This window comes from Elaeis guineensis, chromosome 10 (genome assembly GCF_000442705.2).
Source record: "Elaeis guineensis isolate ETL-2024a chromosome 10, EG11, whole genome shotgun sequence".
Classification (NCBI taxonomy): Eukaryota; Viridiplantae; Streptophyta; class Magnoliopsida; order Arecales; family Arecaceae; genus Elaeis; species Elaeis guineensis.
The window spans coordinates 20,597,569-20,652,568 of record NC_026002.2 but is presented as its reverse complement, the minus strand read 5'-3'; the positions used below and the strand labels follow the sequence as shown (position 1 = coordinate 20,652,568).

Sequence of the window (55,000 nt, the reverse complement as noted above, 5' to 3'; positions counted from 1 at the left end):
TCACCTGATCAATTTGAATTGTACCTCATGAATTCTCTCTCCTTTGATTTTCTCTCTCCACTTGATGTTATGAAATCGATGAAGAAACCTCGGTCCTATCACTTCGAATCCGATTTGATCTGACAGTCAAACTTTGGATCATTTAGGTCCTAATTAGATTTTGATTAGATGAAATTAGATGATCGGACCCAATCTAAACTGTTGAAATATGGTGTTCGTATTCTTTCTAATTATTGAAATTGATTCTGTATAGGATTGTGGATGTTTGATCATGGGATATCGCGATATGATCTACGAACAGAATTTTTGGAAGAAAATTTATAGAATTTTATGGATTTATTGGAATGCGTTCGAGGTAAGTAATGTTTCACTTTTTCTAGATTTATCGGCAAATTATAATGTATTCTTCTGACATGATTTGTGAAACGATGCATGAATTGGATGAATGATATTTTGTTATGAAAATATCTTATTTGAAATGTTATGATGTAGCATGATTGAACATATTGATTTCATGATGCATTATATTAATTGATTTCGATACTACATGATTATATGTTTTATTATCGAAATTATAATATGAAACATGATTTATGAAGAATTATGATATAAGAAACAATAAGAATTGACAACCTGACTATGTAAAGGACCCTGCCAATGGGGGCATGTACGTTGGCAATTGATTGTCCTGAGGGTTTATGTCGCCAGCGAGACCAGCGACATGTCGCCAGAGAGACCAGCGACAAACCGCCAGCGAGACCAGCGGTTCCAAAGGACATGGCTGCCAGATGATTCGCAGCCTACCGCAAGCAGATACGCGGTATTATGACCCTGCCACAGTAAAAATGTGGTCATAGCTCATGGTTGACGAAAAGAAATTGAAGAACAAAAGAAATTGAAATTTGAAAAGAAACTTGAATTTTCGAAAAAGAAATGAATTTGGCATGAATTATGTTGCATAATTGAAATTGATTTCGAATTGATGAACTCTATATGCTTATTTTTTATAAATGATGATTTACTTAAATGCTGATGGAATCTATTGAAAAGTGATCATTGCTTACTGGGCTGTCTAGCTCATTACCTCCTATTTTACTGTTTTTACAGATGTTGAAGAATTAAGATGATACAAGATATGAATGGAAGAGTGATCAGAAGCAGAATCTTCATACTTTTATTTTAGGTTGAAAGGCTTATTGAATTTGATGCAAAGCCTTTGAATCGTTGTTGAATTTATTGAGATATTAAAGAAAAAATTTAGGTCGTTATATTTTAGATTTAAATTGTTGACTAATTATTCCGCTGTTGTTTTAGGATAGTATAATAAGATGCCTTGCATGCTTATGGGAAGAGTTTTCTATGAGTATGCGGCGGTTGCCATGACCCTCGATTCAAAATCTCGGGTCGGGAGCGTGACAGGCACAATGTCCGGAAGATTGTTAAAAATTTAATCACGCTATCTACTCTGATTTATTTGCTACATACACCTTTCCACAGTTTTTGAACTTAGCAAAAATTTTCAAAATTTTAAGAATTCAATTTACCCCCTTTGAGTTGCTACCTCACAGTCTTCTAAAGAAATACAAGCAAACAAATTAACATACCCCCCAGAAATCACCACCATCCACCTCTTTTATTTTCTCTTCAAACCGTATAGCCAATAATGTATTTTTACCTTAAATTCATCACAACCCTTAAATCCCTTTAGATCAGATCATATCTCTCAAGCCAATCTCTCGCTTTTTTTCCACTCAATACTAACCATTCAAAGATGCACAATCAAAGAGATATGAATCCTGCTGAAAGGTTCAATATAGGTCATGCATGCAACTCTAGGCGTGCAATTTACTCATGGTTATTTTTGATATCGTCATTGAGCAGCAAAGCCCAAGGACCAATAAGATAGGTGGCTTCTCATCCAATGCATGCATGCTTGTGTGGCAGTGGTCCACACTCTTGCCTTAGCACTTCAACTGAGGTAGGTGGCTTCTCATCCTGTGCGTAACGGCATGCGTATCAAAAATATTTAGTACGTGTGGTCCTTACCAACTTTAGCATTTCAATCAAGGTGCAATGAACTCAAGTTTCCCCACGATATGAAGATATAATATAGCATTGCTTATCAAATTTAGCCCACCCAATATATCTTTTATATTGCAACGCGCTTGTTGCATCCTATCCACCGTAATACTGCAAAAATTCCAGAGGTGTAGCAAAAGTCATCAGATATCACTATAAAAAAAAAAAAAAAAATTATGATAAAATTATTTACGATTAAAATATTTTTATCATCAATAATACTATTTATGATGAAAAAAATATTCATCATAAATAATTTATTATTTACGATAAAAATAATTTTTCATCACAAATAATCGCATATCAGTAATGAAAAAAATTTTCATTTTAAATACTTATTATTTATGATGAATATTTTCATCGTAAATAATGTGTCATTTATTTTAATTTTAAATTTTTAAATATTAACGATAAAAATATTTTCATCATAAATAATTAAATATTTATGATCATCAATAAATTTATTTGCAACGTAAATATTATCGTCGCCAATATTTTAAAAAAATTTTAAAAATTCAAAAATTATTAATTATTTATGATAAAAAATTTTCATCATAAATAATTAAATTTCATCATAAATACCATTTATTTACAACAAAAATATTTTTATCATCAATATTTAAAAAAATTAAAAAATTAAAAAAATTAAAAAATACTTATTATTTGCGATGAAAGTTTTCTGTCATAAATAATCAAGTATTTCAATGAAAAAAAATTTCCATCATCAATACCTAATTATTTACGATGAAAAGATTTTCATCGCCAATATTTTAAAAAATTAAAAATTTAAAAAAATTAAAAATTATTTATTATTTGTGATGAAAATTTTTTATCATAAATAATTAAGTATTTACGATGAAAAAAAATTATGTCATAAATACTTAAGTCTTTTGAATTAAATGAGCTATACATTTATTTGCAATGTAAAATTTATCTGTTCATGGCTATCACTGTTACTAGTAATATCAATGAATCTTTTTGATGGAGTATCTATCTTAAGCTGCATGAAAGGAGTCTCATTTTATGCATAAATCATATAGTTAAGCAGCGCATTCTAGCATGGCTTCCATGATCTCGAAAGGTATCGTACTTTCCGTATCGATCGACGCTCAAATATATCTCTGTAGGAGTTTCAATCATGAGAAGATAAATAATATGAGCACTTATCTTCCTAGTAATGCAAAGCATACATATAAGCTTGTGCTTTATAATACAACTTATATTACCTGCAGGTCTGTTTTGATTCTGGTTAATTGCTCTTTGATGCTCACACAATTCTTTTTGAATTTCTCAAACTCGATCCTCATATATAATATACGAGCTTTTGGACTTCTAACTTTCTGTCCCTATCTTATCCTTCAAATCTCAATCTTGATGGATTTTTCTTGTGATCTCAAAATCATTGTGATATTTTTATACTTTAACTTTCGGAATGAAGACTCTAAGAAGAAGACGAGCTCTTTGAAGATCGAAGACCTCAAAGCTATCGATCTTTCATAGTGCCCATTTTATTGTAGAAGCCAAAGAGCTATTCTTATAACAATTATTGACGATATAAATTGAACTTTTCAACATAATTATATTTTTTATATAATTTTTTAAAGAAAAAAAAAATTTAAAAAAAAAAATATAAATTAATTAACTATTTATCTAAAATTTTTTATTAATAAAAAATTAATTTTTTTGACGAAATTATTTTGAAAAATTTTTTAGATCAAAAATTTTTTAGATTAAAGAAAATTAATTTTATTTTTCATCATGAATATTTTTTAATATCATTTTTTGTTAAATTTTTTGGATGAAAAATTTTTTTGATGCAAAAAATTTAAAATTAATTTTTTATGAAATTATTATTGAAAAGATTTTTTTAGACTGAAAAAATTTGGGAGAATTTTTTTTTTAATTATTAGCAACGTAAACCAAATTTTCATCACAAATAGTCTTTAATTTTTTTAAAAAATTTATTTACAATATAAATTTATTTTTCATCGATAATCATATTTTAAAAATATTATTTTAATTAAATTTTTTGATAAAAAATTTTTTTAATGGAAAAAAACTATTAGTGATGAAAAAAACTTTCATCGATAACATTATTTTAAAAAAAAATTTATTTTTTTGAAGGAAAAATTATTAGAAGGAAAAAAATTTTGGACGGTATTTATTAGCGACGAAAATCATATTTCCATTGCGAATATCTTTATTAACGATGCATATTTTTATTTTCATCACCAATAATTTATTTCATAAATTTTTTGGATGAAATTTTTTTAAAGAAAAATTTTTTTTAGTAGAGAATTTTTGGCAGGCCTTATTGGTGACGAAAATTACTTTTCTATCGCGAATAAGTATATTAGCGACGAAAATTTTTATCGTTAATAGTTGTTCATTTATTATATGTCAAGTCGACATTGCTTCTCTTCCCGCGAAACACTCCTCTCACTCTCCCTCTCTGAGCTCTCCCCCCCTCTCTTTCCGCCAGCGACCCGAGCTTCCATCGACTGGCTCTGCCATCACTTCCACCAGCCGTCACGGACGACTCCTCTTCCCCCTCAGTTATGATCTGCTATCGCTTTCCGTCCACCACCAGCTTTTTTTTTGGTTGATCGGGTCACCGATGAGCAACGTTCGGCGCCCCCACCGGCATGTGCCGGTGGCCGCCATAGCATGAAGCCGTCGGTGGGGGGGAGGGGGGAGGGGGTGGGGAGGGGGTTCAGTAGTGGGGAAGGGGGTCGTGGGGTGTGAAGAAGCGACGCCGATGGGGGTGGGGGGAGCCGTGGGGTTTGTCGAGGTGGGGAGGAGTGAGGGGGGGTGGCTCACAGGGGTCCGTCCATTGATGATGGGTGCGGGTGCAAGAGCCGAGGGTTGGGGGGACGGTAGTGTCTCGGAGGAGATTCAGGTGCCGTGGGGTTGGGAGGATGATGGCACGGAGGGTCGAGTGCCCAGAGGATGGAGGGGGTTGCAGGGTGCTGGGGGGCAGAGGGTGGATGGGGTTTCATGGGGTGGGGGTGGGCGGTCGGGGGCGACACGGGGGCCGGAGGGTCGGAGGGCAGAGGGGGTGGCACGACGGGTGGGGCGAGGCCGTAGGTGGTGCATTGAGAGGGATGGGTGTGGGTCAGCCGCCGATGGAGGAAGGTCGGTCGGGGCGGGGAGGGAGGAAGGGAAGGGAGAAACAAGGGAAAAAAAATAAAAAAAATAAAATATTAATCAAATATTTTATTATTTGATTAATTATAAAATAATTTTTTTATTATAATTTAATATATTTTTTTGCTTCTTATAATTTAATGCATATTTTTTTATAATTTAATACATTAAAATATTATGATTATGATTTAATATTTTAACTAGGATTAGTCGAATTCTTCAATAAATTTTTAATGCATATGAACTATCTGATCTGAAATCCGGATCGAAATCCGATTCGAATTTGGATCACGATCCGAATTGGATTGAGATCGGGATCTTGATCGAGATCTCAATTGGAGTTGGGATCCAAATCGAAATCTAATCAGGATTCGAGTTGGGATCCGGGTCAGATCTGGCTACATCTCTCTATTTTCATAGAGAGATGCATAGTAGTGATTTAATGTATGCATTGATGTAACCTTAGACTTCCGTTTAAGAGTCAATACAGGATCTCTAAAATAGACTCTGTGAACGGCTCTTGAATATCCTATTTGGATAGTTCAAAAATACATCAATTTTTTATTATTATCATAGTATTCTTTATTCTATTGTGAAAATTTTCATCACAGTTATCTCATTTATTCTTCAGGTACATATTAGATGCAGTTAAAATATAAACCATATATATCACGGGGGGTTGAAGAGGGCGGCAACACCGCAGGGGGCGGGTCGCGGGGGGTGGGTGAGGGCGGCAGCACCGCAAGGGGCGGGTCGCGGGGGGTGGGTGAGGGCGGCAGTGCCGCGAGAGCGAGGGTCGCAGGGGCCGAGTTCGGGCGGTGTGGGGTGGGTGACGACGCCGGCGCCATGGGAGCGGGGATCACAGGTGTCGAGTCCAGGCAGTGCGGGGTGGGTGACGGCGGTGGCGCCACGGGAGTGGGGGTCACAAGGGCCGAGTTCGAGCAATGCAGGGTGGGTGATGGCGGCGACGTCGTGGGAGCGAGGGTTGCGAGGGCCGAATTTGGGCGGCGTGGGGTGGGTGACGGCACCGACACCGTGGGAGCGGGGGTTGCGGGGGTCGAGTACGGGCGGCGGGAAGTGGGTGACGATGACGGTGGGGAGTGGGTGACGACGACGGCACATAATGAACCGACACTGTCCATATTTAAACAAACGGTTCGACCCATTGGTGGAAGGAGATATAAATTTATGAACGTGAATGAGCTATCCAAGGCACACTTTTACGTTCTAAATAATTATGAAGAAATTAAAAATTTCATTAAGTATCATCCTAGCATACTGTTTAATATTTTAAGTAATTTTTTCATGTCGATGTAAAATTAAAAATCATGACTTGTTGTAGTGAGCACAAGAGTATACTATCCAGAAAGAATAATACGGATGCTGATGATCGACATAGGAAAGAATTTACAAAATGATTTGAAGACTTTGTAAGTTGCACTAGTAATACATTATATTTAATAATTATAAAAATAATTATTTGAACCAACATAATTTTTTATGTTATGGTGTAGATGAAATATAAGTATTTCAATAAAAAAAAGGTGCGACCGATGAGTTGTATGATTTAGCATATGGCTCCGATCAAAGGGTTAAGCACTACGCATCCTGTATCATTAGAGGAATGAAATTTCACACAAAGAAGTTTGAGATGCAACGATAGATCCAGAATAGTGGGATTGCTACGATAGGATATGAAGGAGAAGAAGAGATTAAATATTATGATGTACTAATAGATATCATAGAACTGAAGTATAGATCCAGTACTTCTGTATTCTTGTTTCAGTATGAATGGTGAAATATTAGCAATAAAAAGATTGATATTCAAGTATGTGTATAGATCCACACTTTATCAGTATAAACTTTGCCCGAATATGGTATCAGAATGAGCTGTTTATATTAACAACTCAAGTGAAATAAGTAATATATTTGAAGGATTTAAAGTATCGAGGTAATTGGCATGTCGTACAAAGAATAACACCTAGAGATGTATATGACATACCAACCTGACTAGAGATGGATGAAAATTCAGATTTACATGAAGAAAAAGCTTTTCAAGAGGAAAAATAAATATTAGCTAAGCTTCTTGTTGATGAAAAACTTATAACAGCTCTTTTGAATAGGACTGATCTGCCATCCAACGAAGTTGAAGCTAATTTTGTATTTAATCTTGATGAGTCAGAGAGCAACGATCAGTTCATAAATGACGATAAGATAGAAGACGATACATTAGTTGATTATTGTGATTCGGAGGAGGACCTACACATTGAGGAAGATACGAATATTGATGAGTAGATCTATATTCTTTGTTGAATCTTTTCTTGTAATAATGGTATGCGATATAATTCTATTCAATATTATATTTATTTATATGTCAAGAATTATAAATATGGCACTAAGAGACAGACGACGACATTCGTATTCGCAGCCTACCCCTAAGGCTGAGGTGCCTTCATCCATTTTCATTGTCGCACCAATAGAGTCGCTAGAGGGTCCTGCACTGGTAGGTCTCAGTGAGGCAGGTCTGAGTGAGATGGATCCAAGTGGTATTATTATATTTTTTATATAATAAAATTTAATTTTTTATTTGGATAGCCATCATACTAGTAATTTATTTATTGTTATTTCAGGTCAGTCTCCATCGATGACGAGGTGAGGACGAGATCCATCGAAGAACCTCATTCTAGAGCATTGAAAACACGAGCACTCGGGACAACATCTCCGTATTGAGATACCATCTTGCTACACCAGGTCTATTAGGGGATGGTGCGAGCTATGGCAGACTGGGCATTATATGCCGCAGCTATGCTTCCGTGATGCTTTTCGATTGACGTCATATTATACGAGCTCAGAGAGAGATTTTCTACACCTAGTTACAGATAAAATAAATTATATTATGAATATTTAATTAGCACGGTATTCTTCTAATATTTGTTATTGGCAAGGTGTATTTGATATTATTGATTTTGAGGAGGATTGCGTGTGGCAAGCTGTGAACGCTCATTTATGCTTGTGTCTCAAGGAGTATCACCACCGCATTCATCAGCACTGGTACCATATGATGCAGGACCATGGGGTGGAGATAGTGCGACAGCGGCCATATGACAGCATCACTATGGATGATTGGGCTTTCGTATGCCGGCATTACGAGGATCCGGCATATCAAGTTACACATCCAAACTTTTTTTTTTTAGAATTTAATAATTAAATTATTTATTTTTAAATTCAGTTTGTTACCACTAATTTGACTGCTAATTGTATAGAGACGATGTGCCCAGAATACCGTAAATCGAGCGAGACAGATCGTGTCACATTATAGGAGTTCGAAGTCGTTCGCTTGTCATATGGAGCAGATCGTAAGTAATTTTTAATTAACATATTTTAACTCTCTAACTAATTAAAATTTTTTTAATTAATTATTCTCAAATTACAGAGAAATGCAAAAAGTGGCGAGCTTCCTGATAGGATCGATATCTATCAACAGACCCACTAGCGACGATCAGGGGAGTGGATGATGGAGAGCCAGGAGTTTTTTGTAAGTTTTTCTAATTATTTTTTTTCATTCGCAGTTTGATTTTCAATACGAAATTAAAATAGCTATAACTTTAATTTTCAGGATTGCATTATAGGCATTAGAACCCAGCTTATCCCTGAGGACTCGATCGCACCCACAGATTATGAGATTTGTGATCAGATGCTTAGTACGAGATCCTATTATGTTAGGAATTTAGGACATGGGATCAGTGCTCCCTCATTCTCACGCTCGTCTAGGACTGACATCCATACTGCCTGTGATGCTCAGCTGGTGGAGATACAGAGGCAGGCTATTGAGGATTGACAGCGAGCTGAGCAACAAGTTGATGAGTTGGCTACATGCGTCGACAAGTACCAACTGCTCCAAACCCAGATGATGGAGAAGATGGCGCAGATGGAGCGGATGATACAGCTGATGAGGCAGCAGCAGGTCGGTTCAAGATCTTCCGAGTGCTCCCCATCCTCAGCCCGATCCCCTTCTACAGATGCCAACACTTGACGGCCTGTTTATGTTGCTTTTTTATTTTTATTTCAGACCTTTTATAATTTTAATTTAATATAATAAAATGATAAAATTTATTTATGAATTTATTGTGTAAATTTTTATTTTTATTTTATAGATTATAAATAAAAAATATTAAAAATATAAATTAAAAATATATATTTATAAATTATTTAAAAAATTATGTGTAAATTTTTAACGATGAAATTATTTTTGATGAAATTTTGATCACCAAAAATTCTATCGACCATAAATAATTTTTTTAATAAATTTAAAAATATTAAAATTTTATATTAAATTATTAGTGACGAAAGTAGTTTCATCATAAATAATTGCTAATTTAGTAGTGACTAAAATTTTAGTCGGCGATTATCGTATTTACGATGAAATTTTTATATCGCTAATATTTTTTTATAAATCTGAATTTTATAAAATTTTTTAATTAAATTAATAGCGATGAAAGTAGTTCGTTGTAAATAATTTTTTAAATTATTTTTTATTAGCGACATAATTATTTATCATAAATTATTTTTTTTATGATGAAAATTTTTCGTCACGAATAGTTTTCGAAAAAAAAAAATTTTAACGACGAAAATTTTTGATCGATAATATCGATTATTGGTGACGAAAAATTTTTTTCATCGTAAAAAATTATCAACGATGTCATTATTTGTGATAAAATATCAGCAATAATAATTTTATTATTAATAATTATTATCGATAAAAATTTAATATTAATGATAATTTTTTTATATTATTAATATCTTATTTTGTTGTAGTGCATGCTGATGCATTATAATGTATTGCTGGTGTTGAAACATGCGTCCAATGAAATGTTACTGTGAGAACGTGAATAAAACTTTTAGAAGGACAAATTCAAGAATGAACTTTGACACGGCAGTACAATATATACTGACATATATTAGTGTTACCATCTTAGACCATACATATATATGGCGACTCGTTCAACAATAAATTCATTGTATAGAGTTAAGAAAGGGTTTCACTCAAGCGTGTCAACTATGACCAAACTTGTAACTTGTTCCTTCAAATCTGAAATCACGGTAACTTTACCGAAGAATTTCTCCTATATGATTTATTCTTTGGGCCGAGGTGGCGGCGGCTTCTCAATTGGACTCGCACATGGTGGACAAGTCAAAAGCGCGTCAGAACCACTTTCGTATGATGCTCCGGATTTGGTGTGGCTGGTAAGAAAATTGAAACCGAAACCAAAATTCACTATTGCTCCTCAAAATCCAAACCAGAATAACGCCAAAAAAAATCGCAAAACTGAAATCGAAAATCAAAAACCATTTATTTTTTATTCATTTCAAAATTTTCAAATATAAATAATCAGATTAAAAAAAATATCATTCATAATTTTTATAGTATAATTGATACCAACTCGTCTAATGATCGTTATCATGGGTGAACGATTTGGATTTATACTAAATATAAGAGAGATTGAAGATGTCAAATATTGGATATATTTAATTTTAGGTTAGGTTTTGAGTTTGGTATTGGTTTTGGATTTGATTTTAGATCGGAGAATCACCAAAATTATAATTGAACCGAAATTTAATGATTTTTAATTTTTAAATTAATTATTGAAATAATCTCTATTTAATTTTGATTAAAATTGCTCGATTAAGCTCGAGAATGTAAAATATTCGAATATCCGTCTCCATTGACATTTTATTTAGTTGGAGGTGATTTGATATGAGAAAATAAATCTAACATGAGATTATCATATTTGATATTAAAAATAGATAAATAAATAATAAATAAATAGTGGATTCTAAATCTATTTTCATGAGAAAGAAGATAAAACAAATACCATATTCTCATATTGAATTATCAAATAGAGATAATTCAAAAATATCATTTCTTGATGAAAATACTTTTACTTTATTATATTAATATAATATTAGTTATATTATATAGCTAATATTTATTATATTAATAAATATTAATTATTAATAAATAATGACTACATATTTATTAATTATTAATAGATCTAACATAGGCTTGCTAGTAGTTAATATATTCATTTATTTACCAAGATATATAAAATTTTATTTATTATAATAAATATATATTTTTTATGATTAATTTAAAAAATATTTATTAATCAATGTAGATATATTTTAATATTTAAAATAATCAATAGATAGTATTTATAGAAGTGGATCATGAATGGCCAATAAATGGGCTAAAAAAATATTATTATTTGAAAATTTATTCAAAAATATTATTTGAATAACATAGGTTCACTGGTAGTCTTTTTTTTTTTCAATACTAATTTCTTAAATAAATTTTTTATCAATAAAATATAATAAATATTTTTATAATTATTTTTTATGATAAATAAATTTTAAGGGTAATCCATGATCTGACACAAACCGAATATTTCTATCATCGTGGAGCAAACTGAATCATCCAAATAATGGAGGCCCATAGATCTATCGATCGGGAATCATGGTCCATTATACATATAATTTATTATTTTTTATTATGAAATTCTTTATACATCACCTACGGTGTAGAAAATCCAATATCAAGTGCATCAACTTATCCGATTAGACCACATAGTCATCACTTTCTAATACGTATTTAATATCCGTAGTTTTATTTTTCGTTTGAAATTTGAATGACTAAAATATCACTCTTTTTTTTGCATCCTATAATGATGTTATCTTATCCTACATTGAAATTATAACTTTCTATACATAATGTTATATTTTTTTTTCATATGATGCCATAAAAAATATTTTTATCATTAAAGAATTTATAAAATTTTTAAATGGTAAAAATATTTCTATCAAAGTTATCACATTCGATAAAAAAAATCATGCTATCTTATATATAAAATTATAATTTTAACATAAAATATCATAATATTAATATAAAATATTATTATTTTTTAAAAATAATTTAAAATTTTAAATAAAAAATAAATTTATAAATATTAAATATAATTTGAAAATATAGCCACGTGATCCAATCCAACGAGACGGTGCGCCGCACGTCAGGCTTCCTACACCGCGCGGGCGGTGTGCAAAGAGCTTCTCCTTTCTATTTTGTCAATAAGATAAGATTTGGTTGGTCGATAATTTTATATTTTGTTCGCAGACTATTTTTACATCATGGACGGGGAGCGTTGCCACATGGCCGATAATTTCTCGCTGGACACTGGGCAAAATATAAAAAATCTGCATGACGAAACAAAACCCGACACATATGGGAATAAACAACGCGTCCAGGTGGTCCCATCTTACCGAAAATAGATATTCTTGAGAAAATCCATAAAGCTTAGCGTGCCAACGGAGTGTTAGGAAAGAATCCGTGCTATGCGGTGACTTAACCTCAAGCTGTAATTTGCCAAGGCTAAACCGTCGACAGCCAGTCGATCGACGGAGGTAAACCTACCTCTAGTGCCTGTAACTCCTTTCTCGGTCCACGAGAAGTCCCCAGTCTTCTCTCGCTCCACTGTCCTCCACGGCCCCCAAAACACGCATTTCCTCCGCCCACTTATCCTGCGCCCCGCCCGCTATCTTGCGCGCCGCCGCCGGATTCTGCCCAACCTTCGCCGGCGCCAGCCGATCCACCGCCTCTTCTCGTGAGGCGATAGATTTGTCGAGAAGAAGAAGGTTAGATTTCTGTCCTGCGAATCCCGATTCTCTTCGCTGGAAAGATGGGGTTTGCGGTCGGTCTGACCGATTCTTACTCTCTTTGGACTGATTTCCAAGAATTCGAATCCGTGAACTTGATTTGGTTCCTGATCTCATTCGTTTCTTTGAACTTGCTTATGTTTGTATGTTTTTGCGAATTTGATGGGAACAGGCAGTAGTGAGACGAAGAAGGGAGACAAAAATTGACATTTGATCACCATCCAGAATTGTGGAGTTGTGTTATTAGGAGGCAGTGGATATAAGAATAAATAAGCATGGTCATAACCTCGATGATTCCCTCTGCTTTTTCTTGTAAAGATGACTTCTTGACAGAATCCATCCAGGATAGGACTTGGGCATCTGATCCAATAGATTCTGAAGTTTGCTTTGGCTTCTTGTTGATGATTATGCTTTCTTTTTATGCGTTTGTTTGTGGTCCAAATTCCGCGCTCGATAGGTGATTACCAGCAATTTTGTGTTCTCATTGTGTAGCCATCAACTTTATCCATGACTAATGCCACATCAGCCATGGTCCACTCATGGCTCATGGTTTCGCCTTCCATCATGTCTTTAGGGTGGTACTGGAATATGAAGGCATATGCACTTGCTCTTTAACGTCGTGCCATACAAATAACTTGCATTTATAATTTTTCTGAATTATAAAGATGAGTATTTGTACCTGTATGCTCCATATGAATTTTTCTGATTTTGAACTTTAAGAAGCGTTAAGATGTCTTCTGAGAAATAAATGAATGGAGTTTTGTTTTCCAAGAAAACACAGAAGAGGACAAGTAGCAGTAGTTTGTTTCTCTCAGAAATATGGTGTTTCACAAAGAAAGCAGAGTGTCGTAAAGATGGTTGTGGAGGCATTATTATTTGATAATATGTTATCAGAATTGTACTTTTTGTGATTTTAGATATGTCCAACTGGTTATAGGACAAAAGAAATGACAGCTTGTGACCTTCAGATATCGATGATTGCATGTTTTGCATTGTCATGACCAAGGTTCGCTGTATCGGTACCGGATGGCGTGCCGGTGCCAGACCGGTACCGTACCATACCGATATACAGTACGCTTAGGCGTACCGATACATAATATTTTTTCGATTTTCAATTTTTTTTTTAGATTTTTGAAGTTAATAATTGATAAATACAACCTCAATATGGTATTATATTGCATATTATTGACATATTTGGGTTCAATTTGAAGTTAGGTTGCGGTACAAAGACTTTTGATCCAAACTTTCAAACATATATTTATTTATTTTCTCCTATTTTTATTTTACCTCATTTTTATCCTATTTCTAACAATAAAAATTAAAAAAAAATATTTACTAACAAAATAACAGATTATCTTATCTCCGGCCAAAGATCAGCCTCTTCTCAAATCACTCCAATTTCACGAAATTTTGCCTTCTTTTCTAATTTTTTTGAGGTCTCAACGATTAAGTTGCCCACGGCCATGGGTGTTCTCTAAAAACTCTCAAAGAACACCGAAGGTTTGGTGCTTATTAAAGCACCAGGCCCTCTCCCCCATGTGAAGTCGGCCACGTCCATTTCTCTCCCCCCTCCCCCCAACCACATGAAAAGGCCCCCACCTTCCCCCCTCCCCCTTCCCCCATGTGAATCCTTGGGCGGTATGGTTCGGTTCACCCCGAACCGACGGCGAATCGAGATATACCGCCTGGTTCCGGGCGATATGGATCCGAACCGCACCGAACCGGACGGTTTGGGGTCGTTTTTCGAAAAACAGGCCCGAACCAGACCGATAAGGGACCGGTCTGGCTCGGTACGTCTCGTACCGGGTGGTTCGGCTTGGTACGGCAAACTATGGTCATGACTATCTTTTCATAAAAAATACAAGTCTTTTCCTTAAAAAAAAAAAAAAAAAGGGAAAAAAGGGCAAGTCTGGAAGTTTAGTGAGGTAATGGGATTGGACCCGGTAACCAATAATAAGGAGGTAATTAAACAGCATAGTTTCTGATTGTCATGAATTTTTATTCAAATAAATTATTTTCTTTCAACATGTAATTTGTATTCATTATGAAAAATCTATATACAGAACAAACTGCAGTACCCTCTCCTCACCTTCAGTAAGTCTCATGTGTATCAGAAATTTGTGATTTCTTCTTTGTGGTCCATTATCTCCTTAATTGTATCCTAAATCATCATTCAATTATTCAAAACTAGTAGCCCTGTTATGGCTGTTTGATCCTGTACATGCATGCTTTCTGTTCCTTTGTTGAAGCTGACATAGTTGATGGCTTATGAAGGTAGTTCCTCGAGGGAGACAAATCATGGGATGCTTTTCATGGTGTGGACAAAATGATATTCATCAAGCGACCGACAATGGGGGACCATTTACCACAAGTAATTCAGCAGGTACATTTATTTTCTGTGATTGCAACAGATGCAAATAAAATAGCGCTGCTTGTTAGTGTCAAAATACTAGTGGATCTGGATAGATTGAGCATTCCTTGTGACATTTAATCTGGAACGATAAAATCCTGAAAGGCAAATAGCAAGTTTTAAAATGCACTTTTGTATTCAGTGCTAGCAATAGTTTCAATGTCCATACAAAGGGCTGAACTAAACCAAAACCATGAAAAAATCTTAAAATTTTTTCCTTCGGTCATTGGAAATCAACTTGGTATTGGAGTTGTTTCTTGGTGACTGCATTACAGATGGTATTTTTACAGGGTTCATTGATTAGCAGTAAGCTTTTCTTTCTCATCCTTTCTAGCATCCTATAGAAAGCAAGCTTAATGCTTTATTGTTGACCTATTGCATCTCTCACTTCATTGATATGAAGGCTTGTTGTGGGTGATATGATAGCATGCATGGTGATGGAGAAAATCATGTATAATGCATTTTTTTTTTTAATTAATGATTGCAAGCAAGGATTGTGGAACCATCCATTTCGGGGTGTACCAAGCTCTGCCAACAGTGGAAAGGGATAGTTCTGGCATTGAAACAAGACACCAGCAAAGAAGGGGGAGAAGAAGAAGGAAAGGAGGAAAAGAAAGAGAGAAGGGGGAGGGAAGGAGAGGGAGAAGGAGAAAAGGCTGGTAGAGGCTGCCGAAGGACCACGGAAGCCTCCGAAGGGTTGGAAGAGGGGCTCCGCCCTCCTCCCAATTGAAATAGGGGCAGATGGCCCCATTTCTATTTTTACTTTGCCGTCCGTCTTTCAGTGAAGTTGGCAACCCCGTTATGTCAAACTAAATTTTTTATATGAATGTCCATGCCTACTTTTGGAAGCATAGTCCTATTTTTCAACTGATGTATATCTTGGTTTAGAACTTTGCTATATACAAAGTTTATTGTTCACATATATTTATTTGTACCCGGTCTGATATCTTCCTATGATTTTGTGATGAATGCATTATGCAGGTAATGTTGGAGTTAATCATGCCTCAGATCCTGCTCCTATGGGTGCTCAAAGTGTGAAAGCGCAGCCTATTGAAGTCCCTGCCATTCCGGTGGATGAAATAAAGGAAATTACCAAAAATTTTAGCAATGAAACTTTACTTGGAGAGGGTTCTTATGCCAAGGTGTACTATGGTGTCTTGAAAAATGGGGGAAAATCAGCCATAAAAAAATTAGATGCCAGTAAGCAGCCTGATCAAGAATTTCTGGCACAGGTTCAGTAACCATTCCTTTTAACTTGTATACTTTAAATTGAATTGGTGGGTCCACTTATAGAGGGCTTTACAGGTGTCCATGGTGTCAAGGTTAAAACATGACAATGTTGTAGAGCTACTTGGGTATTGTGTTGATGGAAATCTTCGTATTCTTGCATATGAGTATGCCACTATGGGATCCCTTCATGATATTCTACATGGTAAGAAATGATCATACATAATAACTATATTCAGAATCTTTTCTATGACATTTTGTGTTGGCAGTGATATTTTTAGTTGACTTTAAATCACGATAAGTTGTAAACACCTTGAACCTCAAATGCAAGGAAGAACAAAAAGGAAGCATCTTCATATTCCTTTGTCATTTCAGATAAGTGCTCCATATTTAGACTCATTGGGCATCATTAAATTAACTATTTCAAACAAGTTCTCCATGTTTAGACTCATGTGGCATCATTAAAGTAACTCTTATAAACCTCAGTGGCTCAATTATCTACGCTTATTAATCAGTGGTTCTCCAAAACGTTTCTTTAAAAACTTGGAGATTTTTGGATGGGGAATTCATATCACCCAGCATATTCACAGTTTTGTGGGAGATGTTTTGAAGAACATTGGTGTGAGTAGAAATATCTTGTTTTACTTAGTGGGTTGTGTGTTAGCAATCATGCTGCTCACTTGCCACCATTAATTTATGCAACGACATTAATAACTTACATACCAGTGATATTCTCACTATACTTTCTGGACTCTCTTGAAAGTAAACACATTGATCACAATCACTGGATCGACTCCTCGAAATGGAAAGTGGCATGATTGATCTCCTGTGAGGTGAAGAAAACTTTTATTGGGTGGGAGAGGCATCCCTGTTAGGTCAATTTTCCTCATCTTCCCACCAAGTTTACTTATATATCTTTGAATTTTTTATGGGAATTTTGAGGACTTCACAAGTTGAGTTACATGTAAGGAGCTTCTTGAGAAGTGTTGATGGTGCTAAGAAGTATTGCTGCTGATTTCAAAACCATATGCATGTTTTTTGTGGCATCAATGGCTTGAGGACCTGTAAACCAAAACCTTTCACTGTAGAGCTTCAAGCTTTCATAGTTTGAATATGTCAAAATAATTAAGATAACATGCCCCGTAACCTACTGTAAGAAGAAACTACATGATTACAATGATTAAACTAAAAAATGTCCAACACCCGTATTATAGATATAAGAACACTTACACTTGGAATATCTTCTAGCCTACTCCCTCCGAAAAGTGTTAGTGAAAGCATTGTCTACTTGATTCTTTAACATGACATAGCAGGTATTACTGTCTTATCCTCCATGGACATTTGGGTCATTTACACAGCTAGATTGTCACAATACAACATGGAAGGATCTTTCACCTAAAATTTTGCTACAGAATGAAGCAAATTAGCAACTATTTTCACACAGTGTATGAACCATGCCCCATACTTCGTCCCTTGCTCTTTCAAACAGCTTGCTGCTTCTGCTCAAACTTTTCGGAGTTTCTTCTGACCAAGATGCATTTCCTCACAGTAGATCTTCTATTCATGGAAGAAGTTGCCACAAGGAGTATCTTAGTTCACCTCATCTTGTTGGTGATCAGTTCTCTAAGGTTCTTTAGGATTGAGTATAAACTGACCAACAACATTGACCCATCATCAAGCTTTAGCTTCGAATTTGTCAGCATATCCACAATTTTTGGAGCCAAGCTCTTTGTTCTCAATAAATTTATTATATTTTTAGATCTAGCTATTAATTGAACAAATCGTTGGAATATGTCATTATTCTTCATTAGATCTGGATATATTCGTTCTAGTTAGCATGATTAAACCTTGCCTTTAAATATCGTGGTAGACTTTTGCATTATGTATTGCATAGACAACAAAAGGACATTGCAATATTCCATGGCTTAGGTATTTGCATCATCATAAGCTTGAAAAATATGCCTTTGAAACACTTTGTTGGATGGTGGAGTGTCACTTAGGATTGGAGTGGGGAATCGGGAATCTCGAATTGCATGTGTTGTGTTGCTGTTCTATAACTGAGTTGCGGATTAATACAATCCCCTCTTGCTTGGTCTTTTGTACACTTGTATAGACATCATGAAATAAAGTAGCTCAACAAGCACCAAAACAATCCTGTTCTGAGCAACAAGTTCAAGTGGGGATGTTGCTTCTGTGTGAATAGACCAATTCTAAAGTACTTGGCCTAAATATTAATTGATTGGGCATATTTGCCAGTTGCAGATTACATCTTTTACCATATATAAGGGTGTGTCCTAAAAATTTCTCTTATTGAATTGTGAGAAACATGAACATGACTGGCTTTTGTTATTTGAAGAGATTTCTTTGTTAAGATGTTTCTTTGTAATATTTGTGTTGAAATAATGTTCACATGTTCTAATCGACCATACAAGCAGCATAATGCATGATTCGTAATACAGGGCGGAAAGGTGTTAAAGGAGCACAGCCAGGTCCAGTTTTGTCATGGGCACAACGAGTCAAAATTGCTGTGGGAGCTGCAAGAGGACTTGAATACCTACATGAGAAAGTTCAACCTCGCGTTATTCATCGTGACATTAAGTCCAGCAATATACTTCTCTTTGATGATGATGTTGCAAAAATAGCTGATTTTGACCTGTCAAATCAGGCTCCTGACATGGCAGCACGTCTTCACTCTACTCGTGTTCTTGGAACCTTTGGTTATCATGCTCCAGAGTAAGTTTTTCCGGAGCTTGAGAGTTCAGGATGACTTGAAATATTTTCCCTCCTTTCCGAACCCTTGATCATGTGCCAGATTCATCAACTTGGTTTGGTTTTTTTTTTCTTTTCTTTTCTTTTTTTTTCCTTTTCTGCCTGGCGTTGCAGGTATGCAATGACAGGACAGCTTAGTTTCAAGAGTGATGTTTACAGCTTTGGTGTTGTTCTTTTGGAGCTTTTGACCGGCCGTAAACCTGTAGATCATACACTGCCACGAGGCCAGCAAAGTCTCGTGACATGGGTATGCATTTGCTACTCTTTCCTTCTGTCATTGCATCATACATCTTATAGTTGTTTCCAAGGTTGTTTACTGCTTTATCCTCTTGTTTCTTATGGTACATGAGTGATGGATAACTTTTCCTATATCATAGTCAACACGTTGATCATGTGCAGGCAACCCCAAGACTTAGCGAAGATAAGGTAAAGCAATGTGTGGATTCAAGGCTAGGAGGAAACTACCCTCCCAAGGCCGTCGCAAAGGTAATTTTTTTGAGATTCCATGCTGCCCTTGTATTCGGGAGGTTTTTTCCTGGCTAGTATTATATAATATTTAAGAAATTTTCTATCAAGTATCTGCTATTTCCTTGTTTCTACTCTGGTCGGTATTTCATGAATATGACTTGCTGACAATAGCCTATTCAGATATACTTTGAAAGCCGCCTTTTTCAAAACATCTCTTCACAGGACAGGACTCCTAGTCAGCTTCTTAATAATGAAATAAACTCTTGAAAACTCCTTTTGTGGCATCAACTGCAAAAACAATTATTTTAATTGCTGAGACGTGCATTCAACAGTCTTAAGTTCAACCTCCAACAATATGGATTCTTTTTACTATCTCGAGGTTTCTGATCGCGTAATGGATGCAATTAATCAGATAATGGATTGTTTGGATTTATGCATGTCAAATAAATTTTTAATGCAGATGTTCTGTTTCTGATTGTTTATTATTATTTTTTCCTCTTTTTTTTTTCAACATGTTGGAAACAGTTGGCTGCAGTAGCTGCCTTGTGTGTGCAGTATGAAGCTGATTTTCGGCCAAACATGAGCATTGTTGTGAAGGCACTCCAGCCTCTGTTAAATACTCGGTCTGTTCCTCCCAGTGGGGCACCAGGATTGTGAAACCGTCGCTTCCCATTCGTATTCCTGGCTCATAGCAGAATTCAGCGTGCTACGCACGTTTGCTGACTAATATTGACCTTATCGTCGAAGCTATTCAGCCCTTGTTGGTCAGACCCAAGGTTGTAAAAGTCTACTCTGCCTTCTTGCTCATTGCTTGTAGCAGAATCTGGTTGTGGATGGTATTTGCTGCCTTCTAGGTTTTATATCGTTGTTACTGAATCTGTGATGAGCGATGAAGCTAATGTGATGATTGACTGCAACTTATAATGAGACTGCTAGTTTTGTGTATGCCAAGGAGGATGTGGCATGATCTTGAAACTTGATTTCCTCCAAAAGCCTCTTGGTCTAATAGATACCCCTCTGGGCCCCCTAAGCTGGTGTAAAGCCACTTCCAGATGGCTTGCTGAATACCCTTTTCAAGGCAGTAATGCTGAAAGAATGGAGATTTGCATAGGATGACACATTGAGCACTCTTTTGTTAAGGAAAGTTTATTCCACACACACACATTGAGCACTCTTTTGTTAAGGAAAGTTTATTCCATTATTTGCATCTTGTTTTGGCAGAAATGAAACAATTTGAGCACTCTTTTGTTAAGGAAGATGCGCGTAAGTTATTAAGAAAGCATAATATAAGATAAAGCATGATTTACATCTTATTTGGTAGAATTTAAGCGGTTCAAGCAGCAGTTAAAATAGCACAACCATCAAGATTGATCGATATGACCAGCTTTCTGACTTTGATAATGTGATGCCCATCCACTCCATAGGCTCCATGGTCAGTGTGATGAGGCACGGGCGTGTTCTAGTGTTGTATCATCAGCGCCTGGCCAATGCTAAATTAGAGATGATAACCTCACAGCTACACGAGGCTTTCTTAATATCACCGTGTCCGGTCCTAGAAAACATTTGAAACTGCCGCACTGTGAATTGATGGTCCAATAACCAAAATACGATGGACCAATTTTTTTTTTTTTTTATGTTCTTACATTTCTTTGGATAGTTAAGTTATTTTTTTATAAATAATATTTACTTATGAAATAGACGAAAAATACCATCCATCTAAACGATTGATAATTTTTTTTTCTTCAATAAAAAAATAATATTTTTATTTTATTTTCAAAATATATCTAATTTTATAATAATAATAATATAATAAATATTATTGAAAATATGAATAGATCCCAATAACTTATCCAAAATAATAATGCAAAGCAACATAAATAATAAATTTTAAAATTATTTTTCAATGCAATATAGATAAATTATTCTTCCGTTTAAATGTTGTCGGAGAAGTATTTATCCAAAAAAAACACATTCTCACATAAGAATTTTATCCTCAAAAGAACAACCCTGATGAAGGGAATCATCTGTTTGGGTAAACTTTGGATCAGCCACAAGTTTATACATAGTTGAAGCTATAATATACTAACAATTTGTTAACCCAGGGAAAGTTTCTGATAGATTGGAATATAAACCTGTACACACCATTCAAAGTATTCCGGAACAACATACATACACCAATACAATTCTCTCTACAAGAAAAATATGGAACACAGTGGAATTACATGGATTCTCAAGCTGCCGTTGACCTGAACTCCCGATTGTAGTCTAGCAGTACAAGATGGCGTAGAGACCCGGTAAAGGGGCAGATCTAAATAGTGAGCAATTAGCTGTCTCCCAAAATCTCTGGTACTTCATTTCGTTTAACATTGTCCGTTCCTCGTGCCAATGGGCTTAGAATCCTGGTTGTCACTTTTGTCTGTGTCAGAATTTTCTCTTTGCGATTCTATGTCTGTGATCCCAGCCCGATTACGCCGATGCCTTCGATCCTGCAGTCTCAGAAGAGGTCTTATTCAGATGACCCATAACATCAGGACAGTGCTATAACAATATAATGTCTTCAGTTCATTCAAAGCACATTATGAGCCAGTAAAAGCAACATGCAGTTAATGGAATATAAAATGTAGACAAAAGTTAGATCGTTTCTGTTGAACATTTCTCAACTACATCAAGATACATGGGGACTTCTACATGACATGGCTGTAGGTGAGGAATCAGATGCAGATCACAGTTATCACACTTTAGGTAAGTTTCAAAATAGAAACTTCTATACTTTGTGAAACTAAAGGGATGCATATTGAACTTTGGTTGCATGGAACAGGATTCAAATTTTGATCACCAGACAAATTACAGCATACATCATACAGCAAAATCAGCATATTAAGATAACTTATTCCAATTCCCAAAGAACAATGCTATTATATTGTTTCATAACATCTGTAATCTATATTAAAGCATAAAATTACATAATGCTCTCCCTTCAACTTAAAAAGATGATAGTTCTATTTTGATTCAGCAATAATTGTTCTGATCTTTTCCAAAACTCAAGATAAAGTGGGTTTCCAACATTCTACACTTTCAGATCAAACTAAGACTTATTTATTCCACCAATCTCTGAAATTACGCTAAGTTTGGTCTTTGGTTGATATGCCTGCACTCATTACCAACTGGGAGCATTAAATGTTAATGCTACCCATCAAATTTACATAGGTAACTGCCTTATCAGCTACCATCATGGCTTAAATTGTGATTGGTATAAAACATTCAAACTCAAACCTCGCGTGGTATCGGGTCATCAGATTCCAGCATCCGGACAACCTGACCCATCTTTGGTCTCTTCTCTGCATCTGGATCAACACATCTTAGGGCTGTCAAAAGGGCACGTTTGAGAGCTCTGGTAGATGGCCTTGTCTCTATACTTGGATCCACCACTTCTTCTGAGCGCCTGCTGCCAACCATCATTTTAAGCCAATCAACTAGATTCACCTGCAAACAACATGACAGCATACTTGTAAGATGGGGACAATGACATTGAAGAAGTATTCCAGACATTTTAGTTTAAGCAAAACCCATGAAAGCACAAGCGATTTTTATTAAACAGGCACATTGATGCAGCTATGTGTTGGAAATGAGGCATGCTTTAAAAGCTATTTGTATATTTAACATAAGGGCCAGTTCTTTGGAGGGTAAAAAACTTATCCAATCTATATTTTCCTGCATAAGTATTTCCCCAGACAACATGGAGATAGAAAATTATTTTACCCATGTTCTTTTTATGATATTATATTATATTATATCATTCTATAATATCATAATAATATAATATATATTATTATATTCTTATTAAAGAGTTAGGGGTATTTTAGGAATAAAATGAAAAAGTTATTTTCTGGCCTAAGGAAAAATGGCATGACTTACCCACCTCTTGGGTGGGTAAGACTTTCCCCCATCTCATGAATAAATGCTACACATAAAAAAATTACCCATTTAGAGAAGCATAAGGACATAAGTAAATTGGTCAATGGGAGAGCTGACCAACTTTCCCATGATATACCGCCCTAGAACATGCCCTAAAGGATGTTTGAAAAATTATGGCTACCTCTTATCCACAATCATATATAGTATAGAGCAAGATTCATTGTACCACCTCAAACCATCCAGCTCGGGATGCACTGAATCGTATCAACAACCCTATTTAACACAAGCTAGGCGCCAACCACTCTAAACCATCCCAACGTAGGATGGGGGCCGAACCGCTCTGAACTAGACGGTTCAAAGTGGCACCAGGTGCAAACTGGTTAGTTCACACTAATTTGGTGCCTTCTCTCTCCCCCTCTGCCTCGAGTGCATCGCATGCCGTCCCCCCCCCAAAAAAAGAAATAAATAATTAAAATAATTGAAGAGGGAGACTAAGAAGGCCACCTAAGCCTTCTTAGACTCATCACACCTTTTTTTTGAAAATCTTTCAAAAATTGAAAAAAGCCCATTCCTTGCCAAAAAAAGCCTAAATGAAATATAGATTCAGGTAAGGGCTCTCTCACACTTCTCTTTCCCATTTAAAGGCCAAAATTTGGCAAAAATAAGGCAAAAGTGGGGGAGATCATGCCAAAAATCTTGATTTTGGCATGATTTCATGATATAATGTAGACTTATGGATGATCGACACGATACCACTAAAATCAAAATTTTTCATTAACTCTACAATTTTAAAATTTAAAAATATATTTTCAGAATAAAAAATAAAAAATAATCATCAAAAATGTTCTGTAAAATCAGAAGTGTGATTAGGGATATGCATACTACTCTCTATTAAGATCTGATGTCAATTTATTCAAATTCGGGTAATTATGTAGATTGTGACATACACCCAAATTTGAATAAATTTGAAAAATAAATGGTGTTTTGTGCATACCTACAAGCTGAGAAAAATACATGTAACATCCTAGGTAGGTGCTACACCGATCCAAAGCCAGATTAAAATTTTTGAATATTTTATATTTCAATATTATTTTTAATTAAAAATATAGAATATTTAAATAATTAAAATTAAAATTAGTATTATTTATGGATAATTCAGAAGTATTTTCTGAACAAAAAAATTGATTTTTTTTGCATCAAACTGAAAATTCACTATTTTTAATAAATTAAATAATAATTATACCCTAAGATAATAATACATGTAGCATCATTGCTAGGGTTCTATATTTTTCTAAATTAAAAGTTATATATATATATATATATATATATATAGCATCACTACTAGGGTCCTATATTTTTTCTAAACTAGAAATTTCTTTATATTTTTAATTTAATATTAATTATAGAAAAATTAATTAAATTTCTTAATAAAGTGTAAAAATCATAGGAATGCCATATTACATGTAGATGATGTATAATTATTTTTCTAGTCTAATTTGGTGAGTTTTTGATTAAATATAATTTTGACATGTTCTCAATAAATTTGTAAGAATGGGTCCATCCAAGCATAACTAGAGCATGATATTGGTTGAGAGCATGGGTAGATGCTCTTAAGACAACACCACTAAAGGTATAGATAGTGTGACGTTGCGTTCAAATGCAAAGGGGTAACCAAGTTGAAGTAGCATCTGATCAGTGATTATCTTGACATGTCTCAATGCTGAAAATGCCCGCAGAAGATCCAACAGCTTGTGAAAAAGTATTTTGCGAACTTCAAAGTAGCGAAGCAAATGGTTGTTGAGAAGTGAGCAGAGGTGGAACGCCTGGCATTAGAGCCACTCTCATCACTCAAGGAATTTTGAGCAGGCCTCCATTCCAAATGATGAGGTATAAATCCAGTCAGATATCCATCCAGGTGAGCTTGGATGAGATTGCTAGGATTAGGACTTAGTTTGGGTCCTCAAACAATGAGTTAGGCTCTAATTCCAAGGTCACCAGGGTAGATTCAATTTCTGGAGGACATCATTAGCTAAGAAGGCTATCAATAGAGATGGTAGTCATTTAGCATCGATGCTTGGGGCCTTTGGTAGGTACAGGGAGATTCCACCAGGGGCCACGCTTTAGAACCACATGCCTTCTCTTGCACAATTTAAAGTCCAATTAAGACTCCTATGAGGTGAAATGGATAAGCATATTACCTCTTCTCCCTTATCATCTCTCCCATCAGTCCAACTAGAACTCCAAGGCATCCCCACAAGAAAGCCTCAGGGCCTTCCCTCATCTATAAAAAGAGAGGGGGCATCCTAGGTATAAAGAACTGGACTGGTCACGAACTGACCTGGCCAAACGTTCGTGACCTAGCCAAACTGATTTGTTCATAGGGTTTGGATTCCACCTCAACACCGAAGAAAAACAAGTCAGTCCTCTATTTTCACGCCCCACTCCTGAACATCTCCACCTCCCTATTCTCCTCTCAATTGAACCTCGGCCATCAATGCTTCATCATTGCAGGCAATCCCCAGCCATCTCTCCCTCTCCTCTCCTTATAACTCCTTTTCCCCTACAACTAGAGCACCGCCACCACAAATGGCACTGCCATGTGATGGCCATCCACCATCGCACATCCTCCCTCCTAATCCACATCTCTCCATCTCCCCCTCCCTCACTTGCTCCTTCTATTTTTGTTAAGGAACCAAGAGGATGGGTAAGTGGTTGAGCACTCTACACTCTCTCTGTGCGCGCGCATGCATGTGTGGAACAAGAAGAAAAGAAGAGGAAAAGGGTAGGGGAGACTGGACCCTCTCCCCCACCATCCCTCACTTTCTCATTCATCATCCCTCCTCTTGTTCTCTCTGTGTACGTGCGCATGTTTGATTACTAAGGTAATAACCACTTTAATGCTTGCCCTTGTGCTTAAACGGTATTTTTCTAAGAAGTGGAGAAATTGCGATTAGATATTTAGATTAATTTAGAAATTACCCTATTGGGATTATTGTTGATAGTAGCACTTTTGCAAGCAGAAATTTGCTAATTAAGCTTTTAACAAAAGGTTTTTTGTTGTTTAGTAACTACATTTCTAAGTGCTACAGAACTTTAATATTTGTTTAGTAATCAAGCTTGGAAATTACATTTAGTACAAGAAAATGACAATAAAAGATGTTGCATAGTATTTTTAATTTTCTAACTCTTTGCACTTGTTACCATAAAGTATTCTTGATTTGCAAATTACTTATTTTCCATAATTATAATATTAAAATAGTATAATTTTGTAATATAACAGTATAATACTATAGGAATATAAAAATGTACTATTAAAAATATGATTATTATAATACCATAATGATAGTAATGCAGTAGTCATAATATTAGTATAATATAATAATAATACATAATGTAATAATATTATTACATAGCATGTGATATTATATTAAACTATGTTACATTATTATTATAATATTATATTATAATAAACAAGATTATATAATATAATAAAAAAATATAATAATATATTACTACATAGTATAATATGAATATAATATATGAATGTGATATTATTATTTTTAATATAATATTATAATGATATTATATTAGAGTTTTTTATGTGTATACCCTCCTAAATATTTCAATTTGTATGAATACCCTTTTGAAATTAATATCTACATCTATATCCTCATAAATTTTTTTTTTTGCATATGTACCCACATCATCTAACGACGTTAAAAATTAATGGTTTATAATTAAAATGACTAAAATATCCTTATTGGTATATGTGCAAAAAAAATTACAAGTGTATATATGCAAATAGCAATTTTATGAAGGTATTCATGCAAATTTGAATGTTTGAAAGATATACATGCAAAAAAATCCAAATTAGAATTTTTTTGCATATAATACACCTCTCTTGGTTTGTTAATTCTTTTCTTATTCTAATGGAGAAAAATAAACATTCACAACTAAAATAACAAATATACTTAATTTATTGACTTACATAGATAAAAAGATCTTTTTATCAAATGATAGATCAAAGTTATTTTATCTAGAAAATAGACAGATCGTAACCATCCATGTTTCCTCTAATGTATAATAATATGCTTCTGAGAAAAATGTCTAAACCTGATATTAGATGGATATCTTGTATATTTGCACAAAATGGACATAGTTGTAGGTTTGGATGCGCATTACATAATAATGAAAATTTGTAATCTTATTATATTTTATTTTAAAAATTTTTATCGAAAATGTCTTTATGAAATGTATACAGTATATCTTGTTATAATATAGAAATAATCGTTCCATCTTGCCTCAAAATAAAATATAATATAGTATTCTAATATATATAATATTATATAATATTGTTATCATGTTATTATATTATGTAATATATTACTACATTTTAGAGTAAGAGGGCCCAAATCAATCTAAATGAAATAGATAAAAATCAAATTAGAATGTTTTGCATGCATATCTTTCTAAACATTCAAATTTGCATGAATACCCTCGTAAAATTGCTATAAATTTTGTTTTTACATATCTACCCATAAGAGTATTTTAGTCATTTAAATTTTAAAACCATTAGTTTTTTAACGGTGCTAGATGATATGGATGCATATATAAAAAAAATAAAAAAAAAGAAGGATATATATATAAAACAAGTATTTTATAAGGGTATATATGCAAATATCAATTTTGAAAGAATATTCATGCAAATTTGAATGTTTAGGAGAGCATACACAAAAAACCCATTATATTATTTTCATATTAATATACTATATCATCATAAACAATGCAATAACTGCAAAGTTCATGGATATTTTGGCCATATAAACAACTTCCCAAACGAACTTAAGGGGAGAAGCTCAAAACTGGAGCTATTGCCAAGTAGATGTTTTTCAACTTCTAAAAGGACCAGATTCAGATTTTTCACCAAATACCCATATATTGCCCAAAGGTGCATTTTAGGTTCCAAAAAGCACTTTTGACCCTTCCAAAAGCAATCCCAAACAGAGCCGGTCTATTGGGGCTTTTAGCACTAAATACATGTAGACTTTGTTTTGAGCTAAGAATGACTTTGTGGATACCTCCACATCCTTGAAATGAATTAAAGAAAGTTAATTAAAAAATTGAAGGATTTTGGAAATTATTCTTATATTAATTGTATTATGAGTTATTAGACTTTGAAGAGATGATTTTGGAATAGCTCTGAATTTGACTATCATCCGCACTTGCCAAGTAACCTCAACCTAATTAGAATGATTTTCAATAGTATATTTATTTTCAAAACATATTTTGTGATAATTATTCTCAATTGCTTTGAAAATTGTATAATATGCTTTCTACAACAGTAAATTGGATGAAGCATGAAATTATTATGTTATTTAACTCTAAAATATCCTAGACATTCATAATGATGAATTATTGCCATGATTATAAAAATAATAATTGAATTATTGAAAACTCTGCATGAACCTTTGCATTGTGCATTTTTGAAATGTTTGAAATATTTATCTGGAAAAACATCCTGTATATCAATTATTTGAATTCTGATATTCATGTACAATTGTGGATCTGTAAGTTATTGAGCAATATTTGTACATCGCAAAAATAAAACGTAGGGACGGAAAAATCGATCTGACCCGATGGGTATGCATCCTACCCAAACACGGTCAAATCCGAAAAATAGGATTTGATCAGATTTGGGTTCAAGTTTGGGTAAAATCCGAAAACTGTAGTACGGATATAGGTAGGGTATGGATAGTGCTATTTTCTACCCAAAAATCCGAACCCAACCCAAACCTATAGGTATGGATAATATCCAAATCCATACCTGAATATATATATATATATACATATATATACATATATATATATACATACATATACATATATATACATACATATATATATATACATACATATACATACATATACATACATATATATATATATATATATATACATACATATACATACATATATATATATATATACATACATATACATATACATAGACATACATACATATATATATACATACATATACATATACATAGATATACATACATATATATATATACATCACACACACACACACACACACATAGATGAAAGGTAAATTAAATTTAACATTGTCTATTAGTTTGTGTACTTTTCACTATATTAATGTGTTTAACTTATTTTGAATCATTAATCGATGGATCATTAGCTACAAATGGTTATGATGATGATGGTCATTTAGATTGTTTGGATAATAATATTTTCACTTTATGGTTGTTTTTCTAACTTTGTTATATATATTTACTTAATTACATGTTCATTTCTTTTGATTCCTTGCTACAGAGCCTACTATTTGCCTTGAATGATTTGTAGAGTTGCAGTTCTCACTTTGTGGAATTATTTGAAAGTTTGGTATTTAAGTTCACTACTTTTTCAGCACTATACTAAATTTTCATGGATGAAATATTGAACTTAATGGTTATGTTCTATATTGAATTGTAATTCTATTTCTATATTTGATTTCTATAAATCTGGACTTATAAATTATGTTCTATGTTGAATTGATAATTCTGTTTTGGTTGATAATATGCATAAAATTATTTTGATCGTTTATATGTTCTATTTTGAATTGTAATTCTATTTTTATGTTTGATTTCTATAAATCTGGACTTATAAATTATGTTCTATGTTGAATTGATAATTCTGTTTTGGTTGATAATATACATAAAATTATTTTGATTGTTTATTTTTTTGGGTATGGAATGGGTATGGGACAGATATGAAGAAATGGGTTACCCATGTATATCCCCGAACCCATTGGATATCGAGATGGATATCTCTTTTCTTATCCGATTGGGTATCGGATAGGATTTGGGTATAGGATATTAAATTCGGATTTGGAAATGGATAGTACAATATCCGACCCAAACCCTACCTATTGCCATCCCTAATAAAACGTAATGATATCGATCAAATAATTGAATTTTGTGTTGATTGGCCTCTCAATTTGGCTACATTCAAACCCCGCCAAAGGGGGTTATATATAGGCATTTGATCGTTTTGGGACTTAATTACTTTGGACCTAACCTATATGAGTTAAGCGCGATACTTTGGATGTACTCCGCAAGAATTACATATAGTACTTTGGACCTAATATGCAAGTACTTTGAACCCTGCCACATGGATAATATGTGGCCATAGTTGTATAGGCTGTTGAGTTGTTTAAAAAATAATAATCATAAGATATAGAAATATTGGCATAAGTAACCTTAGCTTGGGTAATGGCATCTAAAATGCGCCATGAATCATATTTGAATGGTTGATTTGGAAAATGATATGTTGGTAGCATTTTGGAATTATATGTATAAGTTTGATTATGGAAGTACTATTTTGTTAAATAAGTTATTTTATATCAAGCATTCATCATGGTATTATTTGTTATGCGTGCTTGATCCCTTTGATTATGGTTTTGGTTACTTACAAGGCCATTAGGTCACTCTCTGATTTTTCTTTTCCTTTTTTTTTTTAACAAAGCCCAAGGTATAGGAGAGGATAGGTAGAGGTTGGACTATAAGACTAAACTAAGGCTCTAAATTGAGCTATATCAGAGCAGCCTTTATAATTTTGTTTAGAACCTCCCTGAATAATGTTATATGTAGAATAATATGAGCCTCTTAAAACTTCATAAATGGTTATGCTGGTGGAGGTGTAGTTTTACTTCGATATGTAAATTGAGAATATATTGGGAAACTTCTTGGTGAGTTTTGGAAATTATGAGTTTTTGAAATTTTGACTATTGTCTTGCCTACATTAGTGGACTATTGTTAGTTTAGTTATAAATGTTTGATTTAACAAATTGTCACCTTACGTGCTCATGGGTTCAATCCTATGTGTGCGGCGGGTTGTCGCACTTTGTTTGTGCTTAGGTCGAGAAGCATGATACCAATATTGTGTATCCAAGCTAAGACCCTACATGTCACATACACTGATTACACACGCGTGCGCGCGCACGAGAGAGAGGGGTGCAAGCTAGGGTTTCCCCTTCCATCAAACTGCATAAGAAAGAGAGAAGGCTTGTGAGACAAACCTTTCTTGTAGAGCATCTCCTTGGCCTGCAGTTCTACAGAATCTGAGCTATGCAAAGCTCTAGATAGGCACATGGACTCATGTGCCTAAGGATGGTAATTCTCAAAGGGTTGCATGCTTTCATGGCTTCTCTCCTAGCGAGTATACTTTTCTCCTATTATGCATATAATCTATGTTTTTATGGTGATTTATCAAAAAGAATGACTTTGTTCCATGCTTTGTATTTTATTCCACTGCACAAATACCATGTGGTGCACCATGTCCTTGATTACGATCATCATGTCATAGAAAAGTAGGAAGCTGAATTACTAACAGCAGTGAACTGTCACTATCAAAGAACACATACTAATTTTTATAAAGTGGGTATATTGAACGATGTAAACATACCTACATATCTTTAAAGACCAAGCCAAACACATATAAATATGTCCATGGGTTTAGAAATCACAGCTCAAGATAATTTACACACCACATGATTAATTATCACCTCAATGCTGCAAAAGCTTATTGTAATAGAATCCACCTTAGGGCAATCTGAAAATGAGATACCTAGACTATACCATAATCAGATCAATCTAGAAAGCTAATCTAGTTAGATCTAAATGTTTTGGGACTTTTGAATAGGAATGATTACACATCTTAAAGATTAATCTCTTACAAATATTTTTTTTTTTTGAAAAAAAAAAAGTGATGGCTCGTTATATTCTAAGGTCCTATCCTCTGTCGCAAACTTATTTCTCTTCATTTAGCTTTAGGATTTCCCAGGTCCATCCCTTCTATACACAAAAAAAAAAAAAAAATCCCCATCACATTCCACAGCAAGGCCATGCCATTAAATTATCATCCTTTCTTGATATTGCTGCTACAGTCCCTCTCTTGTGCTCGATTCTAAGTATATCATACCCATATAACAAATATTCCTACATGATGCAAAAGCAAATAATAATCACATTCTACATTCAGATCATAAATGTATGCATTAAAGCCTATGTCAAACCAAGGTTTGCCGTACCGTACCAGACGTATCATACCATATCAATACTGAACCAATATGCTGTATCATACCGACACTCGGAATGCCAAGTTATACCATACCAAACTGTGCACTGACACTATAATAAGATGGTACTAGTATGGGATCTGATACCAAAACGGCGAATCTTGCATCAAACATTTATAAAACCGTGCCCCGCTCCCCCCAAAACACACACAGAGCGAGGAAGAGGGGAGAGGAGCTGTGGAGGGGGAGAGAGAGAGTGCTTGTCGGCTGTCTCACTAAATAGTCCAACTAAAATTACATCTGTTGTAGCCATACTATCCCTTAAAACCCTTAAACATGAAATTATTCCTCATTGACTCAAGTCTTGCACTCTTCTAGTCTTTCATTAATAAAATAAAATATGTCAATAAAATAATATATAAGTCATCCATAAAAAAAACATACAATACAGGACTTTACCTAGGCTATTATATTTCTATATATCTAAAACAAATGAGAGATTTCTAACTACTTTTAGAGTGCTCCTTTCCTGAATTTCCGTAAGTTAATTAGTGTTTATCATTCTGTAATCATGTTCATTTTGCAATCATGTTCTGCTTTCTTGCTTAAATAAATATTTATGGTTGCTTAGATAAACAAGAGAAGATCGAGAAAACAGGAAGGACATATACTGCCATAGACCCATAACATGAGCCCACTGTGACCCTAGCCAATCCATTCTTGCGGAAATGACCCTCTCCTGTTGGCAAGGGCTGAGTTAAGATTCTGCAGCAGGTTAGCATCCATACAAGCATGGCATTGCCTTCCCCAAATGGGTGGAAAAAAATGCAATCTAGATGATCCCTTGCTATTACCTCTCTTGTTACTAGACTATGCTTTTCTTCCCAGTCTTTCTTTGAGTAAAAAATGTTTTCCTCCAACTCAACATGAAATATGTGAAGAGATCTTCTCTTTATATTGTGATCAATGGGAAATGAGCTACAATATTTGCTCTCTAGCATAAAGCCTTCAAGCCTATAAGTTCTTGGACAACCTTGGCCTGCTTTTATGAATGTTCTGTTACTTCATCCAACTACTAAATTGCACAATAAGCTAATAATTTAATAGAAAAAGAAGATTAAAGCAGGACAAAGCATAAAAAACCATAACATCAAGAGAACTTGGTCATGTTAGAGAAAGCTAAAAGAACCAAATAGCAAACAAGAGTCTCCAACAAATGATGAATATGAGAGTTGTCTTGAGAAATAACTAATCAAAGACAGAATGTATATATCTGCATGTCCATGTGCACAAACTCACTAATCAAAGACAACAAAACAAGAAACGATCATTTATTGATGAACCAACCTTGTCAAACCATCATAAGAATCCAACAGATATGAATGCTTTTACATAAAAAAAGCACTCCATGATGAATAAAAATAGTAATCACTGAGCATTCTACATCCCCTACCATCATCTAGAGCTTCTGTTGGGTTACAGTGAACAAAAGACAGAAGACATGCATAGATTCCTATACAAATAATGCAGCAGTTGGATAAAATTGCTAATAATGTGAAATTCTAATCTTAGAATCCCTGAATTGAGCTAAGTGAATGCCTATGAATGTTCAGAAGACAACGTAACAAACTCCTTGGCATTCCTATATTTTGTGGAGACAACTTTTCATATTAATTAACTACATTATAATTATTATTTCCTAATGAGACAGGTAAATAAGAGCAACAATTTAATGGAAAAAAGATTTTTTTATAGAAAAAAGGGAATTGCTGTCTTGTTGAATACAAAAATATGGAGGTAATTGTGATTGATTGGGTGCTAACTTAGCATGTAGTAGACCATGCTGAACCAATCCCTTTTAACTTCTTAAGTTATAAAACTAATGGAAACCCTAAAATAAATAGCCAGTTCATCAGTACCTCATTTGCAGGGCGACCATAATCCACTGGATCTCTCCCAGTAATTGCCTCTAGAAGAACAACCCCAAAGCTGTAAATATCACTCTTTTCATTTAGAAGTCCAGTATTGGCATATTCTGGTGCTACATAACTGTAAAAGAAAGAAAGGGATGACAGTGAATCATGAAAATTGATGATCTTATTGGAACCATATTCTCTTAACCAAGAAAGATATGGAAAGAACTTGTGTTGTAGGACAGACAGAAAACCTACCCAAAGGTCCCCATAACACGAGTAGTGATATGGCTTTTACCAGCACCAAGCAGCTTGGCCAAACCAAAATCAGATACTTTACCATTGAAATCATCATCAATCAATATGTTACTCGATTTGATGTCTCGGTGCACTACTTTTGGTTCAATGGCCTCATGTAAATAAGCAAGACTGCCAGACACATGTTAAGCTTTAGATATCTACTGTTAAAGACAAGAATTGATTGCGAAGTCAGAAAAGGGAAAAAAGTAACAAAGGTGCTAGCTTGTACCAAACTAAGTCAGATATTAGATCTTAACTTTGAAACAAATATAATTGAAAGAGAGGTTTTAAAGTTAAGGTTTGTTAAAGAAAATATTGAGAATAAGCTTTCAAATTTTATTGGAGAGAGAAATAAGCAACATATCCTACAAAAATTAAAAAGAAAAAACTAAAGGTAAAATCAAGTTAGCAGCAGCAGCAAAATGAAACCATATTTTTCAAGAAAATATCAACTCACGCCTTAGCAGTGCCCAGCAGAATCTTTATACGGGCTTTCCAGGTAAGAGAACCCCTCTGGCGCATAGCTCCATGAAGCCATTGTTCTAGATTTCCATTATTGACATACTCATAAACTAGCATCCTGGAAATTTCAAAATGCATTGACAAAGTTGTCTTAGTAGTTGTTACACTCATGTAACAAAGAGATCTCGATGCTTGCGATTGCTAAGAAAATAAAAGTGATGAGCATTTTTAGCTTAACAAAATAGCAGCAGCAGCAGCAGCAGCGGTAATACTGTTTCAATTAATAAGACTTAAAGGGAATTTATTAAAGAACAAGAACAAGAATTCACAAGTTGTTGACTTCTCATGCCTAGTACTGGTGCTCCTTCTTGGGTTTGAATAATTTACAATGCCAAAAGCTCCAGAAAGAAAATCAGCTCAAAATCAAGAAGGGGGCTTACCTTTGCGTACCCTCCACGCAATATCCCAAGAGGCGAACCAAATTCTTGTGGCGGACATGCCCAATAGCCTCAACTTCCACCCTAAATTCCTTCTCAGCTTGCCCACTAGGAGCCAAAAAAGGTAAAAGATACATCCATGTTAGATGTTGCTTTTGTTATCTATTAAAACCAAAACACTAAACGCATTACAAAAGTAACAGAGAAGCATATTAAAAGTTAATAAAGCAAAACATGTGGGAAGCTTACAGATTATTAAGAAGCTTCTTGACAGCTACTGGAGTACCATTAATAAGTTGACCACGATAAACAACCCCATAACCACCCTCCCCAAGTACATTTTCTCTTGAAAATCGATTGGTTGCAAGTTCCAAATCCCTCAGAGTAAACCAATGACCCCAGCCAAGGTGAGAAAATTCTGGAAGACCTGTCAAGGGTGAAGGGGCAGTTATCAGGTAAGAAGATTGTCTGTGAACAGCAACTGTCCCTGAACTTCCTTCTTCACCAGATTGGGAGCCACAATCTTTCTCCACATAATGAAATGAGCCTGAATTACTGTTTTCATCTGCATGTCTCGATTTATTCAAGCCCAAATGAACCATCACCTTGTCTGATTCCTTTTCACTGGATTTATCAGGAATCGTGAGAAGAATCCTGTCACGAGCAACAAAATCATTAGCTGCGACTTCCTCGACCCTCACTTCCTTAATTTCCTTTGAAACTGATGGAATCTGGGAAATAGGAAGGTTATTGGAAGCCCTCCTTAACCTCCTCCGACTCCGAGCATTAAGACAAATAACTAGGACAGAAAGAACACCCAACATGAAGACCCCAACTCCTATCGCAATTACAACCCATAACTTAAGACCAAAGAGAAATGTTTTCTTGTATAGATGTCCTTTCAGGGAGGGTGATGACATGTTTCCAATGGCAGATTTCCTACAAAAGAAAGAAATGGAATGAAGGATAAGGCTTTTTTGATGTTGCTGGAAGAAAGCATAAGAGCAATGATAAGTCCACTAGCACACACATGAAAGTACATGCATACTAAAATTAATCAAGCTGTAACAGCCAAACTTTAATTGAAGTTGACTAAGAATCAAAAAGAAAAGAATTAATATTATGAAAGCAAATGATAGAACCATTAGTGGTGTGTTATCATCAGCAAGTGAATTCCAAATTGCTCTAAGCCACAACATTTGACACAAACCAGTCCAAATCCTGGTCATCCTTAAAATACATCTCTATATATTCTAGCCCCAGTTAACCAGAGAAAACAATAAGAAAAGAACATAAGGATAAGAAAAGAAGCCATGCACATGCATGCATCGACATGCATATAAAAATAAAAACAATTTTAGTACAGGAATAAAAACATATTACGGGCTATTTCTCTGCTAAAGAAAAAATAATGGACTTCAATGAGTTCATTCTAACTTCAGAATGGTTAGGAACCACTGTAGTTGATAGTAACTGGATATAAATTAGTGTAACATTTATATAAAGAACCCAGTCTACCCATCAAATTGGAGATATTAATAAACTTGCATATAATATATACAAAGTTCACATGGGACATCATTAGAAAGAATCTGCATACATTGAAGCAAAAAAAGAAAAAAGAAAGAAAAGATCATTCATACAGAAACTATCAGTCTATGACTGGTTCTTCCTTTGCTATGCATAGAAGACTATGTCACACGTAGGTGCCCATTGAAAACACTAAAGAATAAAACCAGACAAAACGTCAATGCTTAGTTCATATATCAGCATCATTTGTATTTACGCATGTAGTTAAATTCAGGTGAAATATAGACGCCCAAACAGCCAAAATTTTTCCATCAGCATTCCTATAAATGACTATAACTTTGAAATAATACAACACGCAGATAAAGGAAAAGATCAAGTTATAGATCCTTGTAAGTTCTCCATTTGTCCTCCTCAAATTTTCCAAGCTATTCATAACAGAAGCAATAACTTGTCAAAATAAAATAAAATCCAAAAGAAATACTTCATAAACACAAAATTGATGTGAGAAGGAACCTGACCATAATGAAATTTTTGTCGCTAAAAATCCTTTCCAACCAAAGACAAACTGTCCAAATAGAGCCAGATAGAAGAGAAAAGAATAATTCAAAGCAAACATCCAATTCCAAACATTCTCTCATACCTCAGAACCTTCTCAAAAGCTTCATCTCTAAAATTTCTCCCACAGTAAAAGAATACAGCAAAAAAACAACCACGAATTCACCCAATTCCAACATTGTGACCTTTACTGAAACAGCCAAACAAGCAAAGGCAATCACGAAACCAAGTAACACAAATCCAAACTTCTACATAAGGGGGCGAAAGAAAATACTTTTCTCAGACCACATTGGATTTCCCGCATCATATCAAAGCCACATTGCAATCATCTTTAAGACAACAAAGACAAACAACAACCCCATCAAAGGAAAAAGGGCACAAATTCTCCTCTTTCGTACCTGAAATCGCCAGATCTCCAGCAAGACTGACCTTCCTCCCAACCCTTCTTCTCCTCACAAACGCTTCCCCAAAACGAAAGCTCTTTCCCTAGAACCAACCAGCCCGAGGGAAGCAGCCGCCGCCCGAGAAGCCAGAAGCTACAGCCCCATTGCCGCAGAGCAGCAGATCCCAGGGACGACAGCGGTCGGAAGAAGAATCTACACCGTCGATGGGTTGCCGGCGGCCCCTCAGGGGCGGAGCTCCCTGAGGCCGGAGCAGATCCGCCGGTGAAACCCTAACCCTAATCCTAAATTGAGGGGAAAGAAGGAGGCGCCTTGGACGACTTACAAAGGAGAAAAGGAATGGGACAGACAACGCACGAAAGAGAGAGGAAGGGAATGGGACGGAGAGAACGCGCGAAAGAGAGGAGGAGGAAGAGGAGAGATGGAGTCATCAGCGGTAGCCGGTAGGTGGAGAGCAAGGAGGGAGATGCTTGCTAGTGCAGTAAAGGAAATGGCGGGATGACATGGAATTTTGTTATTTTCTGGAGAAAATGGAAAATAAAAAATTGTCTATTTTAGTGAATATATTTTTGATGCATTTTTTAGTAAGGTTTTTCTGAATGGAAAAATGCCAAGGAGGGTAGTTATTCTTTTGTTTTTCCTGGAAAGAGAAAAGAAAGCATAATTTTCTGCAAAAAAAATAAATTTTATTTTTATCTTGATTAATTAAAATATAATTTTTGTTATTTACAGTATGAATTAAATGTTAATAAGATGCATCTTTAGTTAATTATATTATTGAATTAGTATAAATAAGACACAATTAGATTATTTATGGCATGCAATCAGTGTTAGCAAGATATTGCTTTAGTTGTTTGGAATATAATAGGGATATATTTTTGCTTGATATCATGCATGTGATAAATAAAAAATATATTAAAAAAAATAAAAAATAAACTTTTAATCATACTCCATACTCATTATTTTATATAATTTGTAAATGATACATAATAAATCACCTTCATTTAATGTGAAAAAGCCTCCAATAACTACATAGTGGTGAAGGATAGACTTTAAATCAAAACAAATATTTTTAATAATTTTTACAATGCAAGTACCCATATATCTGATACAAATCAAAAAAACTAAATAAAACTAAACATATTCAGTGTCTCAACTGTTGAGCTCCAAATAGATTTGGTGGATATATTAGGTCTCGATCCATCATTTACTAGTTTAGATTTTATCAATTTTTTTATTATTAATAAAAAATTATTAAATTTTATCATAAAAACTTTTAAAAGGCATCAGTTAAGCTATACCGTGGTCCCTCAACACGATGTAAACTCAATTAGGATATCATTGAAACCATCTAAAAGGATTTTATCTATGGTGTCTTTAAAAAAAAATAAAAATCCATACTGATATAACAATAGAATTTAATGAATAATGAACTAAAAACTTAAGTTAAAAGATACTTTCATAACAACTGTTTTTACCGCTTAATTCCCCATATCAGTAGTCTAAGGTGAAAAATGTGTACTAATCTTCTAGAGACGACAAATTAAATTATAAATTAGATAAATTTAAAATAAAAGATATAAATTTTAAAATTTACAATTATTTTAATTATTTTTTTTTATTTATATTTTCTTTTTTCAATTCCACAAATGAATAGTCAAAGGTCAACGGGGATGATGAGATGTGAGGAAGATGTGCTGTTGCCGACTACAAGTCTATTATCCCGTCATCCCGCCGACAATGGGTCCTCTGGCATGTTTGGTGGCCCCCAGCACCCAATCAGTGGGCGTGGGCTTGATCGAGACCAATGGATGGCCTAGATCACTCGGATCCTGTGACCAGGTGCCTGCAGGTTGCCACGTGGATTGGATGGGCCGTGGAGGCCGTAAAATCATCTTCACGGGACCCACGACCGAGTGAATCCAGCTAGTCCACGTGATCAGATGATCGCAGCCCGGGAAGGTGATCGGACAGCTCTGATTCGCGGATCACCTCTGAGATAATCATAAACCCACGAGTTTTGCTGCTAATCCTGATTTGAGAGACTATATGGTAGTTGTACCTATCAAACTCATCATCAAATTTCTAAGACAACTCAAGGTGATGACGATGCCGGACACTAAGGTATGGTGGGATCCTTCCGATGGTCCACTGAAGGTTTCAGTGCTTTTTTTTCTTTTTTTTTTTCTCTTTTTTTTTATATATATATAGATAAGATGAAAATATTTATATCATTTTGATATGAATACAATCCAAAAAAAAACAAGAATAAAAAATCTCCCTAAAGACTAGACGGATCCCCCTTACATCAGTTCACACTATATCGGCTGTCCTCGCATTTTCTTCCTTTCTAAGAGACCAGATTTTTCTCCCCAATGCTAGATTTATTAGATTAAAATTGACAGGAATTATATCAGAATTACAAGCGGATCAAAGAGTTTGAAACCAAATGTAAATGTGAAAGTGAAAGACTAACTACATTGAAAGCTTTGAATCTTGAAACCTTCAGCCAATTGATAACAACCAACCTTCAACTTTTCATATATCCTTATTTTTTAAGCCAAAAATCATCCAAAGCTATACCATGTAAAACTGATGTTTTTGGATTCACAAGCATGACTTTGTAAGCGGACTTGATGACTTGCTATTTATTATGTGTCATGTGGTGCGCATTGTGGGTGGTTTCAATGACAGCCACCATTTACCAAAGCCTTCCTACTCCCATTGATAGAGATGTGCGTGAGAGTTTAGAGTTCCATCAGAAGGAACTCAAATAAAATGTTCTAGAAAGAAGGGTGAATGGACTGTGTTTTTGTGCTAGGTCCATTGTTGCAATCCAGAGACCTGTACCGTTGCACATGAGGCTGTTTGGTCGGATCGGTGCAGTCCTATTTTGTTGTTTGAGAAGAAAAATGCACGGAAACGAGTATTTAGGGACCAGCAGTTTAAAATAAACTTAATATACCTGCTTAAGGCACCACTTACATCCAAGCCTCTTGCTAATGGAAAGAAATTAGCTTGTCAGTAGTGCAAGCTATTGTTGCTGCTGCAATCTGGCCTAACCTTGATGTCGAGTAAGTTGGATGATAGTGGTTGCGCTCGGACAAGGGGCTCCTACATCAGATCCGACCTGAAACAGCAAAAATATGAAAATCTACGAGAGTGTTTAATGGGAGATCCTCTGATGTCTAAGACAGGCACCAATCTTAGGAAAAAGTGTAGATTTGGAAATGGCAAAAGTGATAGCATAGTAATGGAGTTGAGAGAACTTACTTAAGAGTCTCCCTAGGCATGCTTTATATAGTCAAGGGTCAGCACTCATTATTAAGAAAATCAAGTATGAATAGTGGTTGTTTTGGTAACAGTCTGCTTATCTCGCCTATGCATCAAGATCATACATCTCGCTTACAAGGATCTCTCATAAGCCGTGCTTGTAGGAAAACTGCACACGATTGTAAATCGAGCTATCACTAATTGGAGAAGAGTTTAAAATTTGAATAACTTTCCATGCACTTTTATTGCTGACCACATGGTAAGCTCTCATTGGTCAATTTGCCACATTGATTGTGGTCAATTTCAAGATGTATCACTTATCTCTTACTTTCAAGATTGAATTGACTTCATGGGCTTGAGTGAAGGAAGCAGTTGTTACAATAGTTGATCTCAAGTCAACTCCAAAAAATGAGTTGACCTCACTAGAATGAGAGTCGACCTCGAAATGATTTTAGGATGAAGACAGAGAGCAATAAAAATGACGAAAACTCAAGTCGACCCCTTAACATCTCGAGTTGACTCTAGTAGAACTCAAGTCAACCCCACTAGAAGTCGAGTCAACTCCAGAATGACTACAGCCAAAAAATAGAAAGTTATAATGAGATATTATATATTACGAGTCGATCTCTAAAAAAATTGAGTCAACTCCTTTGCATTTGACAAATATAAAGATTAGTTTTGTAGAAATTCTCTAATAGCTAAAAAATAGCTTCAATGGCTAGTTTAAGTCCTCCAACGGCTATTTTGCCCTTGTCAGTCATTATTGGAGGTATTTAAGTGAAGAATTAAATTGAAAAAAGTATGAAAGTAATGAACAAGTAAAAAAAAAAAAACTTAAGAAAGCATTCAAGTCCACCTTCTAACAATTCAATTCAATTGAAAAGAAAGCTTGAAAGCATTGCATTCAAAAGACATCTATATTGACCTTTTTGAGCTATAAAGAGTTTTTATTTCTTGAGCTTTAAACTATTATTTATTGTACTCTTTATATTGTAACAAGTTTTTTGAGAATAGAAACTTAACAATTTAGGCTGGTTCTATATCGGATTGTTGTATTTGTCTAAATCAAGGGGGATTTAGATGGAAAAGTTTTGGTTGGTGCATTTACACAAAATCAACTTGGTTGATTATGATCTCAGTAAAAATAATTAGTGTAATCTTGGTGATTATAATAGAATTTCCAAACAAAAAGACTTGGGGAGTAGACGTTGTTGTACTTATCTTATATATTGAAGACTTAATATGTCCTACTTGTAACCTAATTGTTAAAGATAATTTAAGATAATTAAGATAATAATAAATAATTAAAATTCTTTTGAGATAAAGATAGAGTCCGATCAAAATAAGGATTCCACTATGATGGTATTTTTTTAATGAAAGAAAGTTGTGTTAATCTAAAAGAGTCCTTAATCTAGCCTATAAATATAATCTGTAACTCTCCACCAAATATAGGCATCGAAATCCTCTGGCATCGATTAGAAGAACTCTTTCATAGCATTCAACTACTTCATATTGCATTCACCACATCTTCATATAATTACTCATAAATTAGTACACATATTTATTTTAATTATATAATTTTTGAAAATCTAATTCATCCATACTTTGGGTTACTATTTCTGGACAACATGGCTTTCCTCATCTGAACTACTATCCTCACTATCACTCCATGGCAGAAATATTATCTTTTTCATTGGCTTTTTGGAAGCTTTTTTGAGTAAGGAGCAATTTGCTTTAGTATCCGGACTTCTTACATTTATAGCAAATGAGTAGCTCCCTTTTTCTTTTTTTTCCTTTTTTTCCCCTTGGCCAAAGGCTTTTTTCTCATTCCTTGAGGAATCATCTGAATTTTTTGGTAATCAGTGGCATTTCTTCATCATGATAGGCATCTTCTAATTTTTCTCTTTGTTCATTTTTTATAGTGACTGATTTAAGGGCAATGGTTTCTTCTTCCTTGACTTTTCTTCGTTATTTTGCTTGATCGTGAGTTCACTAGTCCTTCACCAATTGAATTATAGTCACTTTGACTCCTATGATTTTGGCAATGACTTGAGCATTTTTTTTACAAAATCACTACTAGAATATGACTTACTAAGACTTTTAAGATCATTAATAATATCAATAAAGCATATTAATATTTTAGTAATTGGCTCATTAAAAATTATTTTAAAAATCTCATATTTATATACAAGTACATTAATTTTAGATTCTTTGACTTTGTTAGTGTCTTCGTAAGTTACCTTCAGTCTATGCCAAATCTCTTTAGTAGAATTACAACATGAAATAATATTAAATTTATTTGCATTTAAAGAATAATACAAAATATTTATGGCTTTTGCTTTAATTTAAGCTATTTTCTTATCAATATTGTTGGTGCAAAAATCCGCCTGCGCCGGAGAAGCTGGAGTTGAGGAAGCCGCGGTCGCCGCCGGGACCTGCAAGAGAAGTCTAAACTGGAGGTGGGGTTGCTCCGGCAAGACCCTCCGACTCTCAAGTCAGTTCTCTGCCTCAACAAGAATGGAGTGCTCGAACGGAGAGTTTAGCAGAGTTTTGGGATAAGGCAAAAGAGCTTAAAGAATAACGTATCTGAGTCCCCCTTTTATAGGCGGAGGAGGCAACGGACTGATGGCGATGTTTGTAACCGCCTGGTAGTGGGCCGCCCATGGTCAGGGAAATTGATTGCGAAATATAATGGAGCAGATACGTGGGCATCACCTCGACCCACCACGTGGAGTCTATTATGAGGGGTGGAGCAGCATCCGTCGTCAGGAGAATCGCATGGTATCCGTCGCAGGAGGTGGAGCAGGTTCGTGGCCGTCACTGTGGCCTGCCAGGGGATAGTGGAGCTGTGCGGAGTCCGCCATAGGAAGTGGAGCAGGGCGGCTATGGCCACTGCGGCTTGTCAGGGAATGATGGTACTGTGCGGAGTCCGCCACAGGAAGTGGAGCAGGGTCGTGGCCATTTTGAGGGCCTGTCAGGAGGCGCGGATCTGTCGATTGGAGCTCGGTAACGGTCGGAGCCCGGTTTCTGTAGGAGTCCTGGCGGAGCAGCAGTTGATACCGAGAGCGGAGCCCGGCTCCTGTGGGAGTCCGGGCGGAGCTGCGCTGATGTCGACAGTGGAGCTTGACTCCCGTAGGAGTCCGGGCGGAGCTGCACTTGCTGATGGCGGTGGAGCCCGGCTCCCGTAGGAGTCCGTGCGGAGCTGCACTGCAAACCAAGTTAAGGGTAAAATCCGGCTCTGATAGGAGTCCGGATTGAGCTTACCAGCCGTTGATACTGAGAGAGGAGCCCGGCTCCCGTGGGAGTCCGGGCGGAGCTGCACTTGCTGATGACGGTGGAGCCCGGCTCCCGTAGGAGTCTGGGCGGAGCTGCACTGCAAACAAAGTTAAGGGTGAAATCCGGCTCTGATAGGAGTCCGAATTGAGCTTACCAGCCGTTGATACTGAGAGCAGAGCCCGGCTCCCATGGGAGTCCGAGCGGAGCTGCGCTGATGTCGACAATGGAGCTCGGCTCCCGTAGGAGTCCGGGCGGAGCTGCACTTGCTGATGGCGGTGGAGCCCGACTCCCGTAGGAGTCCGGACGGAGCTGCACTACAAACAAAGTTAAGGGTGAAATCCGGCTCTGATAGGAGTCCGGATTGAGCTTACCAGCCGTTGATACTGAGAGCGGAGCCCGGCTCCCGTGGGAGTCTGGGCGGAGCTGCGCTGATGTCGACAGTGGAGCTCGGCTCCCGTAGGAGTCCGGGCGGAGCTGCACTTGCTGATGGCGGTGGAGCCCGGCTCCCGTAGGAGTTCGGGCGGAGCTGCACTTGCTGATGGCGGTGGAGCCCGGCTCCCGTAGGAGTCCGGGCGGAGCTGCACTTGCTGATGGTGGTGGAGCCCGGCTCCCGTAGGAGTCCGGACGGAGCTGCACTTGCTGATGGTGGTGGAGCCCGGCTCCCTTAGGAGTCCGGGCGGAGCTGCACCTGCTGATGGCGGTTCCGCCATGGGTTCCGGCTGTGGGTATTTTATACCCAACACCAGTCCCCCTACATCCGAGTTTTGAATTTCAAACGAAGGAAATACACAGAAGTACAGTCGGAACCGTCCCTTCGAATCCCGCGCCCCGCCGCTTCCAGATATTTTGGTATTAAATGAGCGCGTGCCGGAGTCTTTTCGAATTGGGGCGGTACGAGAGGATGCTTCGAAGACCCCGCAGGTACGCTGGCCTAGGTACGACGCAATTATGACCCTGCCAACCGCCAGCCGCCTTCAGCCGTCTGCCACGGGGAGTGGGACACGCGTCGGATGCAGACTGGCCTGGGGGGATTCGAGATCATTATGGCGTCGGATCCCAGGGCCTATTTAAACCCGTCCTCCCCCCTTCAGGCGCCCCACTCCATTTCTGATTTCTTGCTGGCGTCTGTCATCTCCCCGAGAGTCTGCTTTAGCGAACGCCCTCTCGAGCCATAGGCGCCTTCCGTTTCTCGCTCCCCAGGCCCCCAGAGCAAGATAGGTTAGTGCCCACCTTCTTCTTCTTACCGCCTAGGGTCCTCTCCTCTTTTCACTTCTTTTGTGTCTTCTCCTGAGTTGACCTCCGGCGTCTCCCTCCCTTCTCGGCTTGCTTTTCTAGGGTCCTTTAGGTTCTCCCCCAAAGAAAAAATGTCTTCCGATTCTTCTGCCCCCGTAAGTTCTGGGAGTTCTTCTGCTTCAAACCCCCAGGCCCCTGTCTCTGCGGACGAACCCGCGTTTGGGGCAGGGCCTCGCCCGGTTTTCGCACCGGGCGCCATTCCTTGTTCGTCGACTCCGGACGAACTTCTCCTGATAAGGGCTCGGTACGGGGTCCCTTCAGAGTACGACCTGGAGCTTCCTGGCCCCTCTGACCGGGCCAGCGCTCCCCCTCCTGGTCGCTTTTGTTTGTACCAGGAGGCATTCCGTGCCGGACTCCGGCTTCCGCTTCCTGCTTTTGTTGCCGCCTTCTTTCGTTTCTTAGACATTTCTCTCGCCTCTGTCGCCTCGAATTCCTTTAGGTTTTTGATAGGGTTTCTCTCTCTCTATCATATAGCCGAGGTCCAGCCTTCCCTCTCCCTGTTCAGACATTTCTACACCTTCAAACGCCATCCTTCAGCGAAGGACTGGTGGTACTTCTCCCCCCAGTTCGGTAAGAAGGGGTTGCTGAAGGGCGCCCCTTCTTCGATTCACAACTGGAAGGGGAAATTTCTCTTCATTTACTGTCCGACCCTGGAACTGGGCCTGCCCCCTTGGGGGTCTCTGAGGGATTCCGTCCGTCGGGCTCCCAGTCTGGGAGAGGACGACCTTCAGGCCGCCCAGAAGCTCCTGAGTTACCCCGCTCCTTCCCTTCCAAACCTACTGAGGGAGCAGCTTCTTTTCAACATCGGCCTGAGCCCTCAGGATCCAGCAAGTATATATCTTTCCTTTTCTTGTCTTCTTCTCTTTCTTTATTTCTCTCTCCTTTTTCCTCTTTTCTCTTTCTCTTTTTTCTTTCTTTTTTTTTTTTTTTTTTTTGACCCTGGACTGATCGGTGCCGCTTTTTCCTTCTTCTTTTCTTTTCCTGTTTTTTTTTTTTTTTTTTAGCAATGGACACCGAAGCCACACGGATGCTCGCCAAGGCCATGAGAGCCCAGAAAAGGAAGGGCGCGATGACTTCTGGCTCGGCGAAGAGGGCCAGGGTGGAGGAGACGAGCTTGGCTGCGCCCGTCCAGGCGACCCCAGCAATCGACATTCCTTCGGATGCCGAGCCAGCGGCCCCCCGGGCTCCCCCAAGGAGCCCGCCGACCGGGGTCCCCATTTCGGGGGTCCGCCCCGCGGAGGCGCCCGTCGCGGGGAGGAGGAGAAAATCGATGGCCCACAGGCCGAGCAGCCACCGAGCCACCGCAGACGAGTCCGTCTGCTCCGAGGGGGGATCGGAGAACCCCTTCAACGACAAGGCTCTGATCCGTCGGCTGCTCGATGGTTGCATTCTGTCCGATGTCGTGGAGAGGATCGACCGTGCCGATCCCGAGCAGCGGGCCTGGGACACCTTGGGGTCCTTTCTTGAGGTAAGCGGATTTTTACTGGCACAGTTGCTCGATCTTCGTTGTGATTCTCTATCTGTCCTTGCAGATCGGGCACCAGCTCTTCGCCTATGTCGAGGCGTCGGGCCGCATGAGAAGGGATCTTCTGCGGGCGGAGGAGTGCTGCCAAGACGAGGTTGCTCGTCTTCAAGCGAAGACGGCCGAGGTGGCCGCCCTCCGGGAGGCCCTGGAGAGGAAGAGACAAGATCGGGAAGAGGAAAGACGAGCCCGGGAGGAGGAGAGGCGAAGCTTGGAGGAGTCGGCAAGGAAGGCGGAGGCCGAGGTCGCCCATCTGGCCGAGCAAACTCCGGTTCTGGTCTCGGAGGCCAGGACCCTCGCGGTGGAGGAGTTCAAGGCCTCCGCGGAGATGAGGGAGCTGAACGTCCAATTCGGCCTGGAGGCGTTTACCAAGGGGTTCGAGCTCTGCCGAGAGAGGGTGGCCAGTAGATACCCCGACCTTGATCTCGGCTTTTTGGAGGAATCTGACGACGAGGCCGCCCCTTCGTCCGCTGCCACCGCAGTCGCACCCCCCGCGCCGAGCTCTCCACCCCCCGCCCCCGAGCTCTCCACCCCCCGCCCCCGAGGTCTGAGACCTCCGATCTTGTATCTTTCTTTCGTCGCCATATTTCCTTTCCGCTTGTCTTCAAAATTAATCAATAAAGTTGAATTTCTTATTGTGGATGGTCTTTCCTTCCCCCTGCTCCTTCTTTCCTGCCTTTCTTCTCGTAATGAGCTGGTCTTTGACGTTTGCATCTTCCGATGGCAGCGTCCCGCCGAAGCACTCCCCTTGCCCCTGGGGGTCCCGCTGAAGTCAACTATCCAACGGCTCAAAAAGGAGGTCCTCCACCTGACGAAGAAGTTGAAAAAGTCGGAGGACGAGCTCCGCAAGTCGAAAAAATGTTATTCCGAGGCCGCCGCCGAGGCCGCCCACTTCAAGAGTCTCCAAGTGAAGGCAATCATGGACTACAGTCGGAGGAAGGCGAACTTCGCAAAGGAGCTCGAGGAATGCACGAAGAGCGCCAGCGACCGAACTTGAGCTCAAGAAGCCAGGATCAGCGCCCTTAAGGTGGAGCTATCAGCTGCGAAGAGGAGGATCGGCCAGCTGGAAGGGAACTCATCCCGGCTCACAGCGCGGGATGAGCAGATATGGTCACAAAAAGTTTCTGACCTTCAGAAGCAGCTTCAAGATGCTGAGATGAGCCATGATGTGCAGCGTGCCAGCTGGCGCCGGCAGGTAGAAGAGTATAAAGGGAGATTCCGTCAAGCGGCGGACGAGGTCGTTCGTCTCCAGAGGCAGCTGGTTACTAGGGCGCAGCTTACTAACGCCCAAGATACCAAAGAGCTCCACGCCCTGAGAGGCACCGTCGAGGGGATTTCTGTCTCCCTTGGGGAGAAGACAGCCAAGCTGCAACAAGTAAAAATTCAACTGGGACTTGAGCGGAAGGCCGTCGCGGACGCAGAGGCGGAGTCCGAAGTTTTGCGGAAGTGGCATCGGGAAGCGGAGGCTGAGAGCCGGCGACTTCGTCAGGCGCTCCAGGATATGCTGCAAAAGAAGGAAGAACTAGAGGAAACGGTGGAGAGCCTGAGGCAGTCCTGGTTGGGGGATGGAGGTGATCACCCTAGGTTAGAGGGAGCAAGACCTCCTTAGAGTTCTTTTGTAGTCACCCCCTTTTTGTAGCTGCCCCCTTTTTTTTTTTTTTTTCGTTTTGTCCCTCTTTCTCTGGCCGTCCTGGCCCTGTAGTACATATATCGAAAATGAGGAAAAAGCTCTTTGTGTTACCTTGTCCGTGCGTAGCACCGATATTGTCGTTCGTTGACCCTCTCTCGTCGTTTGGCCTGTTTGGCTTGGAGGTCGTCGTGGGAAGGGGCTCTTCCCTTTCTTCTGATCTCGTCATGTGGCCAAGCCTCACCATCGTTTTTGAGCCTTGCTGGCGAAGTAGCGGATGGAGTCCGGCTTTCTCAGGAGCCCGGTCGAAGTCTTTCTTGGCGGCGGAACCCGGCTCCCGTAGGAATCTGGGTGAAGCTTACCTGGGCGGCGGAACCCGGCTCCCGTAGGAGTCCGGGTGAAGCTTACCTTGGCGGCGGAACCCGGCTCCCGTAGGAGTCCGGGTGAAGCTTTTCTTGGCGGCGGAATCCGGCTCCCGTAGGAGTCCGGGTGAAGCTTTTCTTGGCGGCCCCCCGGGTCGGGAACTCCCGGACCCTCCCGTAGGAGTCTGGGTGAAGCTTTCCTTGGCGGCGGAACCCGGCTCCCGTAGGAGTCCGGGTGAAGCTTTCCTGGGCGGCGGAACCCGACTCCCGTAGGAGTCCGGGTGAAGCTTACCTTGGCGGCGGAACCCGGCTCCCGTAGGAGTCTGGGTGAAGCTTTTCTTGGCGGCGGAACCCGGCTCCCGTAGGAGTCCAGGTGGAGCTTTCCTGGGCGGCGGAACCCGGCTCCCGTAGGAGTCCGGGTGAAGCTTTCCTTGGCGGCGGAACCCGGCTCCCGTAGGAGTCCGGGTGAAGCTTTCCTGGGCGGCGGAACCCGGCTCCCGTAGGAGTCCGGGTGAAGCTTACCTTGGCGGCGGAACCCGGCTCTCGTAGGAGTCCGGGTGAAGCTTTTCTTGGCGGCGGAACCTGGCTCCCGTAGGAGTCCGGGTGGAGCTTTCCTGGGCGGCGAAACCCGGCTCCCGTAGGAGTCCGGGTGAAGCTTACCTTGGCGGCGGAACCCGGCTCCCGTAGGAGTCCGGGTGGAGTCTTCCTTGTCGTAGGAACCCGGCTCCCGTAGGAGTCCGGGTGAAGTCTTCCTCATCGTGGAAACCCGGCTCCCGTTGGAGTCCGGACCTTCCACATTGCTCATGTCAGGACGAGGTTCTCCTCCTGTTTCTGTCGGGGCCGTGGGGGCACGTTAGGGCATTGTAAGGCCTCTCCCCCCATCCGGTCTAAAAGAACCGGGCCTTCGACTTTGCTCAAGTTAGGGCGAGGTTCTCCTCCTGTCCCTAACAGGGCTGTGGGGGCACATTAGGGCGTTGTAAGGCCTCTCCCCCCATCCGGTCTAAAAGAATCGGGCCTTCGACTTTGCTCAAGTTAGGGCGAGGTTCTCCTCCTGTCCCTAACAGGGCTGTGGGGGCACATTAGGGCGTTGTAAGGCCTCTCCCCCATCCGGTCTAAAAGAACCGGGCCTTTGACTTTGCTCATGTCAGGACGAGGTTCTCCTCATGTTCCTGACATGGCTGTGGGGCACATTAGGGCGTTGTAAGGCCTCTCCCCCCATCCGGTCTAAAAGAACCGGGCCTTTGACTTTGCTCATGTCGGGACGAGGTTCTCCTCCTGTTTCCGATATGGCCGTTGTTTTTGGAGGGGTCGTATCCAGCCATAATACATTCGCGTTAAGTAGGAGGGGCGCGTTAGCTAGAAAGAAAAGTAGATTCAAAATGAAATAGTAAGCAATACATTTACAGTTCTCCCGCTCCTCCTTGAGGCCCTCCGGCGATGGAGTCGATGGTCCCGATGGGAGGCCGGTCCCCGGGCTGCTCCTCCCTTTTCTGTGGTTCGGGCGGTGGGAGGGCTCTTGGCCGGTCTCCTCTACCCTCAGGCCGGCGGTGGATGAATCTGTCGAGCCGACCTCGCCGGATGAGCTGCTCGATCTCGTCCTGGAGCTGGATGCACTCCTCGATGTCGTGGCCGTGGTCGCGGTGGTAGAGGCAGAACTTGTTGGGGTTGCGCTTCCCGGGGTGCGTGCGCATCCTCTCTGACCTAGGGAGCAGCTCTCTGACCTCCATCAGTACCTGGGCCTTCGAGGCGTTGAGGGGGACGTAGTTGCGGAACTTCTCTGGCGGGGAACCCCGCCGAAACCTGTTGTCCGGGCTCCTCTGCCTGCGTGCCCGGGGGGGAGTATGGGCGCGCTTATGCCCAGGAGGGGATCGGAAGCGAGGCCGGGCTTCCTTGGGCCTCTTCTCAACTGCGAGCTTACCAGAATTTCCCGCCTGGCGCTCCCTCGCAGTCTCTTCATCTTTCATTTTGAAGGCCTCTTCCGCTCGGGCGTATCCTTCAGCCCGAGCCAGCAGATCAGCGAAATCCCTGGGGTACTTCTTCTCCAGAAAGTATAAGAGATCATTCTTCTGAAGGTCACCTTTCAGGGCGGCCATGGCAACCGACTGGTCCAAGTTCCGGACTTCCAACGCCGCGATGTTGAAGCGGTTGATGTAGGCCCGTATGGACTCCCCTTCCCTCTGCTTGATGTTGATGAGGGACTCCGAACCTTTTCGGGGACGTCGGCTGCTGACAAAATGGGCCACGAATTGGTGGCTCATTTGATCAAAGGAGAATACGGTACCCGGCTTCAGAGCTGAGTACCAGTTTCTTGCTGCTCCCTTCAAGGTAGATGGGAAAGCCCGGCACAAGATGGCGTCAGGAGCACCATTGAGCAGCATCATCGTTCGAAAGGCCTCCAGATGATCGATCGGGTCTGACGTCCCGTCGTAGCTTTCGAACTGAGGAAGCTTGAAATTCGGCGGGATCGGTTCCTGCATAATCATTTGGGAGAAGGGAGGGTCAGTGCAGATATCCTCACCGTAAGCGGGAGGCGCATGGCGGAGTTCTTCGATCCGCCGGTTCATCTCCTGGAGCCTCCGGTCCAGGAAATCCTCTCGACTTCGAGTCTCGAGGGTCCTTTGGCAGAACGGGGGCAGGGATCTCCCAGGGGTGGAGTCGTGGTCCGATTGAGGGCTCTCCACCCTTGGATTCGCCTTCCCGGGAAGGACGGGGCGGCTGGCCCAGGTGGCCCGCCCCACCGTCGGGTTCTGGCATTCCGGAGATGCCCCTTCCGGATGCGCCGACGCCTGCGGCGGCTGCTGCTGCATTGCCTGTACGGCCTCGACGAGGCCTTTGACCTGCTGCGCCAGCAAGTCAAACTGCTCCGCGCCGACCGCCGTCGTCGGAGGGGGAGGAGGAGCTGGCTGAGAAACGGGAGGGGAGGCCGGAGCCTGAGATCTGGCCGCGGAGGCCGTGGACCGTCGGGTGGACGTCCTGCGCGGAGGCATCGGGTGTCGATCTCGCGGGGGAGGATTAGGAGTAGATGACGAAGAGATGGCTGGAGGCGGCTCCGTTGAGCGCTCCTTCAAGAACAAGGGTGCTGCGAAGACACTAGCCCTTCCTCTAGCGCCAATCCTGTTGGTGCAAAAATTCGCCTGCGCCGGAGAAGCTGGAGTTGAGGAAGCCGCGGTCGCCGCCGGGACCTGCAAGGAAAGTCTAAACCGGAGGTGGGGTTGCTCCGGCAAGACCCTCCGACGCTCAAGTCAGTTCTCTGCCTCAACAAGAATGGAGTGCTCGAACGGAGAGTTTAGCAGAGTTTTGGGATAAGGCAAAAGAGCTTAAAGAATAACGTATCTGAGTCCCTCTTTTATAGGCGGGGGAGGCAACGGACTGATGGCGACGTTTGTAACCGCCTGGTAGTGGGTCGCCCATGGTCAGGGGAATTGATTGCGAAATATAATGGAGCAGATACGTGGGCATCACCTCGACCCGCCACGTGGAGTCTGTTATGAGGGGTGGAGCAGCGTCCGTCGTCAGGAGAATCGCATGGTATCCGTCGCAGGAGGTGGAGCAGGTTCGTGGCCGTCACTGTGGCCTGCCAGGGGATAGTGGAGCTGTGCGGAGTCTGCCATAGGAAGTGGAGCAGGGCGGCTATGGCCACTGCAGCTTGTCAGGGAATGATGGTACTGTGCGGAGTCCGCCACAGGAAGTGGAGCAGGGTCGTGGCCATTTTGAGGGCCTATCAGGAGGCGCGGATCTGTCGATTGGAGCTCGGTAACGACCGGAGCCGATTTCTGTAGGAGTCCTGGCGGAGCAGCAGTTGATACCGAGAGCGGAGCCCGGCTCCCGTGGGAGTCCGGGCGGAGCTGCGCTGATGTCGACAGTGGAGCTCGGCTCCCGTAGGAGTCCGGGCGGAGCTGCACTTGCTGATGGTGGTGGAGCCCGGCTCCCGTAGGAGTCCGGGCGGAGCTGCACTGCAAACCAAGTTAAGGGTGAAATCCGCTCTGATAGGAGTCCGGATTGAGCTTACCAGCCGTTGATACTGAGAGCGGAGCCCGGCTCCCGTGGGTCCGGGCGGAGCTGCGCTGATGTCGACGTGGAGCCGGCTCCCGTAGGAGTCCGGGCGGAGCACTTGCTGATGGCGGTGGAGCCCGGCTCCCGTAGGAGTCCGGGTGGAGCTGCACTGCAAACAAAGTTAAGGGTGAAGTCCGGCTCTGATAGGAGTCCGGATTGAGCTTACCAGCAGTTGATACTGAGAGCGGAGCCCGGCTCCCGTGGGAGTCCGGGCGGAGCTGCTTGATGTCGGCGGTGGAGCCCGGCTCCCGTAGGAGTCCGGACGGAGCTGCACTGCTGATGGCGGTGGAGCCCGGCTCCCGTAGGAGTCCGGGCGGAGCTGCACTGCAAACGTGGGGTGAACCGGCTCTGTAGGAGTCCGGATTGAGCTTACCAGCCGTTGATCTGAGAGCGGAGCCCGGCTCCCGTGGAGTCCGGGCGGAGCTGCCTGATGTCGCGTGGAGCCCGGCTCCCGTAGGAGTCCGGGCGGAGCTGCACTTGCTGATGGCGGTGGAGCCCGGCTCCCGTAGGAGTCCGGGCGGAGCTGCACTTGCTGATGGCGGTGGAGCCCGGCTCCCGTAGGAGTCCGGGCGGAGCTGCACTTGCTGATGGTGGTGGAGCCGGCTCCCGTAGGAGTCCGGGCGGAGCTGCACTTGCTGATGGTGGTGGAGCCCGGCTCCCGTGAGTCCGGGCGGAGCTGCATTGCTGATGGCGGTGGAGCCGGCTCCCGTAGGAGTCCGGGCGGCTGCACCTGCTGATGGCGGTTCCGCCGTGGTTCCGGCTGTGGGTATTTTTATACCACAAATATCATTCCATTTACTTTCAGGCTTGGGTGAGAAACACCATCAATAACTTTTATGGGCATGTGAATACCATTGATTATAATACTCTACATATCATAATCAAGGCTTATATAAAAATCTTCATTCATGCCATCTAATATATATAATTTATGCCATTGAAAAGTGGAGATCTATTCATAGGCCATCCCTCAATAAGAGATGATCCTATTTGTCTGCCATCAATCTTTTCACTCTAGGCAATTAGGTCTATGAGGGGAAGAGTATCAAAGTTCTGATATTACTTGTTGCCCACATAAGCAACCTAAGAGGGGATGGATTAGATTTTTCAAAAATTTTTACAAGTATATACTATAAAAAATAAATATTTCAAGGGCATGAGTTATGAGACAACAAATATCTATAGCTAATTAGCT

At 39.4% G+C, this 55,000-nt stretch overlaps 2 protein-coding genes across 4 annotated transcripts; one reads left to right on the top strand and one right to left on the bottom strand.

Moving 5' to 3' along the window:
- Nucleotides 1–12,698: 12,698 nt before the first annotated feature.
- On the top strand, nt 12,699–20,752 carry LOC105059752 (pto-interacting protein 1). 3 transcript variants are annotated; one of them, XM_010943178.4, is made up of 8 exons: nt 12,699–12,912; nt 15,212–15,316; nt 16,325–16,575; nt 16,649–16,775; nt 19,030–19,303; nt 19,454–19,586; nt 19,739–19,825; nt 20,333–20,752. In XM_010943178.4, the coding sequence occupies exons 2-8, from the start codon at nt 15,232–15,234 to the stop codon at nt 20,462–20,464; spliced, it is 1,089 nt and encodes a 362-aa protein (XP_010941480.1). In that variant the 5' UTR covers nt 12,699–12,912; nt 15,212–15,231; the 3' UTR covers nt 20,465–20,752. The 3 variants fall into 3 exon arrangements, 2 of the variants coding, with proteins under 2 accessions (XP_010941480.1, XP_010941479.1); XR_834326.4 differs by having other exon boundaries at nt 12,701–12,912; nt 15,208–15,316; nt 19,454–19,647; XM_010943177.4 differs by having other exon boundaries at nt 12,706–12,912; nt 15,208–15,316.
- A 1,048-nt stretch (nt 20,753–21,800) lies between these two features.
- Nucleotides 21,801–38,881, bottom strand: LOC105059751 (probable receptor-like protein kinase At5g18500). The gene is made up of 8 exons (XM_010943175.4): nt 38,397–38,881; nt 36,163–36,852; nt 35,917–36,021; nt 35,472–35,594; nt 34,973–35,143; nt 34,721–34,850; nt 23,081–23,290; nt 21,801–22,293 (listed from the first exon to the last, which is right to left on the bottom strand). Exons 2-8 carry the CDS (start codon nt 36,831–36,833, stop codon nt 22,168–22,170), a joined length of 1,536 nt encoding a protein of 511 aa, XP_010941477.1. The 5' UTR covers nt 36,834–36,852; nt 38,397–38,881; the 3' UTR covers nt 21,801–22,167.
- Nucleotides 38,882–55,000: the final 16,119 nt, after the last annotated feature.

Excerpts from the sequence above, each read along its gene's own strand:
- LOC105059752 (XM_010943178.4), top strand. The coding sequence starts at position 15,232 with ATGGGATGCTTTTCATGGTGTGGACAAAATGATATTCATCAAGCGACC. Across the intron at positions 19,304-19,453 it reads TTTGGTTATCATGCTCCAGA|GTATGCAATGACAGGACAGC; the intron begins GTAAGTTTTTCC and ends CTGGCGTTGCAG. Across the intron at positions 19,826-20,332 it reads CTCCCAAGGCCGTCGCAAAG|TTGGCTGCAGTAGCTGCCTT; the intron begins GTAATTTTTTTG and ends TGTTGGAAACAG.
- LOC105059751 (XM_010943175.4), bottom strand. The coding sequence starts at position 36,833 with ATGTCATCACCCTCCCTGAAAGGACATCTATACAAGAAAACATTTCTC. Across the intron at positions 35,144-35,471 it reads CTGCTGGGCACTGCTAAGGC|TCTTGCTTATTTACATGAGG; the intron begins GTGAGTTGATAT and ends TGTGTCTGGCAG. Across the intron at positions 34,851-34,972 it reads CGTGTTATGGGGACCTTTGG|TTATGTAGCACCAGAATATG; the intron begins GTAGGTTTTCTG and ends TTTCTTTTACAG.